General features: G+C 41.1%; 1 protein-coding gene across 1 annotated transcript; it reads left to right on the forward strand.

The window, feature by feature from the left end:
- The first annotated feature begins 217 nt into the window (after positions 1-217).
- Positions 218-53,286, forward strand: PTGS1 (prostaglandin-endoperoxide synthase 1). Its single transcript, XM_036753098.1, has 11 exons — positions 218-303; positions 625-696; positions 35,066-35,182; positions 35,348-35,488; positions 36,271-36,414; positions 37,606-37,787; positions 40,374-40,457; positions 41,045-41,291; positions 44,170-44,456; positions 48,713-48,860; positions 52,102-53,286. Exons 1-11 carry the CDS (start codon positions 297-299, stop codon positions 52,455-52,457), a joined length of 1,785 nt encoding a protein of 594 aa, XP_036608993.1. The 5' UTR covers positions 218-296; the 3' UTR covers positions 52,458-53,286.
- Positions 53,287-72,089: the final 18,803 nt, after the last annotated feature.

Consider the following 72,089-nt stretch of genomic DNA (forward strand, 5'->3'; position numbering starts at 1 on the left):
CCTTTCATTTTTTGAGTCTACGATTCTAAAAGTCCAGGAAACCGCTCCACAGGTTCTCCGATGACTCCAGGGCTCTAAGGGGCCCCATTCATCCTCCCCCTGCTTGTCCGAGGGGGCGGGGCTGACTGGAGGTTTAGAGAGCAGGAGCACAAGGAGAAAAAACTGGGAGGAGCCGAGGCGGGCAGCCCAGTGTTACAAGAGGCTGGAGCCCACATTGGCCCGGGCTCCTGGTACCGGACGGACGGAAGCCGTCTGCCCGCCAGCTTGTAGACTCTCTTAAGCTCCCTCTGCCCACCATGAGCTGTGAGTTCGGTCAGGGCAGCCTATTGCTCCCAGCCGGGGCTTCTCTGTCTCCTCACTTGTCCTACCCTTTCCCTTACTCTTCTTTTCCCCCTCTCTCCTCTTCTTCCCCCTGCTCCTATTTCTCTCGCCTACCTTCCTCTTATTCCCGCCCCCCTCCTGTCATCTCGCCTCCCTCCACTCCTTCCCATGGTCTTCTCCTTTCCCTTTCCCTCTAGTCTCGCGTCCTCATTTGCTGTTTCATCTCCTATTTATCTCCTTTTCCCATTCCCCACTTTGTCCTCTTCTCCCCATCCTGACCTTTCTCATCTCTTTCCTCCCCAGGGCCACATCTCTCACTCAGTTTGTTGCTATTCCTGCAAACTGTGTCTCCTGCTCCAGGGACCCCTGCTGCAGGTAGGGCTCCTACTGGATATTTGCCTGGCCGAGAACCTGGGGGTGGGGGTGTCTGCCTCTTGGATGCAGCTGCGAAGTCAGGGAAAGTGACAGGAGGGTCTCCATTTGGGGCTCTGCGAATTCTGAGGGTCAGGGAGGAAGTAAGGGTTCTAGTGGTTCTGGTTTCAGGGCTCAGGGAAAGGAAGTCTGCTGTGTATTTGCCCTATTGGAACCATTTGTGCCCATCCCCCAACACTCCTCCATCCCTTGGAGAGTAAGGCTGTAAAGTCACTTCTCTCTAGGCCTCAGTTTCCTCATCTGTAAAACGAGAAAGTTGGATTAAAAGGTCTTTAGAGTTTAGCTTCAGTATTCTGTGTTCTGTTTTAATGTTCTATGTTATAAGGAATTTTGCAGCAGTAACACTGTATTTTCTAATTTCCGTAATTTTATGTTTTAAGGCCCTTCCAGAGCCAAAGTTCTATGCTCTAAGGTCCCTTCCAGGTTTAACACTGTATATCCTAAGGTCTAGGGGAGAAAGAAAGCTCTCCTGGGTTTTGGGGGAGGCGGTTCCCGAGGGAGATGGGCCATGTCTGAGTTGGGCTACCTCAGGGAGGTTTCGGCTTCGGGATTCAGTTTCCCCAGGGAGGCTGTTTTGAGGGACAGTGGCTCAGTTAGAAGAAACTTCCTCTCACTTCAGTTTCCCCCCCTTCTCCCTCTTCCTCTCTCCCCGCTTTCCCTCTTTCTTCCTCCTCACCACTCCACCACGGAGCTGCCTCTGTCCCTTCCATTTGCAGGCACTGTCTACTGGTGGGGCTGCTTCCTGCTACCAAAGAAGAGGTGGGCTCCAGAGAGATGGGATGAGGGAAGGAGAAGGTACAGACAGAGAGGGGCTAGAGAGAATCTTTCCCTTCTCTATCCCTTTCCCACGCTAGGCAGAAGGAGGAAGAGAGTGGTGTCACTCTAGTGCCCCCGATGACTCTGTACCCTTCTCCCCTCATGGAAAAGAAGGAAGGGAAATGAGGGAGACTACTGATCTCTTAGCCCTTGACCTGCCATTCCTTAGTCTCTCCCTTCTTAATCTCATAGACTCCTCTATCTGCTCTCCTCCCCATCCAAAATTATTTAGTGACTTGATTGCCTTCCTGGTGTGTTACTGGTACCTGGTTATGTTTGGGTTGGACTTGATTTCCTCCTCTGTGAAATCAGGCAGACCTACGCAGTTTTCCAGGTGCTGGTACATACACATCTGGGGCTCCTACTCACATCTGAAGACCTATAGGACATTTCGCTTCCTCTCATGATATAATAAGGTTTGCAAAGTCCTTTACAAATATTATAACATCCTCTTAACATATAAGGTTGTTATCCTTATTTTACAGATGAGTAAACTGAGGCAAACAGAGGTTAAGTGACTTGTTCAGGGTCACAAAGCTAGGAAGTATCTGAGATGGGATTTGAACTTGGGTCTTCCTGACTTCAGGTATAGCCTTTGACCCATTTTACCACCTAGCTGCCTGAGCATTCCTGGTTCATACCTAGGGGTACTTTTTATTTTGAAAAGGTAGCATATGGTATTTCATGGAAAATAAGAGTTGGGTAACCTGGGTTTGAACCCCAACTCTGCCACTTAGGTCTATGTATTTTGGACAAATTTCATCTCTCTGGGCCTCATTTTCTCTCATTGTAATGGGATTGGCTTGGATGATCTGTGAGATCCTTTCTGGCTCTAATATCTTGTGTTCATCAAATCATAGGAGAAACATTTAAAACTGGGAGGAATCTTGGAGACCATGCAGAGCTTATCTAGTCCTACTCCCTCATTTTACAGATAAGGAAACTGAGGCCTGGACCCATGAGGTACAGAATGTGGATTGGAAGCCAAATTCAAAATAGGAAGATAAGAACTCTTCAATTGAAAAGAAGGGAGCCCCTTACAACAAAAGTATTATTGTCCCCATTGTATAGAGGAAGAAATGGAGTCTCAGAGAGTTTGTGACTTGCCTAGAGTAAGTTCTAAAGCCCCATTCAGATTTGAAATACTATGACTTTCCCATTGACTCTGTCAAAGTCACTGGGCCCAGAGACTCTCCTCCCTTCATCCCAGTTCACTTCCTGATGCTTTCTTTCCCTTACTGGGGGACCTGAACTGGGATTTCATCACCCTGAGGATGATGGGGAAAGAGAAGGACTCAGAATCTCCTTCCCTTCAGTGTTAGGTGAAGCAACTCTGGGCCTGGGAGTCTGGACTGTGTGCCTCATAGCCAGTCTCCCCAAATTGGGTTACAGGAAATCACAGGATCAGAGAATTTAGAGTTGGAAGGAATTTTAGACATCAGAGAGCAACTGTTTTTATATAGGGGATTTGGGGAATTTTATACATGTATGGGGAAATTGGGGAAGTACTTTGGTCTTTGCTCTAAGGTCCTTATGGCTCTAATGTTACATGTTCAGTGATTCAACTAGACAATTTCCAATCTACCCCCTATTTCCTTGAGACAGAGGAGGTTGAGCATCCCTGCTGTATGTGGAGCCCTTTGACTCTGTGCCATCATTCCCCAGCTTTTGGAGATGGTCCAGAACTGGTAGATGACGCGCCCAGGGTTGCACAACAAGTTAAAGATTAGAACTCAGGTTTCTTCACTTCTGTGCTCTCACGCAGCACATTTTTATTCAGGCTTCAGCTTTCAAAATCCTGAACTAAGGAATGAGTCATTCAACTCTGCTCTGTCTCCAAATCCTATCAGTCAAGTTTTGATCAGTTCTGCCTTCAAAACAAACAACGCTTCTTCCACCAAAAAACCCAAACTCTCCTATATCTCCTCTTTATCACCCACACCATAACTATCTTAATTCAGGCCCTATTACTTCTTGGGCAGACTATCAAAACAGCCTCCTAATTGGTCTCCTTGCTTCTAGTCTTGCCCCTTGATAATCCATCCACTGTATTTTCCAGCTCAAAAAGCTCTGGTGACTCTCTGTTGCCCTGCTTAGCCTCCAAAGCCCTTCATGATCTGGCTACAGCTGACCTTTCCAGAGTTGTTATGTATTAATCTCCATCATGAACTGTGTTCCACCCAAACCAACCTACTTGCTGCGCATTGGCCATAACATTCCATCTCCCATCTCCAGGTCTTTGTATAGGCTGGTCCTCCTGCCTGGAATGCACTCCCTTTTTTCTCCAACTCTTGGAATCCCTGATTCCCTTCATAGCTCCACTCAAGTATCAACTTCTTCATGATTCCTTTCCTGAGCCCCTGTCCCCAGATGCTAGTCCCCACCGTCCCCTATCACTTTGTATTTATTTAGGTGAATGCGTATTGTTTCCCTCTGTAGAATGTACTGTAAGCTTTTTGAGGGCAGGCAGTGATGTTTTTATCTTTGTATCTCCAGTACTTAGCAAAGTGCCTGGGATATAGTAAGCACTTAATAAATGCTTTGTTGATGGATTGATAGAAGGGGTCCAAGACTGGATATCTTTCCACTAGGAGCTTCAATTTGGAGAGTCACTGCGTGACTGACAGCCCTTCGGTAGGCCTTGATGTCTTCATCCTCAAAATGAGGGAGTTAGATGCAGTGATCTCTAAGGTCCCCTCAGGGGCCAATGTTCTAGGTTTCATTATATAACATAGATTAGTGTATGTTCTCATATGGCTTCTAGCTCTAGCATTCACTGTTCTATGAATTGGTGGATGGATTTGCATAGACAGGGGTGGGGGGAGAACATTCTGGTCAGTGGGAACAGGGTAAGCCGAAGCATGGAGGCAAAAAACCAAATGGTGTGTTTGTGGAACTGCTTAGCTCAGCTTGGCTGGAGTGTGGAGTATGTGGAAGGGAGGGGATGATAAGTAAGGATGGAAAGAGAAGTAGGAACCAGATTAGGGAAGGCCTTGAAGGCCACTCTAAGCAGCTGGAAGGAGGGAGGACAAAGAACTACTGCGTGAGGTGATGAGGGCCTGCGTTCTGCGTGGAGGCATTGGAGTTGAAGAGGAGGAGACAGTTAATTTTTCATGTGTAAGAGTCTTGTTTTCCCAAAGAGAATGAAAGCATCTTGCGGGGGTTGGAGCCTGAAGGCCCCTCCCCACAGTGTTTAGCACTGAATCCTTAGGAGGCCTAAGTCCACACTGGTAGAATGCTCTCCCTCTGCCTTTCATCGAACCCCCAGCATCCATTTAGCACAGCTCCTGGCACATAGGTGCTTTATAAATACTTGTTAGCTCAGGTCCTCAAGTCTGGCTCTTCATATTAGAGAGGAGGAAACTGAATCCTGAAGCAGGAAGTGTCTTGAGCTAGTCAGCGGCAGAGTCAGAATTCAAACTCAGGTCCTTCTGACTCTAAGGCCAGCACTGTGCCATGAATCCTGCACCAATATGGCCCAACCCTCACTTTGTGAAGACTATATATTACGGCAGGATTTGTTTACTCAGAGAAAAGCAAACCCTTAGGGCTTTTAATGCAGTGAGATGATATTGTATTTGCTCATGGCAGGACTGGCCCTCACATTTTAAGTGAGATATGTAGTGCTTAGAATTGCCATGCCTGCCCATAGAAGAGGTACTAAAATTCTTGGATTGAGGTCGGGTGGGGTTCCCTTTTTTGGAAAAGCTTCTGCTCACTGGGGAAATGGTGTAGGGGAGAAGAGAAGAGAGGAACGCTGGGTCAGGGTGGGATCCTGGAGGACCCCTGAGCTCTAAACCTTTCTCCCCTCATCCCAGTGGAGCCAGGAACTGAGGAAAGGCCACGGTGTGCATGCTTGTGCATGGAAGGGTAGGGGTGGGGGTGAAGAAGCCCTCTGACCCTATTATTATTATTCTGGGTTGCCATGGACAGAACCTATCAGGGTGGGAGAGAGACCCAGGCAAAATCCAGGTGTTTCTCGGGCTGGTGCCCAAAGGGAAGGAATGTGGGATGACTGCCAGCCCTGCCTATCCCAAGGCCCCCCACTTACAGACTGTATGCAGGCTGTCCTGCATTTTATTCAGCTTTTACTGCCCCCCCAGCCTTTTCTCATTCTAGCTCTCATGTGGGGGGAGGGAGGAAGGAGACAAGATTAGAGTTCCTTGTAATCCCCCTTCCTTCTCCCCTCACTCTCATCCAATTGGTGCTCCAGTTATTTGGAGACAGGGTATGCTGAACAGCTGTGGGTTGTTTGCTGATGATTACAGGCCTCGTATGACTAGCCTGGCCAGTTGGAGGGATTAGGTAAGTTAGACACTAACCCCCCACAAGCCCCGCTTGGGCCCCCCTCCCCAGAATCTAGCATCTCTTGTTTATGCTATTTCAGTGTCTTTGGAACAGGGCTTCAGCAAAGTTCTATAAATATTATTCTTAGCAGACTGTTGAAAAGCAAATCCAAGTCTCTCCCCACCTTACCCAAGGCTGGGTGTTACTCCCTTTTTACTCCCCACAGAGGCTTCTCCTCTCCCTGCCCTGAGTTACATGCACTTAAATCGAGGAGATTCGAACCCCAGCAAGTCCATGTTCAGCTATTCAGTTTGAGCTCAGAGAGAGTTTTTTGGTGCCCCAGGGTTGGGGAGGTTAGGTCAGATAGGAAAGCTTGAAGGAAGAACAATAGGGTGAACTGAAAACAGAGAAGACACAGGCTTTTTTTCCTAGAATGATATCTGTTAGAGCAGGATGGTACCTTGGACCAAAGGATGGCAGAGTTGGAAGTGAAATTCAAATGCTAGAACTTGGGAAGGACCTTAGAATACAGAATGCCAGAGCTTTTGGAAACCTTGGATCAAAGAGCGTTAGTTGTGGCACGGACTCTATAGTTCATTCAGTCCAATTCCTAAATTTAATAGAGGAGGAGAGCTGGCCCCAGGAAGTAACTTAACCAGAGTTGGATATTGAGCAAGTGGTTTCTGAGACACTGCTCTGGGCTTTTACTCCAACAGGTGTTGTCATGTCCAAATGAAGAAAGAAAGAAATAGCCTTCAGTGACAGTATGAGGGCTTTATGTTAGATGGGGGAAGTCCTTCCTAAGTGGGAGATGGTATGTGGAGGAGCCCTGGGCTCATGCCCTCCCCCCATTTTTCTAAAAGCTGTTAACTATGAGAAGAGCATCTCTCCCTGGTGGTGAAGGGAGGCCATCACTTAATCTCTCCCCCATCCCAAGAAGAAATCCAAAATGAAAACTTGAGAAGAACTCTGTTAGAGTTGAGTTCCAGGCTTGGGACCATGGAGCCAACCTGGGGGTCTTCTGTATTTATTTGTTCAGGATAACGAGGATGTGTGAGTTCTTACTGAAGACAGGGAAATGGACAATATGACCTTCTTAGGTCATTTCCGCTAGTCAGGGTTTGCAGAGATCCTGGGGATTCCCCTTGCCCTAAGGGGTCCTCTGGGAAAAAGTGAGAAGAGCAAGGGGAAAGTCAAAGCCAGACCATGTGGGATAAGCTATATCTCAAGGGAGCCCCTCACAACTGTCGTGGCTTCATCCTCATGCTAATACTGCCCTACCCCAGGCACAGATCACTGCTGCCTTGTAGACAGCTTTTGGAGAGAATAGAAGGTGGGGGGGGTAGGGAAAGGAATTGAGGGAAATGTGTCCTTGAGCCCCTCCACTGGGGTAGATTTTACAGCTTCTCAGCATTGTACCTTGTGACTAAGAGGCCTTTAAAAGTCCTGAAGCTCCTGATGTTTATTGAAAAAAATAAGAAAGAAGGAAGGGGGGGGGCAGAGAAAACAAAGGGGAGGAGAAAAGGGAGTGGAAAAGAGGAGAGAGGAGAGCAGGAGGGGACAATAGCAAAGAGGAATAAGTGAAAAGGAGATGGAGACTAAGAGTAAGAGTAGAGAAAGAGAGAAGGTAGAGTAATCGGGCCAGGTTGGGGTGGGGAAGAAGCTTGTCTATTTTCCCACAGTGTCTGTTGCAATCTTAGACTTTCTGGGGACATTGGAAAGCTTGGACAATGTGGGTGCGTATCAGGGCTCTGAGACTTCTGATAACCCTGGATTTCATGAAGCAGAGCTCAAGGGCTGTAATAGGAGATACTTAGGCTAGAATATAATGCCAGGGCTTGTCCCTCTAAGGCCTGCTGTCATGGAGTCCTGGAATGGTACAGCTGAGACAAGTTTTTGGAGACTGTCCAATGTAACACCCTAACTTTACAGTTGGGGAAACTAAGGTTCAGAGCAAGGAAGTGACTTGCCCAAGGTTCTTATCTAATTACTGGCAGAACCCCAACCTCTTGACTTCCCAGCCCAGTGATCCTTCCAACATTGATCAATTCATGGAGTTTCCATGGTGAAGGAGAGTACCTTGACTCAGGGTCCAAGACCTGGGTTTATGTCCCAGCTCTACCACTTACTGTCTGGATCACCTAGTCCCTTCGTCTCTTTGAACCTTAGTCTTTTCTGTAAAATGGAAGTAATGGTTGCCAGAAGTACGTTGTAGAAAACATCACATAATATTACTGAGCTTTGCTCTCCTCCATAAAATGGGGATCAGTAATCCTCGTCCTGCCTCCCTTACAGGTTATGAGGAATGTGCTTGAGAAATGGAAGTTACTATCATCATTGTTCTTTCACTTTGGGACTCTTGATGTGGGAAAAGAAGAGCTCCAAGCAGGTGGTGTCTGGAAGCTACCAAATTCTTAAGTGGACTGCTTTGGGTGAAGCGTAGCAGTACTGGCTAGGGCCTTTCTCTTGGGGACAGAGAAAAGAGGCCGGTATCCAGCTGGACTACATCCCTGGATTCCAGCCCTGACGCTGGCCAAGCATGCTCGTGGGTGGGTCTAATTGATAAAGTTGAAACTCATAGGAGCTCCTTCCAAGTCCTACTTCTCTCTTGGTCTCTGAGTCTTCTTTTCTTCGATGACCTCCTATGCTGTCAGCGCCCTAGCTAATACCAAACAATGTCCGTTGTGCAGTTGAAGGATTAAGCAAAATTATTTGCATGATTTTCTCATGCTTTGTGTGTGTCTGGGGGTAGGGTAGGACTTGGACCATTGACCCTTCTCTTTTCACTCCCTCACTTTCCCCAAACTGTAGGATCATAGATCAAGAGAGCTGGAAGCAACCTTAGAGGGTCTCCAGTCCAGTGCCTTCATTTACTGGAGGAGGAAACTGAGGCCCAGGAGGTTAGGTAATGAGCCCAAGATCATACAGGTAATAGGTATCAGAAGTAGACTTTTATCCTAGGTCCTCTGACTCTAGAACCAGAGCTCATTCTAATTGTACCTGGTTGTCCCACCTGGAAAGGAGGGCCTGTTTGGGGGTGGGGATGGTTGTGGTATCTGCCCCTTCCCATTCTGTGTACCCAGCACTTATCTTCCCCACCCCTCCCTTGCCCCCATAGTCGTTTTGTAGGTTATTATAGCTGAAAGAGACCTTACAATGTCAGAGATGGAAAAGACCTCGGGATATAGAATATAAACCAGATGGTAGAACAAAAATGTCAGAACACAGAAAATAAAATTTAAAAGCTGGAAGAAACTTTAGAACGTAGAGCTGAAAGGTACTTTAGAATGTAACATTTTAGAAGTGGAAGAACGCTTAGAAATCACATATTCCCTCTCCCCCATTTTAAAGATGGTGAAGTCATTTTAGCAAGTTATTAGCACTTAAAGTCCCTAGGTGGCTGATTCGCTATTTTTTCCTTTTTAATAATTTTTATTTTTTGTTATTCTGAACTTGATATATATCAACAAACATGAACATTTTTATCTTCAGAGAAGAACAGAAAAGGTTTGTGTATGAACCCGAGACTCTATTACATACAACTTATTTTTTAAGTGAATAAATAAAATATTAATTTCAAAGTTGTCTTTCTTGTTTGCCTCTTCCTCTGAACTTCCTTCTGTTAAATACATTTAAAAACTGCCCAGTGACAGTTTTATTTCTTTCTTTTTTTCCGGCCTTATTATTGCTATTTTTTTCTCCTCCCTGCCTATCCTTCCTGAGCTCCTATTTCTTCCCCAATATTTAAAAACAAACTCTTCCCTTGTAACAAAAAAGTATAGTCAAGTAAAACTCTACTGCTCACTATGAGCAAAAATATATGTCCCATTCAGCATCCTATGTTGAATACCTCTCCCTTAGGAGGTTGGCAGCATGGTTTATCAATGGTCTTGTGAAGAAGTGTTGCTTCTTGCATTGATCAATCCTTAAGTTTTTCCAAGGTGTTTTTCTTTACAGTATTGTAATCTTTGTATCACTTGTCCTGGATCTGCTCTTTTTGCTCAGCATCAGTTCATATAAGTCTTCCTAAATTTCTCTGAATCCATCTCTTTCATCATTTTTTTCTGATGTAATATTATTCCATTACATTCATATGCTATAATTTTTTCACTGTTTTTCAGTCGTGTTCAACTTTTCATGACCCCTTTTGGAGTTTTCTTGGCAAAGATACTGGAGTGGTTTGCCATTTCCTTCTCCAGATCATTTTATAGATGAGGAAAATGAGGCAAACAGGGTTAAGTCACTTGCTCAGGTTCATACAGCTAGTAAGTATCTGAAGCCAGATTTGAACTTGGGAAGATGAATCTTCCTGACTCCAGGCCCAGTGCTCTATTAACTGTACCACTTATACTTTCTTCAGTCATTCCCAGTTGATGAGAGTACCTCCTTCCTTTCCAGTTCTTTGCTACAAGCAAAAGTGCTGCTATAAATAATTTTGTACATATCTTTTCCTACTTTCTTTTCTCTCTTTGCTGATTATGCTTGGTAGTGGTAGGTTAATAAAGGGTCTGCACAGTTCAGTGACTTTTAGTTTCAAATTGCTTTCCAGAATGGCTGAATCAGTTGAATTCACAGCTTCACCAACAGTGCATCAGTGTACCTGTTCTTCCACAACTCCTCCAACAATTATTTTCCTTTTCATGCCAACTTTGCTGATCTAGTGGTTGTGAAGTAGAATCTTGGAGTTGTTTTAATTTAATTTTTCTTATCATTATTGATTTGGAGCATTTTTTCATATTTTTTTTGGAGGGGGGAAGGCAGGGAAATTGGGGTTAAGTGACTTGCCCAAGGTCACACAGCTAGTAAGTGTGTCAAGTGTCTGAGGCCTAATTTGAACTCAGGTCCTCCTGACTCCAGGGCCAGTGCTCTGTTCACTGTGCCACCTAGCTGCCCTGTTATGGTTTTTGATAACATGGGTTTCTTTCCTTGAGAACTGCCTATTTTAAATTCTTTGAGCATTTAATGTCTATTGGGGAACGGCTCCTGCTCTTATATATTTGAATCAGTTCCTTATGTATCTTGGATGTCAGAGAAACTTTCTGCAAAGACTTTTTCGTTTATCAAAAGCTTTTAATGCATTTATATAATTATATGATTTTTATTTTTTTATTAATATGGCATGTTATATTAATAGTTTTCCTAATATTGAATTAAACCTTTATTCCTAGTATAACTCCAACTTGGTAATAATATATTTATCTTAGCATGTTGATATAGCCTCTCTTTTAATATTTTATTCAATTTTTGCACCTATATTGATTGGGGATATTAGTCTATACATAGTTTTCATTTTTTGCTTTGTCTCTCCCTGATTTAGTTATTAAACTCATAGTTGTATAATAGAAGAAATTTGGTAGGTTCTTTTTCTAATATTGCAAATAATTTATATGACATTAAAATTCATTGTTCTTTGAGTTTTTGTTAGAATCCACTTGTAAATGCATTTGGTCCTGGATTTTGTCTTTGGGGAATTTATGTCTTGTTCAATTTTATTTCCTGTGATTAGGCTATTAATTTCTCCATTTCTTGTCCATTAATTTTATCCACTGACACCTCTGCTAGGCCAAGTACCTCCAAAGATATAAAAGAGAAAGGGGAAGGGATTCACATGTTCAAAAATATTTAGGGTGGATCTTTTCATAAGGGCAAAGCACTGGAAACAATTGAGGAATGGCTGAACAAGTTATAATATGTGAATGTAATGGTAGATGATTCAAATGTATTTTATTGTGCCATAAAACTGATGAATAGGATCATTTTAGAGAAATCTGGGAAGTCTTGTATGAACTGATGAAGAAGTGAATGGAACCAAGAGAACAATTCATGTAACAGCAACAATATTGTAAAGTCAAACAACTTTAAAAGTTTTAAGAACCCTGATTCATGCAATGACCAACCATAATTCCAATAATGAAGTAGGTTACCCCTCCTGACAGAGAAGTGATAGATTCAAGATGGGGAATGCAACATGGATGTGGATAGTGTGAGAATTTGTTTTGCTTGACTCTGCACATTTATTACAAGAGTTTTGTTTTTCTTTTAAATTGGGGAGAGGGTAGAAAGGTGAAAAAATAAATGCCTCTTAATTGAAAGATTAAACGAAAAAAATTGGGAGTTTTCTACTTATGTAAATATGTTTGTTTTGTTTATTGTGAGTTTTGTTGGTGTATATGGTGAACAGTTCCTTTCCTTTTCCTTTTTTGGTAATTCTACTTTTTCATTTCTGTTACTTGCAATTAGGTTTAATTTCTCTGCTTAAAAAAATCAAATTGGCTAATAGTTTATCCATTTTAATTATTATTATTATTATTATTTCTGTTATGTAACAGTTAAAGTCATAGTGATTACATTATTTTCCAAATAAACACACAAAATGCACATTATAACCAATCAGTGATCGAGGTCTTAACAGGCAAGTGTTGTCAGGTGAACATGCTGTGCATTGTCAGGATGTCCAGCATACAGGAATATGTGCATGTAATGACTTGTTTACAATATGATGCTATATGGTTACATGAATGATGCAATATTGTATCATCAAAATTCAATGCAGGAAAAAACCCACAAATTTACAATAAGTTATTAAATTTAAGATATGTCATTTAAAAAAAAATTATTTTTAAAAAAATGATGCAAATTTCAAAAAAACATTAAAGGGTTAAAGGAAGTGGATTTCCAGGGGGATTGTGAGTGATTTTATTTTAAAGGGAGCAGTAGGCCAAATAAGTTTGGGAATCTCTGATCTAGAGGAAGTCTGCTCTATACTTTTCTACTTGAAGTGATTGGTAAGCTAGCACCACCCTTCTCCATTAAGAAAGGATTAAGAGAAGGGAGTATGTGCCTTTGTTTACCTCCACAGTAAGGAGAGCAGTCCCTTGGTTGCTCAATTCTGGAATGTTAACCCAGACTCTTTTTAAGATATCTTTTCCTCGTTCAAGATTCCTATAAATTTACCTGAAGTTGTCATGCGACTGTCATGTTGGAAGAGATAGGGGGAACTATGCCAGATAGAATATCTCTTTCTTTTCAAGCTAGAAGTGGCTTGGATATAGATTAATGTTATGTTAAATGAAATTGTTTCTGGCAAACTTGAGCCTAAAACCAGAGAGTATAGTATTAGTGTGTAAGTGTGTGTATGTATCTATCTATAGATAGGTATGCACACATGTATGCGTGTATGTATACATACACATGCCTATGCTGCCTCTTAGTCATAGTTATCATAGTTTAGACAGTCTCCTGATGAATTTGGACTTTAAAAGATACCATGAGTGAAAACTAGGTTTACCAAACTTAAAACACTTGCAATACTATATTAAAATGCAATTCTACTTAAGCTTATTTTTTTTTCCTCCTCCATTCTTCAGTGTTATAGGGTTTCATTGTGTATTGAATGGTGCTTTTAATACTTTGATGCATCTGTAATCTTGCCCATGTGGGTACTGCCATTAGAAGTACAGAGCATAAGCCATGAATATGTTCTTCTCCACAGGAATCTTGTGTGATTCTTGTCAGTTGTTATGGGTGTTTCCCAGGTTGGGTTCCTTGAGAGCCTAGAGGAGAATTTCATCTTAGTATCATGTCTGCAGGACATGTGAATAGAAAGTGAGTAGGCAGATTGAATGGAAAAGAAATTTATGATTTTACTGAGGAAAACTACTTCAGCTGGTAGAATGCATCAACTTCATAGGGTACAGATTAGGCTTTTAGAGCTTTTAAAGCTCACTTAGAGTTCACAGTGGGAGAAGTATGCAAGCCTTAGAGTCATAAAAGTTGCTAAAGGTCAAGTTTGTTCCTATGGGAAATACATCTCTTGATGGTTAGACTTATCAGAATGTCTTGTGTTGGCAGTAAATTTCTAAGAGGGTGGAGCCCTCCTTCCAGATAGAATCAGTTGGAGTCATCCTGTTGTTGCAAATAGAGGAGGAGTAAGACCCACCCATGTCTCTATTTACATAACTCCATACATAGTATGTAAAGTACTTTGCAAATCTTAAAAGATTCTATAATGTTAGCTATTATTATTGATTATTAATGTAAAGCAAGACAAAAAAACCCAGGGAGACTGGTAACATCAAAGATGTTTGCTACTCTCTTAGAGGATGAGTAAATCAGAGTCCAAATATTAGAAAGATTTCTGATAGAGAGTAAGGTCCTACAAGTGGCTCCTGTTTACAGATGGCATTGTGCTGATGCCATCAAGTTGGAAACAAATGTAGAGCCTCCTAAATGAGATTTATAATCAATCCAAAGAGTTTGGTCTAAAGGGTATTGATTAATGCCTTGATTAATTAATGACTTTGTTATCACCATTTTGCACTCAGAAGGCTTTACAGGATTACAGAGTAGTAGAGCTAGAAGGGTCTATACAGACCATCTGAATCTAGCCCCTTCATTTTGCAGATGAGACAAGAGGCCCAGAGACGTGAAGTGATTTCCCTATGGTCACAGGATGAATGAGTATTAGAACCAGCCCTCAGATTCAAATTTCTGAGTCTAAGCTCAGTGCACTCTAATACTGAGACCTTAATTTCCTGGAACGATAATCTAGCAATATACCTCTTCATTTTTAGAGATTCATTACATGACAGGAAAGTCATTTCTTGGTACGGTTCTTGCCCACATCCTTGTTGCCAGTTGTCTGATCTCTTCTGAATAAGAGATGTCTTGTTTACCAAGCAGGCAGCTGCTGATAAATCTTTTCAGAAACTTTACAGATTTGTATTTAAAGTTTTGAGCAAATTTCCTTTAAACATATTGCCCCTAGAATGTTAGTCTGATAGATTTTGAGCCTGGATTCATTCTGACATCAATAAAAGTTTGAATTTAAAAGAAAGGATCATAGAGGTTTTAAGACAGACCTACAAACTGCAAGTTTAAATTTTCATTGTTTTCCCTAAGAGGACAAACAATCCTAATTATTGTTAAAAACAAATAAAGAAACTGAGCTTTTCAGCTTACTAAATCTCCATGCAAGGTATCCAAACATATCTCAGCCTTCATATTCTCAAGAGTTTTTCTATTTCCATAATCAGAATTTTCAAGGGTTCCTATTTAAATTCTACTGTAACACAAATTGCTCATATGCTCAGATTGCAGTGTTCTGAGAATGAAGGTACATTTAACCTTGCTCATACTCCCTTTGCTTCATCATATGTGCTGATACCTGTTACATGGTATAGTATAAAATATGATATTGGCAGGCAAGATTGACATATAGTTTCTCCAAAAGAAGGGGAAATGTAGGATCTGTTTCCTAATGTCCTATTCAATGTAAACGACTTTTCTTTCTCACTTGGTGACCTCCTCAGCTCCCATAGGAGCTATGGGTTCAGTGATCATCTCTATGCAAATAACTCCCAATTCTACATATTCAGCCTTGTTCTCTTTCCTGAACTTTAGTTTTGCATCATCAACTACCTATTAGATATTTAGAACTAGATGTCCCATGAACAGACATCTCAAGCTTTTAACCATTGCCTTCCTCAGTTTACCCTCCCTCTTGATTCCCCTTCCTTATCTTCCCTTTTTTCCCTTGCTACTTTGGCCCTCCCTTCTGAGCACCCCCCTCCCTTTTCTTTCCTTTTCCCCTCCTACTGCCTGTAGGATAAGTTTGATTTCTATACCTATCAGAGTATGCTATTCCATTCTTGAACCAAATCTGATGAGAGTAAAGCTCAAATACTGCTCTTCTCCCTCCCTTTTTCCCTCTACTATAATATGTTTTTGTGCCTCATCATGTGATATAATTTACCCTTTTCTACTGCCTCCTTACCTTTCTCCCAGAACCATCCCTTTTATATCAGTTATTTTATACTGACACCCATAGTCTATGTATATCCCTTTCAATTGTCATAATAACTGTACTATTCTCAAGATTGACCCATATATAAAACAATATAATCCTGTATAAGGATGTAAATAATTTGCCTTATTGATTAACAAGGTTTTTTTCCCTCCTGTTTACCTTTTTATGTCTCTCTTCAGTCTTGTATTTGAAGATCAAATTTTCCATTGAGCTCTGCCTTTTCATCAGGAAGGTCTGGAATTACCTTATTTCATTGAATGTCCATCTCCTTGCCTGAAAAATTATGCTCAATTTTGCTGGGTAGTTGATCATTGGTTGTAGTCCAATCTCCTTTGCCTTTTGGAATATCATATTCCAATTTCTCCTGTCATTTAACGTAGAAACTGAAAGATCCTGCGTGATCCTGACTGTAGTTCTGTGATACTTGAATTGTTTCTTTCTGGCTGCTTGTATTTTATCCTTGATCTGATAATTCTGGAATTTGGCTATAATATTTCTTGGAGTTCTCAATTTGGGATCTCTTTCAGGGGGTGATCGGTGGATGCTTTTGATGACTATTTTACTCTGGTTCTATGACCTCAGAGCAGTTATCCTTGATGATTTCTTGGAAGATACTGTCCAGGCTCTTTTTTTCATCGTGGCTTTCAGGTAGACCAATAATTCTTAGATTGTCTCTCCTGGATCTATTTTCCTGGTCAGTTGTTTTTCCAATCAGATATTTTTTCTATTTTTTCATTCTTAAATTTTGTTTGACTGATTCTTGATGTCTCATAGAGTCATTAGCTTCTACTTGCCCAATTCTAATTTTTAATGTATTGTTTTCTTCCTTTAGTTTCTCTATCTCCTTTTTCATTTGGTTGATTTTACTTTTCAATGAGACATTTTCTCCATTTATATTCTGAATCTCCCTAATCATTTCGCTTATTTTCCTTTTTAAAAATTTGTTTTCATCAGTGAATTTTTTTCCATTTTTTCTTTTACCTCTCTAATTTGGTTTTTAAAGTCCTCCTTGAGTTCTTCCAGGAATGCTTTTTGAGCTGGAGAGCAGTTCACATTCCCTTTTGAGGTTTTAGATGTAGGTATAGAGTCCATGCTGTCCTCTTCTGAATTGGTATTTTGATCTTCCCTGTCTCCATAATAGGATTCAATGGTCTTTGGCTTTTTAGTGAGCTTTTTCGTGGTGGTTTTTTTCCCTCCTGGCTTCTAAAGTGGATCTCTGCTTCTGGGGTTCAGGGGGTTCTGTCCCAACCTTCTCGTGTTGGGATCTGTGGGCCTGCTCACTTGCTTTGTGTGCTATGCCCTCTGGTTTTGTGAGGTATGGGGGAGGGGTGGTCTGGCTGCTGGAAGTCTCCTTTTCCCTGGGACTGCTCTACAGCAGGGTGGTCTCAGCTGTTGTCTGTGTTGATGTCTGCCACTTCCCCTGGCTGTGCAAAGCAACATCTCTACTTATTATTTTTTAATAGCTCCTTGTTTTACCTGTCAATTCTATAGCCCTTTTGTCTTTAGTTTTATTAATCTCTGATTTTCAAATTGTTATTTTGGTGTTTAGTTTTTTTTAAATCATTCCTTTTCTATTTTTTTTGTTTAGTTGTATGCTTAATTCATTGATCTATTCTTTCTCTTTCCTTAGTCAAAGTTTTTAGGTATATAAAATTTCCCCAAAGGACCATTGAGGATGAGTTTCAACATTTTTGATATGTAGCCTCATTTTGTAATGTTATTTGAAGAAATTCCCAAAGGTTTGCATGATTTGTTTTTGACCTGCTAATTCTTTAGCATTAAATTGTTCCTCATTTTACTTTAAATTCTTTCTCCAAAGGTCCTTTATTGATTATGCTTTTTTTGTTGTGTTGTGGTCAGTAAGGAATATGTTTAATATCTTTGCTTTTCTGCATTTGTTTGCAAAGATTTTATGCCCTAGCACATGGTTAATATTCATAAAGGTGTCATAAACATCTGAGAAATATGTATGTTCCTATCTATTTTTTTAGAATTGCAAGAAATCTATCATGTAGCTACTCTAAAGTTCTGTTCAGGTCTTTATCTTTTAATTTTTTACATTTTTGTTAATTGTCTAGGCCTGAAAAAGATATGTTAAGATCCCCAAATATTATGGTTTTGCTGTCTATTTCTCCCCATAATTTGACTCATTTTCCCCTTAATATGTAGATAGTAAGCCATTTCATGTATATATATATACATATATTAAGTTCTGATATGATTTTATTATTTATGGTACCTTTAAGCATGATATGATTTCTCTGTTTTTCTCTTTTAACCCTATTTTTATAGTTCCCTTGTCTGAGATTACGAGTGCTCCTCCTGATTTTTTGAAGTCACTTGAAGCATAATAAATTCAGCCCCTAATTTTATATTTGTGTGAATCTTACTGTTTTAAGTGTGTTTCTTCTAAACAGCATGCTGTTGGATTCTGCTTTATAATCCATTGTTATCTTATTTTCTGTGGGTGAGTTCATACCATTCACATTGCCAGTTACGACTGTTAATTATGTATTTCCCTACATCATATAGTCTTACAGATTTCTTTTCTTTATCTTTACGCCTTTTATAAAGAAAAAGGTGGTGAAAAAGGAGCGTGAGCAATGGTAATGATCTATAATTGGAATGATTTTCTTCAGCTCTCCTGACCCTCTTCTCTTCTCTTTGCCCAGACACCAATCACTTGTTCTTACTCTTTATTTTTTTTATTTTAATCCTCCCTTAATGATCCATACTTTGAAACTGAAGTTTATTTTGCTGGTGACTATTCCTTCTTCAATGTAACCTTACTTTTAAGATTTCCTTTCCAGCTTCCCTGTCCCTGCTAGTCTCCTTGTTGAGTTTAATGTATTTTTCCACCAAATGCTGTGTGTGTTCAGCCTTCCTATGTATAGTTCAGATAAGAAGGGTGTACATGTGAAGCTCCCTCCTCTTCCTGTCTTTTCCATCTTTTTGTACTTTTCTCAAGCAACTTGATAATGAAAAATATTGCGTCCTACCCCCTTCTTCCACCTTTCTTCCAAACATATTCCTGTCCCCTGCCTTTTCTTTCTTCTTCCAAGATAATCAGAACAGAACAAAACTACTACCCCTAGGCCCTCTGTGTTTAATTCCCTCTGTGATCCTTGGAGACGTTAGGGTTCCAAAATGATGCTTGTCTCTTCTCTCCCTATTATAATGTTAAGAACTTTAAGAACTCCATCATTATTTAGCTCCTTCCAATTGCTCAAATAAATTTACTTTTCAAAGTGTCTCTTTGCTTATTTGTATTGCCAAGTTTCTGCTTATATCTGCTCGTTCCTGCTGGGATGCTTGAAATTGACCTGTTTATACCAAAAGTCTATTTCCACCTTTCAGAACTAGGTTGTTTTTCAGGGTAAGTTATTCTTGATTGTAAGCCCTTATCTTCTGCCTTATGGAACAGTTCAAGATTTCTTCTTCTTTATGGTAGTAGCTGCCATGTGTTATATGACCCTGACTGTAGTTCCTTGGTACCTGAACAACTTCTTTATAGCTTCCTGCAATGTTTTAAAATTTAACCTGGGACCTCTCAATTTTGGTTATGACATTCCTGACTACTGTCATTTTGAAGTTTATTTCAAGAGATGCCCAATAGCTTTTATTTTCACTTTGTACTCTCATTCTAGTAGATTTTTTAAAATCAATTTTCTTCTATGATTTCTTGAAATAAAGTATACAGGTTTTATTTTTTTTAAATCATGGTCTTCAGGGAGTCAGATGATTCTTTAATCATCCTTCCTTGACCTGTTTAGCAGATCTATTATTTTTGAAAGTAAATACCTTATATTTTCTTCACTTTTTTAATATTTGTATTTTGTTCTCATATAAGGTGTCTCAAAAGTCTTAGTGAAGTTTTAAGCTATATTAGTGATGACAGGGTCACATATTAAGCTTTTATCACTTGAAACCATTAGCTTAACAATATTAATAATAACTAAAAAATCTGAGCACAGTTTTAAGCATTAGTAGCTGTGATATGGTCACATGTTAAACTTTAATAGCCCAAAACTGCACTAAAATTTTGGGACATCCTTTATTTCTTGTTATTTTATGAAGTTAGTGGTTTCTATCTGATGTATTGTAATATTTAAGGGCTTTCTTATTTTGGTTACGTTTTCTACCTTCTCTTCTAAGTTTTTTATACTCGTTTACTTCTTTCCTGTAGGGCTTTTATATAATTTGTATTTCATTTTCTCTCTTGCTTTAATTCTTCCAGGTATTTTTCTAGTCCTTGGGGTGAAGACATTTTTTTTCCCTCTGAATCTCTGGTTGTAGTTGTGGAAGTACTCTCTCCTTGTGAGTTTTTTTTTTTTGTTTGTTTTGGACTATCTCTGGATTCATACTATCTCCTCAGTGCATTCAATATCTTTTTCTATTTACTCATGTCTTCAACTTCACTTCCTAATTTGAGACTGTATCAGGTTCAGGCTCTGCCCCAATCTCCACTCTTAGATGGAATAGTGGGGTTTTGCTTGGTCCCGACCTCAGTTACCTATACATTCAGAGCCCTGGTAGGTTTCATGTAGTCCCCTCCTAGATCAACTAAGTTCAAAACACTGAGGTCTTCAGGGCTCTTTGGAACATCTTAGGTCACAGGACTGTGAACTCCCAGCACCCTTGGGGTGTCCTGGTCTGAGAGCTGTTCGCTGTCAGAATGCTGAGAGCTTCCTACCACGCTGGGGCTTTCTCATCTGAGTACTCCAATCATCCCGAACCAAAGTACAGAATGCTGCATGCAGGCTTCAGGTGCCCCTTGGAGAATCTTCAGCCTATGCTGAAGGCATTTGGCTTATCTTCACTTTTACTGGCTTTTTTCTTTTTTGGTCAGGACCTCTTTCCCAATGCCCACAGGCTTCTGGCTGGATTAATGCATTTACTATATTTTCTTTCTTCGGATTTCTTGATCATTATTTGGTCTTATATTCTTTTTACATCTTTGCTGGAGTACAGAAGTGAGAGCTAGTCTCCTCTGACATCATTACCCAGAAGTCAGTGGATTCACACTTAATCCCCCAGTACTCCCTCCCCCAAACCACACTCCAGGCTATCTCCTCTATCCTTTATGGGTTCGATGTGATCACCTTAATGTAGTATTTGCCCAACCCTGGTGAAATAGGAAGGAAGTCTGAGTCTGCTGATAATGGGAAGATCACTGAGTTGTGAGACTCAAGTCCCAAGGTCTAGGTCCAGCTCTGCTACTAAGTTGCTTTAGGACCTTGGACAAATCATTTCTTAGTTCTTTGGGTCTCAGTTTCCTTAAATGTAAAATGAGGAGTTTGGATGAAACATCCCATAAGGTTCTTTCCAGTGTTAGAGCAGTTATCTTCGGTAATGATCTATGATCTTAGGCAAATGTAGTCTAGTCCTTTAATTTTTACAGATGAGGAAACTGAGGCCCAGAGGTGAATTGAATTTTAAGTGACAATACTGAGTAGGCATCTAACCCAGCTTCTCTGACTACAAAGCTAGTGAATTTCCCGCTTCATCACATAGGCGTATGTGTTGGTTGTTCCTGAATTTCTTGGGGCTCTGCAAATGGCAACCAGGGGATGGTTAGAATAACTTTTTAAATTCTTCCTTGCTCTGAGAGCCTGTGATTTATGGCGCACTTGAAAATTTCCAAATGTTTTTGTTCTGTTTTCTTGGCCTCTTTCCCTCCTGCACCTTCCTCCCTGACACCCCTCCCCCCCCCCCCCCCCCCCGGTTCCAGTGAGAATGTGGCGCCAGCCAGAACTGGGTGTGCCCAGCTAGGGCTTTTGGAGGCAGGAGGGGGTCAAAATAGAGTGACTTCCCAGAAGCCAGAGCCCTGTCATGTGTGCTTTCTCTTTCTTTCTCACTGTATTCTGGCCGTATGACTGTTCCTTCTGCTTGGGGGTTGGGGGCGGGGGGGACTGTCATCTCCCCACCTGCTTTCAATGAAAGAAAACTTTAATTCCAGATGTGGCAGGCTTGGGTGACAGCTGGCAGGAGGGAAAGTCTGAGAGTGGGGGTGGAGAAGGGAGGAGAAAGGGTGGGAAATGGGTGTTATTTTGAGTGAGGTAATACTCATTTAGGAATGGGTGGGAGGAAGAGAGAGGTCTGTGACTGGGGGAGGAGACGGATTAAGATAGAGACAGGGACAGAGGAGAAGAGGAAGGACAATCTGGCCTCAGTGGTGACAGAACATATGCCTTTGCACATAACTCTTTTTCCTGAGACTTGGGGGAGCTGGGGTGGGAGGGTGGAATGTTGTCAACAGAGGACAGTATAAATGGCAGCTAGGTAACGCAGTGGAGAGAGTGCTGGACAGAAAGGCAGGAAGACCTGAGTTCAAATCCAGCCTCAGACACTTACTACCTATGTGACCCTGGGCCAGTCACTTAACTTCTCTCAATCTTGGTTTCCTCATCTGCAAAATGGGGATAGCAATAGCACCTGCCTTCCAAGTTTGTTGTAAGGATAAAATGACGTAATATTTGTAAAGGTCTATATGAATAACTAGGTGGTACAGTGGATAGGAAGCTGGGCCTGGAGTCAGGAAGATCTGAGTTCAAATGTGTCCTCAGACACTTACTAGCTGTGTGACCCTAGGCAAGTCACTTATCCTTTGACTCAGTTTCCTCAACTGTAAAGTAGGAATGATGATAACAAGCATCATCCTCTCAGAGTTGTAAGGATTACATGAGATATTTGCAAAGCCCTTAGCACAGTACCTAGCACATAGTAGTTGCTTAATGCTTACTCCCCAATTCTTTTCCCAATATATGGGAGGTTAGGGGACCCAGGTTCTCTCACTGATTCACTCTGGAATTTAGTTGAGCTCTTCAATGTTTTGGCTTTCCATTTCAGCATCTGTCAAATGGGATGATGACACCTTTACTTGTTTACTTTGCAGAGGTGTTGTGAAGATCAGATAGATAATGGTTCAAAATACTTTGAAAAATTAGTCTTAGGCAACAAAAATTATAGAACGCTAGAGTCATGAAGGATCTTAGGACATAAGGTGTCAGAACTGGAAGATTTGAGAAACCACCTAGTTTAGATTTCTCATTTTACAGATGAAGAAACTGAGACCCTGAGAAATAAAGTTATTTCCCAATATCATTCAATAAGTAGCAGCAGAGACAGGGCTTATTCAGGACCCAGTTCAAGATTATTTCCACTGTGTTGTTCCCAGGGCATCATAAAAATGGGTCCAGAGCCGGAGTAAATTAGGCATTGGCTTTGCAAACTCTTCAGCTGACTTGACTACAGTTTCCTGTTTCCTGGGAGGCTAGATAGAGAGCCTGAGCTGGGGAGATGGAATGGGAGATGGCTTGGGGCAGCTTCCCTTCCATGCCCTCTCAGTGTCAGGCCCTCTCAGCAACTGCCTCTGTTCTATCAGCTCTGCCCCATATCTCTTCGCCACTGCCCCATCTCATCAAGCATTGCCTTCTCCTGCCCAGTGGGCCTGTGTCTGACTCAGCAGGAAGTGCCTGTCCCCAAAGGCTGTAGAGTAGCCTCTTATCAGTTGTTTCCTGGCACTTGGTGCCATTCGCCAGGCCTTGAGAGGCAGAGGAGGAAGTAGTTTTCTTTGGGAGGCTGGGGAGTGGGACCTGAAGGGAAACCTCAGGCAGGGATCTGCAGAGGTCGAGGCCTGAGTGAATCCTGCAGTGGATTCAGAGAATGGCAGAATTGGAAAGAGACCTCAGAAGCCACTGATCAACCTGTCTCTGAAGAAGAAGGCCCTCTTCAGTGTCTCCAACAAATAGTCACCGGCCCCTCCCCTCTTCTCTGTCCACACCTGTGGCCACATTCCCCTCTAATGCCTCAGTACCTGAGCAGAGTTAGACAAGGTATGACTCAGTTTCTACCTAGTGTCCCATCTCTCCATCCCCCAAGTTCACTTCCAAATGCGGCATGGCTATGGAGTAGATGAGTCTGCATTTCTACTCCTGCTGGACTGCACTGGTCAAAGCCCTTCTTTGGGCCTTTACTATCTGACTTGGGGCAGATGTCTGCATGGAGTCTAGCACCTGGAATTTTGGTGGTCCCTCTCCTGACTTATTTGAAGCTCACAATGTCAACAGCCACCACCTTTCTCCTGAAATAGGAAAGAACAAACACCAAAAGGCAAAGAAAAGAGGCTAGTGTTCATGGGCCACAGGTCACTCTAAGATGGGGAAGGTCTGAGGCTTCTCCTCTCTCTCTTTCACCCAAACAGCACCTAGACAGGAAAAGTCCCATCTGCCTTTCTCTTGAAAACTTGGGGAGACTCAGTTCATTACTTTCCAAGGCAGCCCATTCTATTTTGGGGTAGCTCTTGTTGTTAGGAAGCATTTCCTTACATCAAGCCCCAACAACTTCCACCTGCTGCTCCTAGTTCTTCTCTTTAAGGCTAAGAACCACATGATAGTCCTCTAAATACTTGAAAATAACTATGATGTGCCCCCTAAGTCTTCTCATCTTTGGGCTGAATGCCTCATGCTCCTTAAACCAATTCTCACATGGTATGATCTTGAGACCCTTCACTATCATTAGCTAATTGTCTTTGGATTTCACTTTCTTGCCTTTTTTTGGGGGGTGGGATGGGACATTTTGCCCTTTGGTGTTGCAATGCTTCTCCTGTTCTTCCCAGAACAAGTCTCATCTCTCCTCCTTATGACAGCCCTCAAAACCTTTAAAGACAGCTGTCATATTCCCTCTGAGTCTTCTCCAGGCTAAATATCCCCAGTTCCTTCAGCCAACGTGCATATAACATGGACTCAAGGTCTTTCACTGTCTTGATTGCCCTCCTCTGGACACTTTCTAGCTTATCAATGGCCTTCTTAGACTGTGATGCCTAGAACCACAGTACTAAAGATGAGGTGTGACGAAGGCAGAGTACAGTGGGAGTGTCACCTCACTACTTCTGGAAGCTATGCCCTTTCAATCTAGTCCACGATCCAATTAGCATTTTAGGCTGTGCTATCATATCGAACCTGCAATCTGCTGATCCCTCAGATGTTTTTCAGAATAATAATTATTGTTCTGATTCCTCTCCACATCTTATCATTGTGAAGCTGATTTTTTTGTACCCAGGTTCAGGACTTTATATTTATCAGTACTGAATTTCGTCTTATTGTGTGCAGCCCAATACACTAGCCTGTTAATGTCCTTTTTGGATCCTGATTCTGTCATTCATTGTGTTAGCTGTCTCACCCAGTTTTGTGTCATCTTCGGTTTTGATTAGCATAATACCCATGCCTTTATCAAATCATTGATAAAAATGTTAAGCATCATAGGGCCAAGCACAGAAGGCCCTCCACTGAAGACCTCCTTCCACATTGACACTGAACCATAAACAATTAATGCTTTGATCCTGGCCATCCAACCAATCCTGAATCCATCTGGATGTATTATTTTTTAATTCCTATCTGTCCATCCTGATGCAGCTAGTTGACATAGTGGATAGAATGCTGGGTCAGCAGTCAGGAAGACCTGAGTTCAAGTTCAGCCTCAGTCACTTACTAGTTGTGTGACACTGGGCACATCACTTAACCACTACATACCTCAGTTTCCTCAACTCTAAAATGGGGATCACAATACCACCTACTCCCCAGGATTGTTGTGAGGATCAAACGAGATATTTGCAAAGCACTTAGTGCAGTGGCACTAAGTAAGTACTTAATAAATGCTGATTCTTTTTCCTCCCTGCCCCCTACCATATTCTCCACAAGAATAGTATGGGAACTTGATCAAAAGCTTTGCCAAAATCTTGCTAACCTATATCCAGAGTATCTCCTTTGTCTACTAGTTTAGTAATATTGTCAAAGAAAGAAAGCAGTTCTTGTGGCATATCTGCTCCTACTATAGCCATGCTGGCTACCCTTTCTAGGTGTTTGCCAACCATCATTTGAATGGTCCATTCTAGAGTTTTTCCAGGAATTGAGGTGAAGCTTCCTGGACTATAGTTTGCAGACTCTGTTCTTTTTCCTAATAAATGCTTGATTTTTTTTTAAAATGGGACATTTGCCCTTTTCCAGTTTTATGGTACCTCTCCCATATCCCAAGACCTTTGTTTTATCATGGACAGTGTCTCTGCAGTCACGTCTGCTAGCCCTTTTAGGACCAGAGGATGTTGTTCATCTGGATCACGTGATTTGAATTCCTTCAGGATAGCAAGGTGCTCTGTAACTATTTCTCTTGGGTACCAACTCCCTGTTAGTCATATCTGTTCTGTTATCTCCAGTGACAAGTTCATTCTCCTTGGCAGAGGAAGCAGGAGAAGCTCTTTATGAGCTTATCAACAAGCAGTTATCATCATCCCATCCATCCCAAGCAAAGGTCCTCTTACTTCTCTGCTCCTCTTTTTTCTCCTCATAATGTAATTCTCACAGGCAGTCTTCTCCCTCCCCTATCCTTTTTAGTTTCAAGTCTTTTTTGTCATATAAGATAATCCATGGCCATCTCCTGTGTCCTCACATTTATGTTATCTGTTCTCATGCTTCTCCTCTAGAAGAGCTTTCTTCACCTCCATCTTTTGGAAACGCTAATTGTTTTCAAGGCTCAGCTCTAATACCACCTACTTCAGGAGGCTTTTTGTGGTTGCCTCCAGCTGCTTATATAATCTCCTCTCTGGTTACCCTGTATACTTTGTATATGCGTGTATATATTTGTATGTACACTTGTACTACTTTGTATATACCACTTGGTATATATTTTTGTATGCATATTAACATACACCCACATATATATGTATCGATATATACACATATGTTATATATAATATATGCATACATGTATGTGTATATATACATATATATGTGTCACACACACTCACACACACATATATTCTTCTCCATTTGAATATGACCTCTGTGAGAGCAGGGGCCATTTTGCTTTTGCTTTTGTCTCTCTTGTGCTGAGTATTTTAAGATTTACAAAGGACTGTGAGTATATCATCTCCTTTGGTCCCCACAACAACCCTGTGAGGTAGGTGCTGTTATTATCTCTATTATGCAGATGAGGAAAATGAGACTGAGACAAGCCAAATGACTTGCCCAGGGTCACATAGCTAATTTGAACTCAGGTCTGCCTGACTCCAAAGTCAGTACTCTTTCCCACTGCACCACCTAGCTGACCCCCTGAATAGTAGAATGTGAGCTCTTTGAAGGTAGAGAGTGTGCCAATTTTTATCATTTTAATTATGGTGCCTCATGCCATAGAGTAATTGACTTAGAGCTGGAAGGGACCTTAGATATTATCAAGGCCATTCCCCTCATTTTACAGAGGAAGACCTTGAGGCCCAAAGAGATTAAGTGACTGGCCTGAAGTTCCCCAGGCTTCAAACCCAGGGCCTCAGACCCTAAACCCAGCTGCAACAGTTCTCTCCTCTGAGTAGATCGCAGACTGAACACAATACTGATGGCCTTGGCTAAGCTGGGCAAGAGTTCAGGCAAGGATTTCCTCGGGGTGAGAGGTCATAGTTCTTTCATCAGTCCCTGCCTTCTAATTAATGATAACTAGATTCCGTTGCTATTGGTGCTTTTTACTTTTCTATGTACTTTTGTATCCATTTTTTCATTAGAGCCTCATAATACTACTATAAAGTAGGTAGGACAGTTATTATAATACTCATTACAATTAAAATAATTACGATAAGTATGTTATAGCAAATATAATCTATATAATAAAATAGAATAATATAATCAATATATTATAATTGGTTTAATTGTAATTATAATAATACTCATTATAAGACTCAAGAAATCAGCAAAATGACAACCCAAGTCACATATGGCAGAGCCAGAACTTGGACCCAGGCTTCCTCAGAACAGTGTACTGGGCTTGTAGTCAGGAGACCCGACTTCACTTTTGGTTTCCTGCCTTTCCCATCTTCTTATAACATCCCATCACCATATGTCCTGTGATCCTTTGACACTGGCTTCCTTGCTATTCCTTACACAAGGCACACCATCTCCTGACTCTGGGCATTTTTACTGGCCCTTGTTCCCCATGTCTGTAATGCTCTCCCTCTTGGCATCTGCCTCTTGATTTCCTCGGCATCTGGCAAGGCTCAGCTTACTTCCCAGAGAGGGCCCCACTTTCTGCAAGAAGCCTTTCTCAGACCTCCTCAATTTGAGTGCCTTCCTTCTGAGATCATCTACAATTTACCCTGTGTCTGTCTTGTTTGTATATAGTTGTTCACATGTTGTCTCCTCCATTAGACTGAGGGCTCCTTGGGGGCAGGGATCATTTTCTTTTCCTTTGTATCCCCAGTGCTTAGCACAGTGCCTGGCATATAAGAGGCACTTAATAAATGCCTGTTGACCTCATTTGACTTTCTTTCACTTACTGGCTGTGTAACTGTGGACTTTATGAGCTTAATTTTCCCCGTCTATTAAACAGGATTAATATTATTCCTGCAGCTTCCTTTCTGGAATGTTATGTAAAATGTACTTTATAAACCTTAGAGCACCTAAGCTCTGAGAAATGTTATTGATGTATGAATAGGCATTTATTAAGGACCTGTTATGTTCCAGCTACTGTATTAGGCACTAGGGATATCAATTCAAAAGCAAGACAATCTCTGTGTCCCCAAAAGCACTGTCATTGTACTGGGACAGGGGTTTTTCAATTGCAATCTGTGAACTTCTTTAAAAATATTTTAATAACTATTTCTTTTTAAAATTTTATCTTACTGTTAACCTTATTTAATTTCAAGTAAAAATGTCACATATACATTTATGGTGGCCAACGAAAGGCATACAGATGAGAATTTCTTTTCCTATAAGCTGACAGTGATTTGCTAACTGCATTTCAATATAATTGGTTTCCTTTGTAATAACTAAACATATTTTATTTTATGTCTTTAAAAGTATTTTGAGAAGGGGTCCATAGGTTTCACCAGACCCCAAAAGGGTCAAAACCTCCTGTATTAGGGGAATATAGGATGTTCATATATAAGAAATACAAGATATAGAAACATATACTCACAATAAAGATGATTGGGGTGGGGGGGGGGGAGGAGACTAACAACCGGGGTAGTTGGGAGAGGTCTTTTGAAGAAGGGGGCATTTGAATTAGTCCTTGAAGGGAGCTAGGGTTCCAAAAGGTGTAGGACCTAATTCTAGTCATGGAGGTCAGTCTGTTCAAAGGCACAGCGATGAGAGAAGACATTTTATTACCAACAACAGTAAGAAGCCTAATTTGGTTAGAATATAGAGTCTGTGAAGGAGACTGATGTGTAATAACCCTGGACCGAAATTATGGTTTCAACTGTCAATCTAAGTAATTTGTATTTTATCTTAAAACCGCTAGAGCTTCTTGAGCTAAGGGGTGATGTGGTCAGATCCAGGCTTTTGCAATATCAGTTTGGCAGTTGGGAGGAAGATGGATTGGAGAGGGGCAGAGGCTAGGTTTAGGGAGACTTATTAGGAGAAGGTTATTGTAGTAGTCCACATGAGTGGTGAATAGGGCCTGAAACTGAGGTGGTTGTGGTATGAGTCAAGAGAAGGGCACGTTTTGTCAGATGATCTGGAGGTAGAATTGACAGGTCTTTGTAACTGATTGGCTAGGTAGGGTGAGTGAAAGTAAAGAGGGGAGGGTGCCTTTTAGACTTTGAGTCTGGATGACTGGAAGGGTGATACTGCCTTCAACAGAAATAGGGAAGTTAGGAGAAAGGGTGGCTTAAAGAAAAGATAATGACATTGTTATCTTTTTTTTACGTAAAAAAATATGAGCATTTCCATATACAAAGTAGAACACAAAGAGAGGATTGTAAATTTCTATTTTATACTTGATTATTTAAAAAGTATATAATAAATTCAACCCTTTACTTTCAAAATAGTCCTGCTTGTCAGTGCTTCCTTCTGAACTTCCTTCTGCATTCCTCTGAGTGCTTTTAAAATGTTTCAATGGATCTCCTCTTTATTCTTTTCTTTTCTTTTCCTCTTTTTTGGCATCACCATTACTACTTTAGTTAAAAAGGAAAAAAAATCCTTGTTACAAATAAGTATAATTAAGCAAAAATAAATTCACACAGTGGCATGTCCAAAAATGTATGTCTCTTATTGCACTTTGAATTCGTTGCTCCTCTCTTTTAGGCAGTGAATAACATCTTTTATCATAGATCCTCTGATGATGTGGTTGGTTGTTGTAAGAATCCTTAGGTCTCTTGAAGTTGTTTTTCTTTACAACGTTGTTGTCATTGTAAACATTTTTCTTCAGGTTCTGCTCACTTCACTCTGTACCAGTTCATATTTCCCAGGATTCCCTTTTGCTATTTCTGATGACATAGTAATATTACATTTCATTAACACACCACAGTTTGTTCAGCAATTCCTTAAATGATGGGCACTCAGTTTCCAGTTTTTTGCTTTTATTTTTATCCTTTTAATCTTTCCTTCAGGATCAGGAAGTTTGATTTGCTTATGACTATTCCCTCCCTGTTACTATCTTCCCTCTTAATCCCCCCCCCCCATTCTTGCCTGTCCATCTGTTGAGTTTGATATATTTCCATACCAATGTGTATGTGTATGTGTTGAAACCCTATTTGTCTAGTTCAGATAAGACATAGCTGATGTCTGTTCTCCTTACCCTTTCCTCTACAAACTTTATACATACCCTTGAGAAATGGTAAGTTCCACCCCACTCTTCCTCTTTTCTTTATTCACATGTTCCTTTTATCTTCTCTTTTGTTTCTCATCTGAAACCCTCAGAACAGAATTCTTCTTCAAAATGCTTTGAACATATTAACGTACCAAAAGAACACTTGTTTTTTCTATCCCTTTTAGAATGTTAACCCTCCATTATCATATAGTCCCTTCTAATTCCCCAAACAGTTTTATTTTTCAGGGTTTCTCTTGAGTCTTAGTTTCCATCTCAAAGTTCCTACTCAGCTCTAGACTTTTTATTGGGGGTACTTGAAAGTCCTCTCTTCTTTTAAAGATCCATTTTTTTTGGTAGTAGTGGAAGGGGTGGGAAAAAGGGTTATATCCAGCTTTGCAAGGTAAGTTAATCTTTCCTGCAAGCCCTTATTTTTACCTTTTGGAATATTACATCCCAACATCTCTTCTCATTTGTAGTGGAACTTGTCAGGTCTTATATTATCCTGACTATGGTTCCTTGGTACTGGAACTCTTTCTGGCTGCTTACAGTATTTTTTTCTTTGACATGGAAGCTCTGGATTTTGGCCATAATAGTCCTGGGTGTTTTCATTTTGGAGTTTCTTTTCAAGAGGTGGTTGGTGGATTCTTTCTGTTTTTACTTAAGAGATCTGGCAAATTTTTCATTTATAATTTCTTGAAGTATATTGCTCAAGGTTTGTTTGTTTGTTTTTAAATCATGATTTGGGGGGAGTTCAGTGGTTCTTAGATTCTCTCCTTGATCTTTTTCTATTTCACTTGTTTTTCATACCAAGTATCTTATATTTTCTTTTCTTTTCTCAATCTTTTGATTTTGATCTAATATTTCACATAATTAAATGGAGTCACTGATTTCTGTTTGATTAATTCAGATTTTCAGGGAGTACATTACTTAGTACGAAACTAAGGTTTACCATTTTCTGTTCTAAGTTATTTAGAACTAAGCTATTTATTTATTCTAAGCTACACTCTTTCAATTCTTTCCTCCAAATAGAAATCTTTTGTTTAATTTTTTTAATCTCTTGCTTTATTTCTTCTAGGTACTTATGTTATCCTTGTAGAAAATCCATTTTTTCCTTTTAGTCTCTTCTTGCAGTGGCTTTGGAGTTACTTTCTCCTTCAGCTAGCTGATGCATTGGAAAGAGTGCTAGGCATGGAGTCAGGAAGACCTGATTTCAAATATAGCTTCTGACACTTACTAGCTGTGATACCCTGGGCAAGTCACTTAACCACTGTCTGACTCAGTTTCCTCAGCTGTAAAATGAGGATAATAATAATAGCACCTACAGGGCTCTTGTGAAGATCAAATGAGATTTTATTTGTAAAACATAAGTACATAATAGGTTCTTTTTTAAAAAAAATTGTTTTTAAAATTTTATTTTTCTAAAACTTAAATATACAATAAGAAAAGAAAAAGAAATATAAAGTTAAATACAAAATAAGAAAAGAAAAAAAATATGTCATGTGCATAGTAGAACCTAAGAGAGGATTCAAAATATATAGCAATAAATTTCCATTTCAAGAAAGTCTATATAATATATACTACATGTTGTGTTGAGAGCTATCCATCTTTTCTGTGCTTCCTTATAAGTTTCTTTTATTTTCTGCTGTGCACTTCTTACTTTGTTCTTTTTTCTCCCTTCCTCCCACCCTACCCCAGGCTACAAACAAGCATGGATATATTTATGTGTAAATATAGATATATACATATACAGATATATACATACATAAATAAACATGTACTTTCCCTAACAAATTCTACTCCTGATCTTTGTTTTATGTTTGTGTATATCTCTTATTTCCTATCCCTCCTGACTCCTCTACTTTACTTCTACCCACTCACTACCTTGCCCCCCTCCTATTACTTACCCTACCCTACCTCCAAGGATCCCTCTCTTATCCTCCCATTCCCATAAATTGAAACTCCCTTCTTCACCCCCCCCCCCCACCTTGACCTATTCTGTATAATAGGTTCCTAATAAATGCCTGTTGCCCTCTTTACTTTTCCTCCTGTTGGATTTTTGGATATCTCTGGATTTATCATAATTCTTTATAGCAATCTCTATCTTCTTATTTTTGGTCATGTCTTTAGCCCAACTTCTGAATTGGGACTTTGTGCCAGGTCTGTATCAGGAGGGCAGAGTTTATAATCTCAAAGAGGATCATAAACATGTCTGAAAGGTTCGGAATCGCCGGATAGAAGAAACTCTCAAAGTAGAAGGCAGAAGAATCAAAACATTTATTTAGGCTCAACAGTAACCAACCCATGAACCAGCAGCCCCACCTTGATATGTTGATCATAATCTTCCAGGCCCAATAAGTACGCCTTGAAAGAGTAACCAGGAGGCTACAGAGAAACATGATTGCGTAAAGCAAAATCATGTTTCCCCCTTTTATGGTAATAAGATTACCCACTGGACTGAAGTCTTTGTTCAGCTTCCTCCCGTAGGTCAGCTCTGCTACTGGCAGCTCCTGCCTCAGCTGTGTCTGTGGCTGAAACTGACGTAACTGTCGTAACTGCCTCTGTAACTGCCTCTGGCTCCAACTGTCGCTGTAACTGTCGCTGTAATGGCCTGAAGTCTTTGTTCAGCTTTCTCCCGTAGGTTAGCTCTGCTACTGGCAGCTCCTGCTTCAGCTGTGTCTGTCGCTGTGGCTGTAACTGAAGCTGCAACTGAAACTGACGATGTAACGGTCGCTGTAACTGACGTAACTGTCGTAACTGTCGCTGGCTCCAACCGGAAAAGGAAAGAGAAGAATCTCTTCGAGCTGTCCTCTCCCCTCTTATAGGGTCTCTGACATCATCAAGCTCCGCCCGAATGACCAGGGCCGATTGGTTCCTGAGTTGGCCCCTCCCCCTAGCATAGACATTAACACCTCCCCTCAGCCAGCCCCATGACTCATCACACAGGAAGTTCTGGTCCTGCCCCGGAAGAGCAAGCCACAGTGTCCAGAGGCTCAATGAGGCAAGCTGAGTCATTCAAAGAAAACAAAGGCCATTCTGGCTACAAGGTCCAGGATCCATCTCCTGCTTTTCTTTTAAGTGGAATGGTCAACCCTGCTTGACCTTGATCTTGACTTAGGTCAACTCTGATAATAATCACAATAATAGCAACAAGCATTTATATAGCACATCCTATATACTAGGCGCTATGTTAAGTACTTTACAAATATTCTCACACTTGATTCTTATAACCACTCTAGAAGGTAAGTGTTGTTATCTCCATTTGACAGTTGAAGAAACAGACACATAGAGGTTAAGTGAATTGCCCAAAGTCACACAGCTAGTAAGTGTTTGAGGCCAGATTTGAACTCAAGTCTTCATGACTCCTGGCCCAGCACTCTATCCTGGTTTTAGGTCCCCCTGAACCTTTGAGATTCAGATTACTGGATTTTCAGGGCCCTTTATGGTATCTCAGGTCAGAGTTCTCGGGATCTTGGAACTCTTGGTCTTGAGGCATTCTGACCTGAGCCCTACTCTCATGGCTGAACTGGTCACTCCTGGTTGTCTCCAAGCTCCTTGCTGCTGGTTTTTCCATTCCTCCACCCCACATAGGGAGTTCTTGTGGAAATCTCTGTTTTTGTTGCTTCTGAATACAGAACCTTGCAGGGTACACACATCTCTGGCCAGTCTATGGTCACACCAGTAAGTTACTGTCTTGTTTGTCTGCACTGATGCTAGTTTTTCTTGCAGCCCCCTTTTCTATTGCCTGTAGGCTATTTGATTGATTCTGTGGGGTGTTCTGGGGGAAAATGTCATTCACTATAGTTTGTTATGGGAGTTCTTGATCATTATTTGGTCTGGTATGATGTTTTTAGGTCCTTGTGGGAATGGTTGTGTAGGAAGCTGGCTTCCTCCATTCAGGCAGTCATCTTGATGGGGTCCAACACTGATCTTCAGTACACTGAGTTTGAGATGCTTATGGGAATCCAGCTGAAACTATCCAACAGGAAGTTGGAGATGCAAAACTACAACTGCACTGTCTTCCTCAAGAGAAAAAAAGAGGGGGAGATGGATGTATAGATATGAGTATCTTTTGCATAAAGATGAGTTGTTGCCATGGAAGCTGATAAGATCACCAGGAGAAGATGGATAGAGAAAAAAATGAGAACCTATGACAGAGTCCTTGGATAGGGGCATGGCATTAGTCAAGATCTGTAAGGGAAAATAAAGAAGATTATTCAGGCAGATAAGAAAAGACCCACGAAACATCAGTGTCTGAGAGGAAACCATTAGTGGTCTTACTCAGGATTGGTTTCACCAGGTTCCTTTTCAGATAGTTTAGATGCTTGAATATATGGTGGGGGGCAGGTAGGCAGGAAGCAGGTGGTATCAGGATGGTTTATGAGGTGGGAAGAAGGAAGTCTGAGGCCCTGGCAGATTTCTCTCAGAGAGATCCAGCACTGAGTGGGGAGAGGGCAGGGGAAATCTGATGTAATGGATTAGGAGTCAGAGGGTTTGGGTTTGAAGCTGGACCCTGCTACTTATTATTTTTGTGACACTGGGAAAATCATGTAACTTCGCTGGGTCTCAGTTTTTTTTTTTTTACAAAAAAGAAGCAAGTGGACGAAGCGCCATTTATATACCCTCTCAGCTCTAATTGACAGGATCCTATGTACATGTGTTAGGGAGGGGTGAGTGCTGCTGTGGCACTTGTCAGGGGAGAGAGCGTGGGAAACACACTCCCTGGGCACTTTGAGTCTTCTGGGGGTTGGTCACTGATGAGTGTTTGGGGACTATTTTGTGGAGTACTCAGAGATCTTTTTTTTTTCAATTGTGTATCCTATCTCTACACAGTGAACCCTTGCTGCTACTTCCCATGTCAACATAAAGGTGTCTGTGTGCGCTTTGGCCTAGACCGCTACCAGTGTGATTGCACACGAACTGGCTACTATGGTCCCAACTGCACCACCCGTGAGTATTGATCCCTGTGCCCCCATCCTTTATCATCTTAACCTCCCCTCTCCTTCCTCCCTTGACTACCCTATCCTTCCTGCCCTCTTGCATCTCCACATCCCTCAGAGCCTGGGGAGGAGGGTATCTGATGAGATTTCTACCTCCTACCCCCTCCCACATCAGCGGAGCTATGGACTAGAATCCGGGAAGCCCTGCGCCCCAGCCCTTCCTTCTACCACTTCATCCTGACCCATGGTCGCTGGATCTGGAACATTGTCAACTCTACCTTCTTACGAGATGTTCTCATGAGGCTTGTGCTTACAGGTATGTCTCTGCTCCAACCCTTATCACACCTTGGGGGAATCTCCATCCATGAGTATCTCTATTCATCATGCCTAAAAGGAGCTGTTTGGGAACTTTGAACACAGAGTGTTAGGATTTAGATCATAGTTTTTAATCTGAAAGGTACCTTAGAACAAACAATGCTAGAAATTAGAAAGCTAAAGCTGGAGAAATTAGAATGTTAAAACTGGAAGGGACCTTAAGATTACCAGAAAATAGAGCCAGAATGCTTGAATTCTCTACCCCAACTGACTGTCAATACTCCCTCTCACCCAAGGAGGCCAATGGGTAGGTAATGGGTCTGAAGTGACTGTATTGGTGCAGGGGACAGCAGCTTCAGAGGGAACTATGAATCTGGGGTGGATCTAAGCCTTGGGTTCCAGTTAATCTGTGAAACATCAAACCAAGAAGTCCTGCTTCACTAAGTTAGAGGAATTCACAGCATCTGATAAGGCTAAGCAGACATGAATGCTGGAGGCAGTTTGATGTCAGATAAAGCTTTATGAGCCAGTCTGGAAGCTTGGGGTTCCCCTGACTTTATGTCCCCTATCTCCCCCTTCAGACTGGGGCAGTGTTCTTCCTGGAGGGGAGGGCCTGTCTTCCTTATCAGCCTGGGCAGCTTCCTGAGGTCAAGGGTTATCTCTGTCCCCCTTCCCCTTCCCACTGGGCGTGCTCTGACCACAAGGGTCCTGTCTCCCTCTTCTATGGAGAACCCCTGAAGGCCTGTATGCCCAAGTGATTGTTCTATCCCTCTTCTCCCGAAGTTCGAGCAAACCTGATTCCCAGCCCACCTACCTACAACTCGGAACATGGCTACATCAGCTGGGAGTCCTATTCCAATTTGAGCTTCTATACTCGGGTACTAGCTCCTGTACCTGAAGATTGTCCCACCCCCATGGGGGTCAAAGGTAATTCCTTGGCTTAGGGGTGGTGGCAGTGATAGCAACCCAGGGGCCAGTGTTGAGTGGTAGGGGTCTCCTCAATCTTAGGCTATATTATGGTCATGGGATTTAGAGCTGGATAGAACCTCAGAGATCATCTAGTCCAATTCCTATATTTATAGATGAAGAAACTGAGCTTAAGTGACTTTCTCAAGTCACACGGCCAAGAACTAGCCAAGCTGGAGTTCACACTCAAGTACTCTGACCCCAAATCCAAAGTTCTTTCCACCACACCACAATTTATAGAGATGTGGTATCTGAAAGGAGGTAGATAGTTGTTTTGATGTCTTCTGCCCTGGTCCACATCTGTCTTTGTTGAGTTCTGGGTCCTGCATATTAGGGAGATATTTGACAGTCTGGCAGAGTTTCCAAGGAGGACAAACAGAATGGTGAGACTTGACATCAGTTGAAGAAATTTGCAATATTTAGCCTGGAAAAGAGAAGATTTAGAAATAGGATATAGCTCTTCAAGTATTTGAAGTGATATCATGTGAAAAGGAGATTAGATTTTTACTTGGTCACAAGGACAAACTAGAAGGAAAGGGTAAAGTGGAGGGAGGAGGAGAGAGGTTGCCATTGCAGAGGTATATTTCAGTTCAGCATTATGAAAAGCTCCTTAACACTCAGAATTGGTCAAAAGTGAAATAGGCCATGTCTTGACAAGTAGTGAGTTCCCCCTTCACTGACAATCTACAAATATAACCTGGGTCATCTCTTATTGAGGATGCTATAGAGAATGCTCAGGAGCCATTTGGACTAGACGACCTCCAAGGGGCTGTCCAACTCTGAGATTTTGTGACTCATTCAACTGAGTCTCAGAACAGCCCTTTGGAATTGGCAAAGTGGAAATTATTATCCTATCACAGATGAGGAAACTGAGACTCCTAGATAATTCAGTAACTTCCCCAAGGTAATATAGTTGAGATAGTGTAGAGAAAGGATTGTAACCCAGCTTTCCAGATTCATTATCATTTGCCTTTTTGGGGGGATGGGTATGTTAACTCAGTCTGACCTAATTGAATTGGGGTGTTGTTGGACGTGATGTGGTGGGTACACCCTAGAGGTATTGAAGGGAGAGAGAAGACCAGGCAATGTCTTTTAGTTGGCTAGATTTTGGGTGCCTCCTCACCTGCCCCACCCTGGCTCCTTTCCTTCCAGGGAAGAAACAGCTGCCAGACCCACAGTTGCTGGCCCAGCGCTTCCTGATGCGGAATGAGTTTGTGCCAGACCCTCTTGGGACCAATCTTATGTTTGCCTTCTTTGCTCAGCACTTCACCCATCAATTCTTCAAGACATCTGGCAAGATGGGTCCTGGCTTCACCAAAGCCCTGGGCCATGGGGTGAGCCCCTCCTAGATCCTCTCCTCATTGACCCCCATTTCAGGGCTGTCCCTAGGAGGATACCTTCCCTGTAACTTTATATATGTGTACATATACATATACATGTATATATGTTGTATTTATATATATAGCATGAATTCATGTAAAGAGCTCTACATTTGTAGTCAAAGGATCTGACTTTGTCACCTTGAGCAAGTGATTTCTCTTCTTGGGGTCTCAGTTTCCTCATCTGGAAAACAAAGGGAATGAACTCAATCATCAAAGTCCCTTTTGGAGTGGGAGAGGCCTTTGAAGTTAGAAGACAGTGAACCACTGTGGTGTGGCAGGAAGCATGGAATATGGAGGCAGAAAACCCAGGGTTGAGTCCTGGCCCCGCTCCTTTCTATCTATGCGATCTAAACTCCCCTCTCAAGACCTCAATTTCCCTGTCTGCAAAATGAGGGAGTTAAGAGTAGATGAGCTTTGAGGTTCCTTTCAAGTCTAAATCTATGATCCTGCAACCTGTGCTTGGATTGTGGCTCTGACACATCATATCATAACATTTAGAGCTGGAACGGGTCTTAGGTTTTTTATTTTACAGATGAAGAAATTGAGTGTTAGAGAAGTCAAGTCACTTGTCAAAGGTGGGGAAATAGCAGACTCTGACTCCAGATTCAGTGCTGTAAGCTATATGACCCTAGGGAAGTCACTTCATCTGTCTGAGAAATTGCTTCATCTGTAAAGTGGGCTAATAATCCTTACCAAGTGCCTACTTACCTCAGTTGGTTATAGAAAGCGTTCTTTGTAGACTAAAGTTTTTATAGAAATGTGACTTGGTAATGATGATGAGGCTAAAAGTTCTAAATACAAACAAGTGACTTTACCCTCCCCAAGCTCTGCTTTTCTGTATGTGCATGTGCATGTGTGTCTGTTTATATGTGTGCATGCATATATCCATGAGTATGTATGTGCATGTGTATGTAGGCATGTGTATGTCTGTGTTCATGTGTTTATGTATATGTGTATGCCTGTGTGTGTGCACATGTACTCTTTTGCATCAAATCAGTAAGCATTTAGCAGTCATCTATCATGTGCCAGGCACGTTAGGCACTAGAGATATAAGACCAAAAACCTAAACTAAACTACCCAGTCCCTGTTCTCAGGCAATTTACTTTCTATCAGACTTCTCTGGTTGTCATCCCATCAAAGTGAACTTATATCTGCACCCTCGGTCTATGTATACTCCTTCTAACTGCCTTAAGAGAGATACAGCTCTTAAGAGTTACAAACGTGATCTTTCTGTGTAGGGATGTAAACAGTTTAACCTTATTGAATAACATATTTTTTTTTTTGCTTTTTAATGCTTCTCTTGAGTCTTGTATTTGAAAGTCAAATTTTCTATTCAGCTCTGGTCTTTTCATCAGGAAAGTTTGAAAGTCTCCTCCTTCATTGAAAATCCATTTTTTTTGCCTTGAAAGATTATGCTCAATATACTGGGTATTTGATTCTTGGTTGTAATGCTAGCTCCTTAGCCTTCTGGAATATCATATTCTAAGCCCTCCACTCCTTTAATGTAGAAGCTGCTAAGTCCTGTGTAATCCTGACTGTGACTCCTTGATATCTGAATTGTTTATTTCTGGCTGCTAGCAGTATTTTCTCCTTGACCTGAGAGTTCTGGAATTTGACTATAATATTCCTGGGAGTTTTCATTTTGGGATCTTGTTCAATGTCATTTTGCCCTCTGGTTCTAGGATATCAGAGCAGTTTTCCTTGAAAATTCCTTGAAAGATGCTGTCTAGGCTCTTTTTTTGATCATGGCTTTCAAGTAATCTGATATTCTTGAATTCTCTCTCCTGGATCTATTTTCCAAGTCAGTTGTTTTTCCACTGAGGTATTTTACATTTTCTTCTTTTGATTTTGTTTGACTGATTCTTGATGTCTCATAGAATCATTAGCTTCCACTTGCCCAATTCTAATTTTTAAGGAATTATTTTCTTCACATAGGCTTTGTATCTCTTATTTAATTTTTAAAATTCTTTTTGAGCTGTTCTAGGTGGACTTTTGGGGCTTGAGATAAATTCAAATTTCTCTTTGAGGCTTTGCATGTAGGTGTTTTGATATTGTTGTCCTGTCCCTCTTCTGAGTTTGTGTTTTGAGCTTCCCTGTTGCTACAGTAGCTTTCTATGGTCAGGGCTTTTTTTTTTTCCTATTGTTGTTGTTCATTTTCCAACCTATTTCATGACTTTCAAAGTTGACCTCTGCTCCTGGGATACAGGGGACACTGTCCCAAGTCTCTTGTGCTGGGGCCAGGGGCTGGTCACTGGCTTTGTGCACAGGGCCTTTTGGGGCTGGTGGCTGGCCTGTTGTGCCAGGGGCTCTAGGGCTGGTGGTTCGCCCACTGAGCCTGGGTCTCCTGGCCTACTTATAGCTGTTGCACCTGGGGTTCTGCAGACCCCTCAGTTTGGAAGAATCTTCATGGAGTCATCTACTCTATCCCTTGCCTTGGCCTTAGTGTCTATATTTTACCCTTACCTCCCTCCAAAGTCCTAATTTATAGGCAGCAAAAACCTGGCCAAGTTAATTGAGTCCCCTCTTTGGTCTTCTCAGGTGGACCTTGGCCACATTTATGGAGACAACCTGGAGCGCCAGCACCAACTCCGCCTCTTTAAGGATGGGAAGCTCAAGTTTCAGGTAGTTCTGGGTTTCTGAGAAGTAAAGACTGAGCATTTGCCTGCCCTGGAATGGCCAGAAGGAAGTGCAGAAGGTTTGCTATCGGGTGGGACTGGGATCAGTCTGCCAGGGCCCAAAGGGCTTCCTTTCCTTTGGTTGTGTCTTGGGTGAGAGGCATTCAGCTGGGAGGTAGAAATGCCTGATGATCCTTTGGTCCCCTACCCCTCTTCACACTACATGAAACATTTTCCCTGAGAGTCCAGTATACAGAATGAGGAGATAGAGTGGTTTCAGGGGCAGGATAGGAGCAGGGTGGCCTGGTGGGTGAAGAGGCCACATTACAACTGACTTCAATCCTCTGCAAGGCTATCACATGAGACAGACATTTAAATAGTTAACAGATTTGAGCGCAGCATAAGGTTTCTTAATAATTGGAACTGTCCAGCAATAGGACAGGCTATCTTAGGAGATAGTGAATTCCCTGCCACTGGAGAGGGCTGGAAGGCCACTTGTTAGCATTGCTCCTGAGACTCCTCTTCTGGGTAGGGTGCTAGAGGAGATGATCTCTGACCTTCCATGGGTGATCAAGTCTTCTGATCCTGTTGTAGATGTTAGATGGAGAGATGTATCCGCCATCAGTGGCTGAGACTCAAGCATACATGAAGTACCCTGCGAATGTGCCTGAATCTCACCAGATGGCTGTGGGCCAGGAGGTATTTGGCCTGCTTCCAGGCCTCATGATGTATGCTACAATCTGGCTTCGGGAACACAATCGTGTCTGCGACCTCTTGAGAGCTGAGCACCCCACCTGGAATGATGAGCAGCTCTTTCAGACAACCCGACTCATCCTCATAGGTGAGGGGAAGATCTCTCCCTAAGTCCAGATTCCTCAAGACAGTGTTATAAGCTCTTCACCCCAAAGCCTGTGACAGTATTGGGGCATATGATGAAACAAAAGGCACTGGACTCAAGGTTGAGTTTGGGCTATAAACCAAGCACTAGCTATGTCATCTTTGGCAAGCAGCTAGGTTTCACTTGCCTAGATCTCTAATACTGACATTTTAGCTTCTGTTTTCTAACATTTTATGTGTAGAGTTCCCTTCTAGGTAGGTGGTGCATGGATAGATCACTAGACCTGGGGTCAGGAAGACCTGAGCTCAAAACTGGCCTCAGATACTTACTGATTGTATGACCCTGGACAAGTCACTTAATCTCTGTCTGCCTCACTTTCCTCATCTACAAAATGGGGGTCATAACAGCACCGACCTCCCAGAGTTCTTGTTATGAGAATAAAATGAGAAAATATTTGTAAAGTGCTTTGAAAAACCTTAAAATGCTATATAAATGCTAGTTGTTATATAAAGCCTGTTTCTCCCCTCCACTTTCCTGTGTTAGCCAGGCTTGTCTCTAGGAGGCGAGGCCAGGGGACATAGTGTGGAAGGCCTTATGATCCCAGTTGCTCCTGTTCCTCTAGGGAAATTCAAAGTTTTCATTGCTCAGGGTCACTCCTGGCTACCACTGCGTTCTTTCCCCAGGGGCAGTCCAGCTCACCATAGTTAAGGAAGTGAATTAAGTCATTACTCTAGCTTTCCCTCTCCTAACTAATTAGTCCATTAATTGAGCTAATAATCTTCCTTAGTGATTGCATTAGCTGAATACATGTAGATTCTCATAACTTTTAATTACAAGTTAACTGGTCATAAACATTTATCAAATGCCAACTATGTGCCAGGCATTGTACCAAGGGGAGCAGAAAGAAAGACTAAAACGTGGTCCCTCAAGGAGCTCACAATCTAATGGGGCGATAACATGAAAATAGCTAGATATATACAAGCTATGCTCAGAGTAAATGGAAGGATAGAGACAAATAGAACAAGTACTTTACACATTCACGAGCTTCCCATTACTGGTACCCACATTTAGTAGCATGTCTATTAATTTAATTTATGATTGAAGAATAAAATCCCAAGTTTGTTCGTTAAAATTTGTGAAGCATCAATTGCCAACATGTTGGATATTTGAAATAAGTTCTTTCCAGATGAAAATGAGAAAAAAAAATCCCATCGGGTACAAATTAACCTTAAGATATCGATCATAGCTGTTGAGTATGAGGGTTTTATACTCAGATTTAATAAACTCTTCAAGGTTCATACTACTTCAAAATCCATCACTCTAGCTGGGAGAGGCTTCTGTGTCCCCCCAGACTACCCCTGCCAAGAGAGAGTAAAGCCCCGGTGAGAAATTCCATCCTCTCTCGAAAGCTGTGCAGCAGACTGTGTGAAGCCCTCCAATCAAGACCACCTTAACTGAGGTTTTTTTTAAATGTTTCCCACCTGCTTGCTTCTTGTGGATTAGAGCAAGGAGACAGGGATGATTCAGGGGCTGGGTCTTCCTGGGGTTGGGGGCCACTGTTGCCTGAATGTCAGATCATTTCCTGCTCAGTCAGCCTGAAAGGTCCCTCGCTGAAATTATTTTGGTGACCTTCTCTTTCCCCCCTTTCCCTCTGACTCACCAGTTCCTGTCCTCTTGAAAAGATAGGCTTCTCTAGGGGAAGGTTATAGGGTGAGGATTTGTCTCAACTAGAATTAGTATGATTCACCAGTGAAGATTTGGAGGAGGGTCAGGAAAAATCCAGGAGAGGAAAAGATGTAAGATAAATGGACAAGCCAGGGTTGAGTGATCTCATGGTCCTACATCCATGTCCATCTACCCCACTCCTTTCCCATCTTCTTCCACTCCCTCTGGCTGGGGTCTTTATGTATCAGGGTAGTCAATCCCATTTCATTGCTAGGAGCACCTAGAGATGAGAGACATCAAATAACTGGCTAAAGGTCACTCAACAAACTGGATGAGACTCAGCACCCATTCTGGGGCTCTTAGAGTTTCCTCTGTGTTTGACTGAAAGAGTGAATAGACACTAAGTAGGTAGTATAGTGTCACAGAAAGAATGCTGGACTTTGGAGTCAGGGGACCTAGGTTTGAATCTGATGATACTTATTTCTAAATTGTATTTTATTTTTCAATTAACAAATGTTGCCTTTTTCTCCATTGACCTTTCTGCCCCATTACTGAAAAATTAAAAATAAGAAAAACAAAATCCATACAACAAACGTGCATTGGTGCCACTTATTTCCTGTATAACCTTGGGCAAATCTCATAACCTGTATGGATCGCAGTGACCCCATTTTCAAAATCTGAACATTAGATTAGGTGCCATACAGCAGCAGTGACATTCTTTAATTCTACCTACGTGACCAAGGGCATCATTTCAGCTCGACTTCCTTATCAGCTAACAAGGGCTTTGCTTTCTTTGAGACTGGAGAGGGGTTGGTTTCCCCTTGTATGGTGGTGCCTGAGACCCTTGGAGAGCTGCCTTTTGAGCCTTTTAGGGACTGTAAGGGGTCAGGAGGCCCTGGAGTCCCCAGACAGGATGATAGATTTGAGAATTCAGATATCACCTTGTCCAGGCCTCCTATTTTACAGATAAGAGCACTGAGGCCCAACTGTCACAGAATTTATCTAAGGTCCCAGAGGTAGTAAACAGCAGACCATAAAGAACATGAGCTCAGGTTGTCTGACCCCCCAAATCTGGTACTTTCTGCATGACATTGTTCTGCCTCTCTGGACACCACCTCCTGTATGACCTAGCTCAGTTCAAGAAAGGGAGGAATGAACCATGGCCTGGTACAGTCTCTCTCTCCTCTGACCCTTCTGCACTGATCAATCCCTCCAGGGGAAACCATCAAGATTGTCATTGAGGACTATGTGCAGCACCTCAGTGGCTACTTCTTGAAGCTGAAGTTTGACCCAGAACTGCTTTTTGGAGTCCAGTTTCAGTATCAAAACCACATCGCCATGGAGTTTAACCATCTCTACCACTGGCACCCTCTCATGCCTGACTCCTTTGTGGTGGGACAACAGGAATACAGTTATAAGCAGTTTTTGTTCAACACCTCCATGCTTTTGGACTATGGTGTGGAAGCCTTGGTGGACGCCTTCTCCCGACAGAGGGCAGGCCAGGTAGGTCCCAGGATGGCCTTGACCCCCCATTCCCATCCTCCTGCTCCAGCTTGGCTGTACTCCAAATGAGGCAGCAATGGAAAAAGCCATGGCAGTGGGTTCAGAAGACTTGACTTTGAATCCTGGCCCTGTCACCTGAAGGTATAGTTCAGGATACAAGTGCCAATTGTTTCAATAAGGAAATTTATTTTTTTTGACTTTTTTTAAAAAAACATAGTTGACTGGGAAAGAAGTCATTTATTCTGTTGGCTCCTCAGGAGTAGGGATTCTTTCATTTTTTGTACTTGTACTCCCAGTGCGTAGTGCCAGGCATGTTGCAATATAATATAATAATAATTATTATCCATTAATTATGTAACACTTTAAGGTTTACAGAGCACTTGACCCGTGTTGTCTTATTTGACACTCACAACAGCCCTGTTAGGTGGGTGCTATTTATCACTCACTCAGGGCGGCTAGGTGGTATGGTGGATAGAGCACCAGGACTACAGTCAGGAAGACTCATTTTCATGAGTTCAAATCTGGCCTCAGACTGTAGCTGTGTGACCCTGGACAAATGACTTAACCCTGTTTGCTTGCCTCAGTTTCCTCATCTGTAAAATGATCTGGAAAAGGAAATGGCAAACCACTCTAATGTTTTTTCCAAGGAAACCCCAAATGAAGTCATGAAGAATTGGATAGGTCTGAACAACGAATGTATGGCCCCCATTTTACAGATGAGAAAACTGAGGCTGAGAGAGAGTTTATGTAACCTGCTGAAGTGAGTGTCAGAGGCAGGAATCAGATTCAGGTCTTCCTGATCCCAAGTCCATCAATCTATTCACTATTTTGCCAAAGCTTGTTAGTGACAGCTGGGTTGTGCAGTGGATAAAGCGTTGGATTTAGAGTTAGGAAAACATGAGTTCAAATCCTGCCTTAGAGTCTTGCTACCTATGTGATGCTGGTCAAGTCACGTAATCTAGATCAGCCTTAGTTTCTTCTCCAAAGTGGGGGTAATGTATAGCTCTTACCTCACAGAATTGTTGTGCATCTAAAATGAGTTAACATATGGAATGCACTTTGCAACCCATAAGGCACTATATAGACGATACCTATAATTATTGTTGGCTGGTTGGTTGATTTACTAAGTATGGGAGACTAGCTAGCTGTTAGTTATGTAAAACCCTAAACCAGGTGCTACCAGGCCTGTCCACCAGGTGGCAGCAGATCCCAAACTGCGGATGGAAATACCTAGAAGCCAGGAAATTCAGAACCTGTTTATGGTTCCCACAGGACAGGCAGCTATGGTGTAGTGGTTTAGCAGCTGACTTTTGGGGTCTGGTAGACCTGGGTTCAAGTCCCTTACCTAAAGCCCCCTGGCTGTATGACCCTGGGCAAGGCACTGAACCTCTCAGTGCTCCCAGGCAATAGTAAGTTGCAGAGTAGGTGCTGATCTGCATTGGGAGAGGGAATTTTCTCACTGGGAGTTCTTTATACTAATACAATCACAGATCTAGTGCAGGAAAAAGTACTCGGGAAGGAGGACAGAGAGGATTGCACTGTAGGGATTACAATGCCACCAGCAGTGGTATTCATTAGTTTGGAGTGCAATGGTATCATGCTATTGCTCCAAGTAAACAAGATACTCCTAAAATGAAATCCTGTGAAAAAACAAAAATATGTAGATACACCCTGAAAACGGTAGTGTAGAAGAGACGCTGAATTTGGAGTCAGAGGACATGAGTTCAAATGCCGGCTTACTACTTATGTGTGCTTGGGCAGATCACTCTCAGGGGCACAGAGCCTTGTCTATCAAAGGAAGACCTCTTAAATGCCTTCTAACTCTTAAATGCTATCATCCTATTAAACCCGGGTTGGAGTCGTTAGACTTTTCCTCTCTGAGCCTCAGTTTCATCATCTGTGAAAAAGGAAAGAATGACAAATATGAAGGTTAAGTGAAATTACAGTAGCCCACATTTTATATGACGTTAGGGTTTACCAGTTGCTTTCTTTGTAGCAATCCTGCGAGAGAAGTAGAGATAACACACATGGAAGTATTTGGTATACTTCAGGCCCCAAGCGGTATATTGGTCCAAATACAAATTCTGCTATTGTCCCCCAGAAATTCCCCAAATTACAACATTAATAAATTATTACAATACTAGAGTGGAGTGTGTGGTAGATTTGGTGGTCAGTGAATGGATTGCTAGAGGTGGAGTCAGGAAGATTTGAGTTTAAATCTGGACTCAGACACTGACTAGCTGTGTGACCCTGGGCAAGTCACTCAACTTCTGTCTTCCTCAGTTTCCCCAACTGTAGAATAGAGATCATAATAGCACCGACTTCCCAGAGCTGTAGTGAGGATCAAGTGAGATAATATTTGTGAGGTGTTTTTGCAAACTTTAAGATACTATATAAATGCCAGGTATTATCATTATTATTATTGCTATCATTATTACTACTACTGCCTACTACTAGCCTTACCACTTAATATCTGTGTAAGCCACCTCCCTCTGAGCCTCAGTTTCCTCATCTGTAAAAATGAAAAGGCTGAATTAGATGACTAGGTCCCTTCCAGATCTAAACACGATCTTCTGAAAGGCCTAGATTTTCAGGTCCAGTCCTGTGGCATTTATTGATGTTATCCAGTCATGGCTGACTCTTCATAACCCCATTTGGGGTTTTCTTGGCAAAGATACTGGACTGATTTGCCATTTCCTTCTCCAGCTCATTGTACAAATGAGGAAACTGAGACAAACAGGGTTAAGTTGACTTGCCCAGGGTCATACAGCTAAATATCTGAGCCAGATTTAAACTCAACTCTTCCTGACTCCAGGCCACAGCTCCACCTAACTGCCTTTATTGGCTCATGGCTATTTCTCCTGCAGTTAAAAAGCTGTCGGTAGGTAGATGTGGGTGGTAGTTTCTGCCTTTTGGCTTTGCAATCCTAACAGCTAGGCTCCCTGTAGGTACAAGTAACTGAAAAAAGAGGGTGCTCTGCCATTCATCTATGCTTTTAAAAAATAGGGGAAATTAGTTTTCTGTAGGAAAACTGCTGACACTTTTCACTTATAAATTTATTCCTTATAGATAGTGTGAAATAGAAAAAGTCTGAAAGTGGAAATCCCAGCTCTTCCATTTTCTGCTCGTTTGGGCAAATGCCTTAACCTTTCTGAATCTCAGTTTCCCATGGGTAGAAAGGGGAGATGGAAGTCAGACTGTTGTTGTTGTTCAGTCATTTCAATCACGTCTGACCCTTTGTGACTCCATTTAGGGTTTTCTTGGCAAAGATACTGGAGTGGTTTGTCATTTCCTTCTCCAGGTCATTTTACAGATGAGAAAACTGAGACAAACAGGGTTAAGTTATTTGCCCAGGGTCCCACAGCTAGTAAGTGTCTGAAGCCGGATTTGAACTCAGATCTTCCTGATTCCTGGCTTGGCAGGCTGTTGCAACAATCTGCTAGCAGCTACTGTGACTGTGTAAAACCAACAACAACCAGCACATAGAACGCTGCAAGCCCAGGTTCCTTTGATCTGCTTTACTAAGGAAAGCAACATTAAGGGGTTAACAATCTTACTTCAATCCAGCATACAGATATCATTCACTTAGTTCAGGGGAAAAAGCCCTGAACTTCAGAGCAAATACAAACAAATTACAAACATCAACAGACAGACCTTGTCTGATTCAAATCTCAATGCATAGTTACCAGAGTTTAACAAAGTCCAAACATCCGGGTTTACAAGCTGGAGGGCTTTTAACTACAGCTGCCCAGAGTCTCCACATCAACACACCTTCAAGAGTGAGAGCCCTTCGAAAATAACTCTGCTCTCTCTTTTTATACACTCTTTAGCCATCATCAAACGTCATCTGAGCAACCAGAACTTAGGCTCCTACAATTGGCTCTGGTCTTAGCAACACCCCTTAGGACCCTGAGGGCTTCATGCCTACACAGGCTTAGCACCTAGTAGATAGGGGTTTGGGCCTCAGGTTTAGCACCTAGTAAGACTCAATCAAAGACACCCAACTTAATTGATATTACACGCTCCATCCACTGTGCTACCTAGCTGTCAAAATCAGACTAGATGATCTCTAATGTTCCTTCCAGTTCTAGATCTTATGAGCACTCCTATATATAGGAATAAATAGCTACCATTGTACCTTACTCACTAACCCTTAATTTTAATAAACCAAAATCATAGATCATAGATTTAAAAAAAAAACTTAGACATGGCTCTACTCTTTGGCTGTGACATAGCTGTGCCTCTTTTTCCCCCAGATTGGTGGGGTCAAAAACATCAACCACCATGTGTTACATGTGGCTGTGGATACCATTAAGGAGTCGCGGGAGTTGAGGATACAGTCTTTCAATGAATATCGCAAACGGTTTGGTTTGAAACCCTACACCTCCTTCCAGGAGCTCACAGGTGAGTGGCACCCACCTGGCTTCCCCCAGCCTCTGACCCCATGTTTCTTGTCTGGGAAGAAAGGAACTTTATGGTGTGTCTGGACATTGGAATAGATGGAAGGAAAAGGAGGCTGTGAAATTTAACAATAATACTACTGAGAATAGTAATACTTAGAGGATCCTTTCTCATTTGGGAGGGTTAGGGAGAGGTGCTAGCCTCTTTACCTTTAATATATGGTAAAGGGTCTTCTTGAGCTTCTGTGGCAAAATTTTCATCATCTGTACTTAGATAAGCTGGTCTTTGGACAATAGATAGCTGGTCTATTACTGGGAACATAATTGAAGCTTTTTCAACTTCTCGTAGGATCTACAAATAATTGTGTCTTCAGTAAGGCAATAATAACAATATAGATGATAATTGTCAAAATGTTTATGTAGTTCCGTATCGCAAAGTATACGAGACTCTCCACATAGAAGGTAGAAGAAATGAACCATTTATTCAGACACCAGAGAACCATATCCCACAAGCCATTTATTCAGTCTGTCCACTTCATCACAACAGCAAGGAACCCAAAACATTCCACACACAATATAACAACCTGGAGCCTGGCCATCCTAAAACCTCTCTGACCCTCTGCTGGAGTCTTCCCCAAACCAACTCACAGTACAGTTAAGTCAGCCTGTTCAGTTCCAACAATCATGAGGGCAGCCATTAGCAGCCATAACATCTTTCTCTCTCTCAGCATTTTCTGTGACATAACTTTCTTTTCCTGTCAGGAAGCTCCTCCCACCACATATGACATAGGCTCCTGTGACATAAGCAGGTCACATGGCCTATTAATGGGTGGGAAAGATGTTCAAATCTAATTGCTAGTACAGGGGCTTGTTTTTTGAGTCCCCAGTGTCACCTTCAAACACAACAAAGCCTCAAAAGGAAGACTTTAGGGAGACATACTACTACTTCCACCACCACCACCACCACCACCACCACTACCACTACTACACTATTACATTTGTAATTTATTCCATTTGTCTAGCATGGGGGCTACAGGCAACTGCTACTAGGACTCACAGAAGCTTAGGGTACTTGGCTTTCCCTGTTCTGTAATCTAGCCATCTACTTGTATGCCAGATTAATTAGTAAGGAAGCCTGACTGCTCCTTAGAATATTGGACTCTCCCCAGTCTTTTTCAGTGGCTCATCATGTTTGCCTTGGCTACTTCCAAGACACGTCTGTTTTGGGCTGTCACCTAGGATTCTTTGCCCCAAAATGGGGGCAGAAGTAAGAGGTCCTGAAAGAACAAATGTGAATTGGCAATAGGAGAGGTAATTTATTCCTATCTGAAGAAAGCCATGATAAGCACAAGAGAATCATAAGTGAGCACTGAAGAATGACCAGAACAGAATTCAGAAACTCCTGTGGCAGGCTAATATTCAAGCCCCATTCAGATCTAGAACAGTTTTGGCAAGATTGCTAATTAGCCACGTTACATTTTACCCATGTTGACATATTCATATCAGTCTACTGAGCTTGGTCTTTATGACCTCTCTGATGCTGATTCCTGCCTTGGTGCAATTCTAGCTTTGGCTCTTTCTCCTAGTGACAGTTGAATTGCTCCGAGGCACTTTCTCCTCTTGTCAGAAACTGCCTCTCTAGGGTACCCTACCTCTGTTGCTACGGCTGTAGGTCTCCAGGACTTTGGAGTTCTCACAAGGCTCCATACCTAAGGAAATAAGATACAAAAAGGATAGGCCCTATCCCAGGTACCCCCTGCCTGAGTCTCTAGACAGCTCCAAGGTGTTCTTCCTTCAAATGGGAAGTTTATCCATTTTTTTGGTATATCCATGGAGTTCTGTATCAGCAGTCAATGATTGGGCTGTAACCCAGTGATGTGTTAGACATGGCTTATTCTAGATTTCCACATGGTCACCAGGAATGGCACCTCAGCTCCACAGAGGGTGGCATCTACACTTGTATGATGCTTTATACTTTTCCAAGAACTTTCATGTCCCTTTACTTACTATGACCCTCCCTTTTAGCTCTTGGCTTCTCCTTGAGTTAAGTCATGGCCCTGGGGATTCAGGGTAGTTTGGATGCTTGATGATGTAAGCATTTTATATAATCTTATGCAGTCATTTAATGAGTGGATTGACATTGGAGTGGGCCAATGAGTTGGGCTCTGAGACCAATGCAACTTTGTTGGTCCTTGAATGGACTGGGCTAGCATGAAACCCAGATAATTAATTACTGTCCTTGTCATCCTTCTCTCTATACTTTTTCTTTTGTCTCCTTTAGCACCTGGCTAGCTCCAATTTTCTTTGTAGTAGACTTAGAGTCAAATTCATTTGTAGAGGTTCAATTTCTAACTATTGATACATTTATTAGATGACAGATTTGAAGAACTTCATGTGTATTGCTAATTTTAATCTTTCCTGAAAACAAGCATTTCTTAGTTCATTTTATCTGTTGCCCATGGTGAGCTTTCCTGCCAAAAATCTCATGCCCCAATTTGGGCCTCGCCTAATACTCTTGTGTTAAAGGAAGGGCTGGTGTTGTCCCTATTTTTCAAAAGAAGAAACTAAGTCTCATACACAGATCACAGGCTCATAGAATCACAGGTTTAGAGCTGGAAGGGACCTTAGATGCCATTGAGCCCAACTCTCTTATTTTACAGATAAGGAAACTAAGACATATAGAGGTTAAATGACTTGCCCAGAGTCATAGTTATTGAATGCCTGAACCCAGATCTTCATGACTCCAAAGCCTAAGCTGTAGCCACTATGGAAGGCTCCTTGATATGGAGTGTCTTGCCCAATATTACATGGCCCAGAAGTAACAAATATAAAATGATGACAATGATGGTCACATTTTAGACTTCTAGAGCACTTTAAAGTTTACAAAGTGCTTTATACTTACCATCTCACTTGATCCCTGAAACAACACTATGTGGTAGGTGTTACTATGCTCATTATACAGATGAGAAAACAGGTGAGAGTAGTTAAGTGGCTTTCTCAGATTCCTACAGCTACTATGCGTCTGAGGTAGAATTCAAGACTTTGACTCCAGGTCTGATACTCTACTTACTACTCCACCAAATTGTCTGATCCCAAGTCTCTTGTTCTCTCTGATACACCACACTGCCTCTGAGGGTGAACGGGGAAGGTTACTTCCCAGTCAGTATTACCCTGGGCAGATACCTTTTTATTTCCAGGTCAGGGAAAGAGCTGATCTGATTTGTTCTCCTCTTCTCTCTTTATAGGAGAGACGCAGAATTCGGCAGAGCTGGAGGAGCTGTATGGAGACATTGATGCCTTGGAGTTCTACCCAGGCTTACTTATAGAGAAATCGCTGCCCAATTCTATCTTTGGGGAGAGCATGGTGGAGATTGGGGCTCCCTTCTCCCTCAAGGGGCTCTTGGGGAACCCCATATGTTCTCCTGAGTACTGGAAGCCAAGCACATTTGGTGGTGAGACTGGCTTCAACATTGTCAAGAAAGCCACCTTGCAGAAACTGATTTGTCTCAATGTCAAAAAATGTCCCTATGTCTCATTCCGTGTGCCTGACCCAGACCAAGCAGACAAGCAGAAGGTGAAAAGGCCATCTACTGAGCTGTGAGAGAAGCATTGGCATTCCAGAAGGCTGTCTGTGGTTCCTGCTTTGTGATCTGGAATTTGGGTTCTTGGTTTCATGTTCCAGGGTATTGGGTCCTTAGTTAGTTGTCCCAAATGTTGTGGAGCACTGCACTCTTAGGTAGCATTCCAGAGTGTTGGCTTTATTGGTTAGTCCTCTAGAGCTTTGGTTTCTGATAGATATTCCTGAATATTGACCGGCTTTCTGGAACCCCCAGATCCTAATTTGTTTCTCTAAAGCACTGATTTCCTCTGTACTCTCCAAACAAGTCACTAAGAGAACTTTACTCTCCTAGGGAAGGACTCTTCCATGAGCTCAGGGCACAGGGAAATGCCATTAGCCTCAGATGTGGGGTGGGGTTGCTGGAGAAAGTGGGCAAAGTGGGATCTCTTCATGGCCTTCAGGTCCAGCCTAGTGTGTTTGCATTATGAATTTCTGGGGGATTGTTGGTGATAATGATCATGGATGGGCAGAGGGAATAGTTAACCTGAACTTCCCTGATAGTAACCCCTCTTCCCTGGCCCTAGATTTCCTAAGGCCCTGGGTCCTCAGCTGAAGCTAATAAAATTATCTTTTCAAAGTGGCTTCCTGCTTGTCCCCTGCTGACTTGGAGCTACAGCTCCTCCACTGCCTTTTTGACCCTAGAAACAGGTGTAGACATATCACCATGTACCTTGCCATGTGCTATTTTCCTTCTATCACTTTTCCTTATGATGTGAGGTGAATGGTATTTTACCTCATAGTGACCATAGTGCTTTAAATACCATTATGGCTCAATTCCTTTTCCTAGTAGTTTTTTAAATTTAAGTTTTATTTTTTTAATTAACAAAAATCTATTTCTCTCTCATTTCTTCTGCCACTAAGAGAAAGAAAGAAAGAAAGAAAGACAGAAAGAAAGAAATAAAAGAAGGAAGGAAGAATAGGAGAAAGAAAAACTACTGTAACAAATACACAGTCAAGTAAAATAAATCCCGCACATTAGGTATATCTAAAAAATATGTTTTACTCTGTATCCTGAATTCATCCATCACGTCTATGTCAGGAGGTGGATGGGACTGGTTCATCATCAGTCCTTTGGAATTGTGGTTGGTCATTGCATTGATCAGAGTTTGTACACCTTTCAAACTTGTTTGTTTGTTATTCTATAATTGTTCTCTTTTCACTCACTTCACTTTGCATCAGCTCATGCGAGTCTTCCCAGGTTTCTCTGAAATGGCTTCATTATTTCTTATAACACTGTAGCATTTCATTATCTTCATATACCATAATTGGTTCGGCTATTTCCTAATTTATGAATGAATACCCACTTTGTTTCCAATTCCTTGCTACAAAATAAGTGCAGCTATACATATGATCCTTTCCTTTTTTCTTTGATCTTTTTGAAGTTTATGCCTGGTAGGGGTAGTTCAAAGAGTATGTACTATTTAGTGACTTTTGGGTCTAATTCCAAACTGCTTTCTAGAATTATGTACCAATTGCATAGTTCCACTAATAGTGCATTAATAAGCCTATTTTCATACAGCCTCTTCAACATTTATCATTTTCCTTTTTTTGGTCAACTTTACCAGTCTGATGACTGGAGTAGGACTTCAGACTTCCTCTGGTTTACATTTCTCTAATTTTTATTGATATGGATTTTTTTAAAAATATGGCTATTCATAGCTTGGATTTCTTCCTTAGATAGCTGCCTTTTCAATGTCCTTTGGCCATTTGTTAGTTGGGGATTGACTCTTATTCTTATAAAGTTGAATCAATTTCTTTATATGTCTTGGAAGGGAGACCTTTATAACAGAAGATTGCTACAAAGATTGCTGCCCCCCCCCACCAGTAACTTATTTCTTTTTTATTTTTAGCCGTGTTGGTTTAGCTCCTCCTTTTCTGGGTTTTCATAAGAGGTCTTAACGACAATGACAGCAATAACAGTATTTTTATAGTGTTTTCCATTTTACAAAGCAATTTCCTCACAAAAACTCCATAAGGTAGGTAGTACAAGCATTATTAGTATCATTTTATGGATAAGAAAACTGAGGCTGAGAGAGCTAGGTGATTTTCTCAGGGTCACTAATACCTTGGTGGGAATATATTTGTTAGATATTTTCCTCCTGGCAAGGAAAGATAAAGTGTGTGTGTGTGTGTGTGTGTGTGTGTGTGTGTGTGTGTGTGTGTATGCATTTGTGTGTATGTGTAGGCAGAGGACTGAAAATATCTTGAATAGTGCATAAGAGTTTTCAAAAACAATTTCACATATGCTATCTTATCTGATTCTTACAACAACTCTATGGGTGAGCTACACAGAGCAGGATTGTCATCCCCATTTTCTAGATTGGAAAGTTGAGGTCCATAAAGATGTCACAGCTAGGAAGATGCAAAACAGGGATTAATAATAAATAATTTCTCAAAAGCACTTTTTCACAATAACTTATGAGGTAGGAGGTATAATTGTTATCCAATTTTACAAGTGAATTAATTGAGATGAGGCTTAGAGAAGTTAAAAGGTTTGCTCAGAGCCACCCAGGCAGTATATGAATCTCTGACCCTTCAAGCGTCATTCTTCCCCCCATACAGTTGCTGCCCTGAAAGGAGGTAGCCCAGTGCGCTGAAGCCTGGCTCATCTTTGGGGAAGAGGATGGTGGACAATAAGCCCAATTCTGGCTTTTATTAGCTTGATAAGGAATGAATAACCATGGATGGAAGTTGCAGAGTGAGACTTGAGTTTAATTGAATTAAGAATTTCTAACGTTTAAAATTGATCTGGAGAGGAGCCAGTTGCCATCTCTGAAGTCTGCAGAGGAGAGGCTGGATGCTCCTATTCAGTATCGATAGAAGGGTATTCTGGTTTAGGTATAAGTTGGTCTAGATGACCTCTGAAGTTCCTTTCACCTTAGCGATTCTTGGCTTCTAAACCTAACCACAGACTTGGCTCTGGAGACACAATAAGTTGTGGAATTATATAATTTCAGAGCTGAAAGGAACTTTACCCATAGGAGGTTATAAATGGAAAGGACCTTGGAATTTAGAATGTCAGATTTTTGTGGTACTTTAGAGATTATTTAACTAATCTTTCTATTTTCTAGTTGAGAAAACTGAAGTCTGGTGGATTGGAAGGACCCATCTAAGTTGGTACTTGAACACAGGTCTCTGACTGAGTTTATGGCTCTTGCCAAGACATTATGATCTCAGCCTTTTTGTTGGCAGGGGTGAGGGGAGAGAACCTGGCCTTTAGACTGAAGATCAGAGTGGGTGGGCCAAAGCATAAGCCACTGGATGGGAGGAGGGGAAGTGAGACCTCTATAAGGGATGTAAATGATTGGTCTCTTCCCTCTGGTCTCTCAGAGGTAACTTTTCTGTCTCCCAGCCCAGAGAGGGAGTCAGGATAAAAGAAGATGGCCTACTGGGGAAACTGGATGGCTCCTAGTATGAAATGGCATCAAGAAAGTTTTCTTTTCATAGTGAGGTTCCCAATGTGGCCTAGCTAACAAAGCCATGGGAAGGTCACCCTGGAGATGCCTGTTTCTTTGATTTTGACACTAATCCCTCAACTTGAGGGGTGAGGACCTCTGTTACTTAACTAATTGAATTTATTGGGTGAAAATTTCACTCCCGAACAAGTGGCTGACTGGCAACCCACCGAACCCCGGCCTCTTTACTGATCCATTTCCCTGAAGCTGCCACAAAATCTCCAGTGCCAGAGAGACTCTTCTCGCATTATCAGGCAGACCCATGTCATACTGAGAAACAGAATTGTCACCCTAGGCTTTTATTGGTGCTATGGCCCATCTGGGTTCTAGCCCTTGGCTCTATTCCTAATCTGTGTGCATTAACCAAATCACTTCCCTTGGTTTCTTCCTTGTAAAATGATACTTAATCTACTCACCTCACAGGATTGTTGTGAGGATCAAATGAGATAGTGTTTGTAGATTATTTTTTGGTAAATTAAAACACTATGTAAGTGGAAGAAGTTATCACACTGTTTCATCTTATCCACTTGGGTTCTAGTACCTTGCTCTGCCCCTAATTTGCTGGGTGATTTCTCTGTCATTCTCTGTCATTCTCTTTGGTGTCAGTTTCATCATTATAAAATTAAAAGGTGGGGCTAGGTGATATCCAAGGTCCCTTTCACTTCTGACATCCTATGTTCATCATGGGATTTTAGATCTAGAGCTTCAAGATCTGACACCATCTAGTCCAACCCCTTCATTTTATAGTTGAGGAAACTGAGGCCCAGGGAAGTTAAATGAGTTTCCCGGGGCCACACAGTCAGTAGCACAGGTGGCATTTGAAAATAGGTTATTCTGAATCCAAGTGCCCTATCCACCATACTATTCTATCAAATGTGTTCTTAAAGTAACTTCCAGCTCCAGATGCCTTAAGTAAAAGCTAATCTTTTGAATATATAGAGAAATTTTCATTGTGCACATCTTGTCTCCATTGGAACTATGTCTATTTGATTTATAGTGATATTTAAGGGGTGCCAGAGTGCCCTCGAAATCCCGCCATTAGTGTTTCACTTCTTTGAGATAAGACACTGCCTCCTACTCCCATGTAAATTCTGTGGAGTGTGGGTATAATGATCATTGATACCTCTGTGTGAATAATTTGATCAGGTAACTGGTTGGGCTTCCAAGAATTGGAAGAGAGTGATGGAAAGCAATGCAAAGTTCAAGACTGGGAGTGGGTAGGCTCAGGAATCTGGAGAAGAGAAGGCTAAGAGGAGGCCTAACTCTTGGGGAAGGGGGTGGGTACCAAGGAGAAGGAAGGACTGGCAAACATAAAGGATGTTCCCAAGTACTAACCCAACAAGGTCTTCATTCTTGCCTTCTCTCTTTAGATTCTAAAAGAAAGACACCACTTAGGCAGCCATCATGGTGAAGGGTAGCACTGGAGTCAGAACAGCCGATGTGTGGGAGGCCAAAGGCAGCCCAGTCTGGCACTGGGGGCTAATGCTGGGACCAGGCCTATAGGCCTGGACATATAGGATTCATCTTTTTACTGAAATATTTGCTCTTGACTTGTTTCCAGAATCAGCTGGGATGTCAGAGGCCATTTATTCTAACCCACGCCTTAACAGGAATCTTCTTCTCTAACAGAACCTACAAGTAGACATCTGGATTCTTTCTGAACACTTCCAATGAAAGGGAAACCCACTGACACTGCAATAATCCATTCCACTTTTGGACAACTGATTGTTATGGAACTTTTCTCTAAATCAAGCCTACACTTGCCTCTTGGCCACTTCCTTCCCTTTTGTTCCTAGTTTAGTTTTATAAGCCAAGCAGAACAAGTCCAATCTTTCTTGCATTCGCAAACCTTCAAATGTGTAATGGCAGTTTTCGTATCCCTCCACCCCCAAGTCTTCTCTTTTCCAAGCTAAATACCCCCACACCCTCAGTTCTAGACTCTCACATGGTTTGGCCTTAAGACCCTCCTCCATCCTCATTGCCCTCCTCCAGAAGCTCTCCAGCTTTTTAACATCCATTCTAAGATACAGCATCCAAGTGTGGCTTCATCCTATCCATATATGTATTCATGTATCCATTCATCATTTGGTCATTGGGTACATTGTAAGTCTCTACAGATTGACTTCAGGGTCTTCCCCTTCCTCCACAGCAGTGAGGAGGCTCAAGAGGCATTAGGGCTGGGGCTGGGTTTAGGGGAAAAATCTGAGGGATAGATGCAATCATTCAGGCAATAAACATTTAGTAAACACCTACTATGTTGCAGGAATTGAGCTTGGTATTGAGAATACAAAATAAAGAAGTGAAACAGTTCTTGCCCTTAGAGCTTACATTGTATCAGAGAAGGTCATGCAATATGTCCATAGAAAATTATATACAAAGTAAATACAAAATAAATACAGAGTACACAGTTGAGAAGAAACAGAAAAAGCCTCATGGTAAGAGAGAGTTCAGGTTCCATACTGAAAAAGCCTTTAAATGGGTTGATGAAGGACATGATTGGCAGCATGTATTTAGAAACTATTGTTTACAGTATGTAACAATGGTCCAGATGGAAAATACAGAGGGAGAGAGTTAATTGTCCCTATACACAGGCTGCTTATCAATTTGATATAGAGCATAGGGTGCAACCCTCTGTTAAAAAAAATGAGGTGACTGAATTTCAGCAAAATTAAGATCACACAGGGAGTTAAGTAGCTCATCAGAGGTTGAAATGCAGTAAAGGCCTCAGTTTTAATATCCATTAAATGAGATTGTTGGATTGGTTGATCTCTAAGGTCCTTTTAACTTAAAATCCTATGATCCTATGGTCTTTAGATTCTAAATTAGTCTCGTGGGGGAGACATGGCCCTTGCTCAAGGAAAGCTTTCAGTTTGATGAAATGAACAGTAATTTTTATAAACTCTTAGAAGGAATGAAAAGGATATGATTTGGTGGAAAGAAAGGATAAGCGAGAGTGAGACAAAGATTGGGGAATAGGAACCTAGATATAAACAAAAAGTGGTTCAACCAGGGCCAACAACTAAAGACCATATGACATGGGATTACAAACTCTCTGGTTTGCCTGTTGCATGTGAGACTTAGCATGTTCAATGAATGTGCCTAGTCATGACATTCGTGCACCGAGGGTGTCAATCTTTGGCATTTAACTTTGAACATCAAAAAAACATCAGGTCTGAGAGGAAACAAAGTATTCTCTAAGAATGGAAGGGACAATCTAATGAGATCTAGGACTTCATCCTGCCTAGAAGCCTTCACAGATCCTGCTTCATGTCATTATTCCTCAGACTGTACATAAAACGATGAAGCATAGAGATGGCCTCAGTATAAATGATCATCACTGGCTTGTCCTTTATTGTGTGTCTGGACAGAGACTGGAAATAGATATAGATGATGCTCCCATAAAACAGGGTCATCATAGTGAGATGGGAGCCATAAATGGGAAATGTTCTGTGTTTTTCTGTGACTGATGGGATCTTTAGGATGGTGATGATGCTTTGTTGGTGGAGACAATGCACAGAAAAGGGGCCGTCAAATAGCCTGCACCTTCATCATCTCTGTGATTTCACCAACGTAGGTGGAGAGGCAACAGAACAGGTTTGATATTATAGGAGTGGTGGACAATTCACTATGGAGGGGAGACATTGAAAAGGAGTAAAAAACAGGTAATAAACAGGTCCCGAAATCAATCTAAAGTAGAAGTCATTTGGGTACTCCTAACAATAGTCATTGTGAGGAACTGTCTGCTGGAGGATTTTCTTGGCATTTTTATCCCATCTTTAGGATAAATGTTTTCATTAAAGAGTGTGTATAGTCAGCCCCATGCCACATTTTGAAAGTTTATATCCATTTTTATCAATCAGTAAGTATTTATTAAGTATTCTATGTGCATATCTTATGCTAAGCACTGGGAATACAAAGATAAAAAAGTCCCTTCCATTTAGGGAACTTGTCTATTGGGGAGACAACATGCATATATATATATATAAGTATACACAAAATAATTACATAAATATGATGTAATTTTCTGTATTTGGAAAATATGCTAGCAGCCCTAGGAAATCCAGAATGGATTCTTGTAGAAGGTGATGTTGGAGCTAAACTTTGAAGATAACTAGGAGTTGTTAGAGGCATAAATGAAAAGAGAGTGAATTCCAGGTATGGAAAACAATCTATTCAAAGACAAGAAGATGGGAAGTGGAATGTATGAAGACAGTAAGAAAGCCAATTTAGATGGGACTATAGAGTGTCGAAGGGAGATAATGTTTAGTAAGATTGAATACACAGATTGGAACCAGGTTATGAGGGTTTTAAAGGTCAAACAAAGAAGTCTATTTTTGATGGTAGATGTAACAGGGAGCCACTGGAATTTTTTAAATAGTGAAGTAGCCTCCTGACCATATGTCCTGGTGGAACATATATAAGTTGCTGCAATAGGTAAAATTTAGAGGACCAAATAATACTACATAGCAACTCAATCCCTATCCTCCTATAGACAATCTCTGACCAGCTCACAGCTCAGCCCACTGGGAGGATTTGTCATGACCCCCATCCCTTAAGTTATCCCAGTTACTGGGTTAATTGCTGCCAAAGCCCAGTTGCATATATTTTCTCATAATGGATAAAGCCATCATTAAACCAAAAGAAAAATATTTTCAAGAGCTGGGCCTGAATATATAGGGGACTGTTGGATGAGTGGAGGAAGCTAAATATTGGGGTTAGACCAGAGGTCTCAGCTTCTGGTAATGTTACACTCATGGCGCTCATGCTAGAGAGGCCTGGGCAACTACAATATTAGATATGCCATTTCCATTTAGCAATAGAAGCCTCTTGTACCTTATCTATCTTGTTAGAGGGCCCATCTTGCGTTATCCAATTCAAAATTATCAATTCTGGTGATATAGTTCAGTAGCCACTAGGACTCAATGACATGAAAGCATTTTTTTTTCTTAATCTAGTATAACAAGTAGCTGCTTTAGGGAGTTTACAATTCCAGGAATTTGATTGGTCAATCTTTGATGCCATCTTTGGTGCCTACCAAAAATTCCACTTGTCCTGATCGTTATGAACAGAGACCTCTAGGAACGTAATGCCTGTAGAATCACAAGGGCTCAAGAAAAGAGACTGCCGGAAAGCCTGCTTTAATTCTCTAAAGGCTATAATATGATCCCCACTTGAAAGAGGCAGACTTACTAGTAAGTCAATGAATGAGAGATGTTAAAATACCCAAATGTGGAATACAAATTCTTCAAAGTTCGAGGAATGCCTCCTTCTTATTCTTTGAAAGAGCAAGAGTTAATTGTTTATTACAGACTACATTTGGAACCATCTGCATTCTTCCCATCCAATATATCCCTAAAAACTTAACCGAAGAGACTGGATCCTAAATTTTCTTTGGGTTAATCTCTCACTCTTTGCCTCTTTTATGAGTCACCATCTCATCTAAGGGTTTTGCATGGCATCATCTGGTTCAGTTACCAATACATCTCAATATGATGGTAGACTTCACTGTCCCCTGGAAGTAGGGCCTCTTTCAAGCCTCTGCCTACCAAAACCATTGTAATATGCAGGACAATTCAATTAATCCTAGAGAAGGATGGTGAAAATACATTGACTCCTTCCTAGGAAAAACAAATTGAACCAAATGCTGATTGGGCTCTACCCTCCTGCTGATTAGATAGGATTGAGATGCTCCAGATGCCTGCCCAGTGACTCCACTAGCTTATCCACACAGAGGTGTCAATAACTGCTCATTGTAGCTCCACCCAACAGTATTTACATTTGAGTAGAGGACAGTGCTTTATTTCAAAGGAATGAAGCTCTAATAGTGGGATTTCAGGCAATGTGGTACGCTGGTACCTCTTAAATGACAATTTGTGAGCCAAGAAGACATGGTCCCAGTGGAGACAAGATGAACACAATGAAAATTTCTCCATGTACTCAAAAGGTCATTGGATATCAGAGAGCTCTTCCCAGATCTATTTAAGGAAGGGACACAAGACAGCTTCCTCATCATTTCCCATGTGGCTGTTTACAGGGACTTCATCATATAATCTCTAGAAACTTATCTTCCAGCAAGATCACATCAACTCTGAAAGTCTTGCCTCCTCAGTATTTCCTGCCCCTGACTCCTCCTTTCCTTTTGATTAGAGAGGGTATGGAGTAACCACGAAGAACTCCTCCCAAATCCTCTATTTAATGAGAGGGCCCAAGGGAGCCACCTCATCACTTCCCATCTGGCTGCAGAACTTCATCATACTCCCCATACTAGCTACCTTTTCCCTTTCCCCTCTCCTGACCCTGGTTTTAGCTTCTTTTTATATATTATTATCCCTCATTAGATTATGAATTCCTTTCTTTGCATCCCCAGTCTTAGCACAGGGCCTGGAACATAATAGGTGTTTAATAAATGTTTATTAAGATTGACTGATTAGTACAGAAACTTTAATCTGCTTTTTTTTCTGACCTGGGTTGGTTCACCCCTCCTTAGGGAGCCTGGTAGCCTCCCACTCCTGGAAATTCAGTATATTAGTGCCAGACTTGCTATAGACATCAAATTAGCTTTAACTCTACTGAGGTTCAGAACTCCTGAGCCCAAGAGATCTATGGATTTAGTCTCTTTTAGTAGCAGTAATTACAGGCACGTGCAACTGTGTCCATCTAAACTGCACCAAATTTTACCCCTTCCCTTGCTACATTTCATTATGAAAATGGCTAGAGATGGAATTCATCTTTATGGAGTCAAGTGTGTAGAATTTCCCATTTTTCTCTACCTAGAAAGGGCTAAAAGACAATTCCCCGTTTGGGGCCTCTAATTGATTCAATAGAATTTTTTTTTAAAAAAGGTGATCCTCCCTAAGATCTGCCAAGTTGAAGGAATCCTGCAGCTAACATGCTCTAAATCACTTTTATTAGACCGCATCTTTCTAAATCGTTGCTCCAAAGTTTCACTGACTTGCTTAAATTTTTTTTTTTTGGCAACTGTTGAAGTTCTTTAATGTTAAAAACCTACCCACTCTCTAACTGTCCTATACTAGAAGACTCTCCCCTAGACATAGTATGGGGTGGGGATGGGGGGTTAGTAATAGGATGAACTTAAGGCTTTTTACCATCTTTTATTCCCAATTGTGACTACGTCTATTACCTTGTTTTATAGTCCTCAATTCCATGAGATTCAAAGTATTTTCCAGAGAAACTTCTAGATCAGAAAGCATACTTTGCTGTTCTTCAGGCATTTCAGTCATGTCTAACTCTTCATGACACCATTTGGAGTTTTCTTGGCAAAGATAGTAGGGTGATTTGCCATTTCCTTCTTCAGCTCATTCTTACAAATAAGGAAACTGAGGCAAACAAACTTAAGTGACTTGCCCCAGCATCACACAGCTAGTTAGTGTCTGAGGTTGGATTTAAACTCATAAAGATGAATCTTCCTGGTCCCAGGCCTGGCACCCTATCCATTGTATCACCTAACTGCCCCCATTTCTTTGTTGTTGTTTTAATCAATTAGTCATGTCCAACTCTTCGTGACCCAATTTAGGGTTTTCTTGGCAAGGATACCAGAGTGGTCTGCCATTTCATTCTCCAGCTCATTCTATAGATGAGAAATATGGAGGCAATCAGGGCTAAGTGATTTCTCCCGGATCACCCACCTAATAAGTGAGATTGGTTTGGAACTCAGGTCTTCCTGACCCCAGGCCCTGCACTGTCTCCAACTCTGCCACCTAGCTGCCTCATACTTTCCTACTGTTGCCTATTATTCCTGCTACCATTAAAACTGACCTCTTCACCTAGGTAATCAACAAATCCACTAAACTATCCTCTGATTTCAGTGTACTTTTTTAAAATTAAAAGCTCACTTCCTCTTGGCTCTCACTGATTAATCTTTAAAGACAATTTAAGTTCTTTCTCTTTGCTTTGACAACACTGCTTTGCCGTAGATGGCAGCAAGAACCAAATAGTGCTTCTGATATTCCCATGTTCCTCTAATATGTACCTTAATGGTCCCATTGAATCAAAGGGAACCTTCTCCATATTCCAAAAAGGAGCTTCTGTATACATGCTAAACTTTATTTTTGCTTCTGGGAAAAATTTGTTTTAACCAGACTGTAATGTAACAGGCACATGTTAACAGCAATGACAACAAAACTAGTGTAAAGTTTCTTTAATAATTAAAGTTAAAAGAATGAATAAAAAGGGTATAAATAAAACTTCTCATTTGCAGTCTCTGTGTCAGTGACAGAGTGAAGATCTTGAGGTAATAGAAGTTGGAAGGAGAACATTTAGTCATGGGGCTAAGGAAAAACTTCCCAATTATCTAAATATGGAGTTAGCTGCCCAAGGACTTAGTTTTATTGTTCAATCTTTTTCAGTCATGTCTGACTCTGCATTACCCCATGTGGAGTTTTATTGGCAAAGATACTGGAGTGGTTTGTCATTTTCTTCTCCAGCTCATTTGAGGTAAACAGGGCTAAGCGATTTGCCCTGGGTCACAAAGCTAGTAAGGGTCCGAGGCCAGATTTAAACCTAGGAAGATGAGTGTTCCTGACTCCAGGCCTGATGCTCTATTCACTGCACCACCTAGCTACTCAAGGAAGTTCCCCATTATTGAACATTTTCAAATAAAAGCTAGAGGACACCTGTTTATAATGTTGTATAAGGAAATCTTTTTAGACATGGGTCAACTCAATGACTTCTGAAATTCAGTGATTCTTTATAAGCAAAACATTTCATGAGAAAAACAAGGAAATGATACTGTGCAAAAATGTTATAGTCAAATAACAAATATCAATTTGAAATATATATGATCCTAATTACCCTATGATAAAAATTATAAATTCAAAACTCATGCTTTTGAGATAAGAAGTTAAAAATCAACTATAGTGGGAGATTCTACTGCTATCATTAAAGTATGATAAATTCAACCAAAAGATAGATACTAAGCTGAACAGAATATTAAGTGAATCAGAACTAATAGATACAAAGAATTTATTGGGAAAGCAGAGAATATATATTTTTAAGAACACAAAAAATGTATAGAAAAATTTCATTATATTCTGGGTCACCCAGAAGATATATGTAAAGAAAGAAATGCAGAGATTTTATATACTATATTTACATATGATAATTCAATAAATATAACAGTAAACTATGAGAAGAATGTATAGGTCCATGTGAAAACCAAAAATTAAATAATGGTTGACTGAAGAGGAAATTATAAAAATAATTATAGATCACACCAAAGAAAATAACAGTACAAATATTACATATCAAAATTATAAGATGTAGTCAATAAAGTATTGCAAGTAGAATGTAAATTTCTTGAGGGTAGGGTCTATTTTTTTTAGAATCTATCCCAGGATGTTGCACATATTTATATTGAGTGCTTGATAAATGCTAGTCAAATTGAATTTAATTCAGTAGTCTGAGGCAGATCCAGATGTAGAATTCCTATATCATTAAGAAAAGAGAAAGGACTCACAAAGTTACATCTCTACTTAATGGAATTTAGACAAGGGATAAAGCAAAAAGCCATGGGGAAACAGGAAAAGAGAAATAACCAAGATATTGTAAAGCCAATCAGTAAGTGAAAAGATCTTTCCTGCCCATTGAATAGGCTTCAGGTGGGGCTTCAGGTGGGGCCAACAAAGGGAGGTCTGATTAGAGACAGGCCTATACCCTTTCACTAATTACTGGTAAATGTGAGGCCCCAGGCTAGTTAGCAAACTAGTTCGCTATTTTGAGAGAGGTTGGAAGCCCTCAGGGCCCTAAGGGGAGCTGCTAAGACCAGAGCCAATGGTATGTGCCTGAGTTCTAGCCAATCAGATGACATCTAAGGACTGTATAAAAAGAGAGAACAGAACTTGGAAACAGCAGAAACTGAGGACTGAGAGCAGAATGTAGAGCAGCAGGATTCAGAAACCGAGGACCAGCTTCCAGAGCGTGCAGAGAGGAGAGTGCTAAACACAAGAGGGAGTTTTGGAACTTGGAGCCAGCGGAATTGCAGGAGAGAGTGCTGAGCAGGAACTTAGGATTTGTGAGTGATCTTTTTATAGGACAGCCCTAGCATTGAGGGGAAGCACAAGTATGGTTTGGCTTGCTGCTACAATATTTTGTTATAATCTCTTTGTTACTATAGTGAGGTGGGCTTATCGGTTTTGGAAAGTTGTTGCCATGATATCAAATTAGGGGCATTGGTCCTTGAGTCTGATTCTTTGGAGTCTACATAAATGTTATGTCTTCTATGTAGAGAATTCATTATACTTTGTGATTCTGAATCATTCAAGCATGCTCATGGTCCTCTCTGAGGTCATGAATTTTGCCTTACTCATATAGATACTACCTGAGATCAATATGATTGGCTATAAGAAAACAATTAATGATTAATAAAGCCTAGAGCTCTGTTTGTCAAGGCCAATAAAACTGATTTAAAAAATCAGCAAAAAAAAACTTTATGAAAAAGAAGAGGGCAAGACTCAAACTTCAAAATTACAATGATAATAATCAAGAATATGGTCAGAAATTACTACATACAACTATATGCTGTGCTCATATGTAGCCAAGCTGAACTTTGATTGCTACAACAGATCATTAAAGAGATGGTTAGTGAGCATCTAAAAAAGGAAATGGTGATTTCAAAGAGCCAGCCTGGCTTTATCAATAACAGGTTGGTCATGCCAGACTAACTTTATTCCTCTTTGTACCAAGTTACTAAAACTATAAATCAAGGGAATGCTGTAGATAGTTTAATGAGACTGTAGCAAAACATTGAATGAAGTATCTCATGCTGTTCTGATAGAAAAGGTGGATAGATATGGACTAGATAATGAGGCAATTAAATAGATTCAGAACTGGCTGAATGGCTGGATTCTATGTCAATCTGGCAGGAGATCTCCAGGAAGAGTTCCAGGAATCTGTGCTTGACCTTATGCTGCTTCACGTTTTTATCTATGACTTGGATGAAAATATTAGATAAGATGTTAATCATATTTGCAGGTGACACAAAGCTATAGAGGTTAGTCAACATATTGGATGAGACAATTAAAAAAATCTAGAGAGGCTAGAACTCTGAGTTGAATCTAGTAAAATGCAATTTAGTAGGATCACATAAAATGTTATGTTTGCCTTAAAAAAATCAACTTTATAAACACAAGATTCAGAAGACATGATTAGATAACAGTATGAGAAAGATTTTGGGCTTTTGTGGACTGAGAGCTCAGTGTGAGCCAATAGAGTCATGTGGCAGATCCTCAAACTAAGGTTATTTTGTCCTGCATTCGGATAGGTTTCTAGGAATTCTAGTCTAGAATTCTAGGAATTCGAATTTCTAGGTTCCTAGTTTTAAGAATAAGGAAGTGATGGTCCTCTGTACTTCATCCTGATCAGACCACATAGAGTAGTATCATGTTTAGTTTATAAGAACTATAGTCTAAGGGCATTGATAAGTTCAAAGCATCCAGAGAAGAGCAACCACGATATCAAATCCATTTGAATCCATGGGAGGAATGGATGAAAGAATTGGAACTGTTTAGTTTCAAGAAGAAAAGACTCACAGAGGATATTATAGTTGTCTTCAATTATTCGATGGCCGTTGTTGGGTGGAAGAGATAGTAGACTTGTTCTGTTTGACTGTGAAAGATGAAACTAGGAGCAACAGGTAGAAATTGCAAAGAGAAAAATTTAGGATTGATGTAAGGAAAAAATTCCCTAGTATTTGATATAACCAAAAAGTAGAATGAGCTTCATTGGAGGTCTTCAAGTTGAGCTTAGATAATCACTTGTTGGGTATTTTGTAGTGGGGATTCCTTTTGGAGAGAGGGTGGAGTATAGACACTTCCGAATAAAGAATTCTGCAGTACTTCTTGCAACCTTGGAAATGTTCCTTGCATCAATCTAAAGGAAATGGAGCATTATTTTTAAAGATACAAAATACTCAAATCAACAAAACAAGAAGTAGACTTCTGTTCTCATCTGTTAAAAATATTTTCCCCAATTACATGTAAAACAATTTTTAACATTCATTTTTAAAAGTAAAGTTCAAAATTCTCTCTCTCCCCACTCTCTGAGAAGTCAAGCAATTTGACTTAGATTATACATGTGAAGCCATGCAAAAACATCTCTCCATATTAGCCATGCTGCAAAAGAAAGCACAAACAAAATAAAACAATAAAAATAAAGAAAGTAAAAAAAAAGTATCCTTCAATCTGCATTCAGAGTTTATCAGTTCCCTCTCTCTGGAGGTGCACAGCATTTTTCATCATACTTTCTTTGGAATTATCTTAGATTACTCTCTTGGTTAGAGTAGCTCAGCTCAGTCATTCATAGTTGACATCCTTACAACATTGCTGTTGTTGTGTACAATGATCTGGATCTGCTCACTTTCCATTGCATCAGTTCATGTAAGTCTACCCAGGTTTCTTCTTGAACCACGCTGCTTGTCATTTCTTATAGCACAATATTACTCAATTACAATCATATGCCAAAACTTGTTTAGTCATTCCCCAGTTGTTGGATATTGTCTCAAAAATGATTTTAGAATATTTAAAACTTTCTGTACCTTTGCCTAGGTTTCATCATCTTGTTCTCTATGTGAAAGGTCTCAGGAACTGTGAGAACCTACTTACTCTTTTATCACTCAAGGCTGATATTGTTTATCATCACTAAGTTAGTGTTAAATAAATCTAAATTACCCATATCCCCCAGGACTTTTGGTAGTCTACCTCCCGATCTCTTAGTGTCTCCCACTGTATCTTTTTCAATTCAGATTGGCACTGTGCTACCTTTTCCTTTGCCAATACATTTTCCATCTTCCTATGCAGTAACTGGGACAACTTATACTGATTGCCCCAGTGATCCTTCTCACCGGAAATCTCTGAAGTGGGAGGTAGAATCACCTCCTCACATTGTTGGTGTCTGTAGTATAGAGGTGAAGGAGAAGAGTCTTCACTAAGGGAGAAGACCAGTTCTTTGACATGTTGAACCTAGATTCCCTCTCTTCACCCATCACCCATCTGCAGCAGTCTTAGAGCTCTTGTGTGTCTGGGATACTCTCTAGGGAGAAAGCAAATTTCTCCTATGGAAGGGCAAGCACCTGGACCTGCAGAGGGGTTCAAACCCCTGGGATCTTAATGTAGTGGGAACCTCCTCTGATAGAGGGGAAAGAAGACCCCTGGATTAGGAATTACTGGATCACAGGATCATATTTATTTTTAAAGTTTAAAGAAACCTTCAAGCAGGGGTTCTCAACCTTGTTTGTGTAAGAACCCCTACTTTAGAGATAATCTAATCCAAACACTCCTCCCACCCCTCATTTCCTTATCCAAGGAAACAGAAGCACAGAAAAATAAAGCCTGTTCTAGGTAACGTAGGTAGCCAATCAGGAAGGTGAAATTCCAAGCCATGTCTTCTGACTCTAAATCCCATGTTTTTTTTACATTGCACCAAACACAAATTATTAGACTTGGAAGTGACCTTAAAGGAAACTGAGACAGAGAAAGAGGTAGCGATGTGCTCCAGGTCACACAGGTAAGTAGACAGCTGAGCTGAGATCTGGCTTTTTCATGAATTCAGTGGTGTTTCTATTATTCTATATTACTTCCAGTCTGGGACCTGGGGTCTTATTAGTTCCACCTATGACACAAATTGGACAAATAACCTTAAACAAGTACCTTTTTGGACTTTCCCTATTCCAGTCCCTTCTCCTTTCTGGGCTTCGGTCTCCCTTTTTGCAAAGCAGAGGAGGGATAGGGGGTTTGTATTGAAGAATCTAAAAAGTCACTTATTATTTTAAGATTCTGCCAATTTGGGGGACATAGTTATTGCCAGAAACAGGCCAGAATAAGAAGGAGTCTGGGGTCCTGGGGGTTCTAAGGGAGTTGAGAGTAGTCTGATAAAGAAGAGTTGAAGTAAAAACAGTAGGTTAAACTTTGATAGACATAGCTCTTCTAGCAATGCAATAATCTAAGATAATTCCAAAAGACTCATGATGGAAAATACCATCTACAGACAGAGAAAGAATTATGGAGTCTGAATGTAGATTTAATCATACTGTTTTCTCTCTCTCTTTTTTTATTTCTCATGGTTTTTCCCTTTTGTTTTGATTCTTCTTTCACAACATGACTCATGTGGAAACATGTTTAATATGATTGTACATGTATAACCTATATCAGATTGCATGCTGTCTTGGGGAATGGGGAGAAGAAAGAGTGGGAAAATTCAGAATTAAAAATCTTATAAAAGTGAGTGTTGAAAATTAAAAAATAATTAATTAAAAACCAGTGGGTTACTGATTCTTCCCACCCACCATGCAATTCTCCATCTTCCAGCCAACCACCCAGGCCACAGCCACATGCTTCTGCTTTCTATTTTAAGATTTTTTGAGGGGCAGAGCCAAGATGGCAGAGTAAAAGCAGGGACTTGCTTGAGCTCTCCCCCAAACCTCTCCAAATACCTGTAAAAATTACTTGAAACAAACTCTAGAGCAACAGAACCCACAAAATGACAGAGTGAAAAAAATTTCCATCCCAGGACAACGTGGAAGGTTGTCAGGAAAAGTCTGTTGCACTAGTCTGAGAAAGGAACACAGTCCAGCATGGGCCATACAGGCACAGATGGGCTGGGGCAGGCTTCAGGAGACTGAATGACTGGCAACTGTGACAGTTTCCAGACTTCTCAATCCACAAACACCAAAGAAAACTTAAGTCTATAGGAAAGGACCATTGCTAACTGAGTGATAGAGGAGCAGGTCCAGCCCCAGCCCCAGGGTGACAGCAGTTGCAGCAGAAGTGGCTGGGGTTGCTTCCAGAGCTCTCAACCCATAGTTGGTAGAAGTATCAAGCAGCTGATCAGAGGAGGATTGCAGAAATCTCTTTGCTGGCACTGAGACAGGATTCTCTTGCTTTGCCTGTGCTTGGATCTGGGTCACAGTCCTGGGTGGTGCTCCTGGGGTGAGGGGGAGCACTGGGATGGTGGAGCCTGTGGCAGTGGTGGAGAGGGAATCCTCCTCACAGTTCCAAGGTGGAAAAGAGTGCTTGTGGTCACTTACAGACCAGAGCACAGGCCAGGAGAGGAGTAAATACCTCTCCTTTGATCATACAACCTTGGAAGAACTGAAAATTTACAGGTCCCTAGCAATATCTCTGAAAACAGCTGCACAAAACCCCTGAAGCTTGGGATAATACACCCTCCACTCTGGAAGCAGAGACCTACCTTAACAAAGAGCTAAAAAGTCAAGTAATTGGCTGGGAAAATGAGCAAACAGTGGGAAAAATGTCAGAATACAGAATCTTACTTTGGTAACAAGGAAGATCAAAATATACAACCAGAAGAAGACAACAATGTCAAGGCTCCTACACTGAAAGTCTCCAGGAAAGATATAAATTGGTTGCAAGCCATGGAAGAGCTCTAAAAGGATTTTGAAAATCAAATAAGAGAAGTAGACGAAAAATTGGGAAGAGAAATGAGAGTGATTCAAGAAAATCATGAAAAACAAGTCAACAGCTTGCTAAAGGAGACCCCAAAATGCTGAAGAAAATACCCCATAAAAATAGACTAACCCAAATGGTAAAAGAGGTCCAAAAAGGCAATGAGGAGAAGAATGCCTTAAAAAGCAGAATTGGCCAAATGAAAAAGTTCACTCAAGAAAATAATTCCTTAAAAATTAGAATGGAGGAGACACCTAGGTGGCACAGTGAGTAGAGCACCGGCCCTGGAGTCAGGAGGACCTGAGTTCAAATCCAGCCTCAGACACTTGACACATTTACTAGCTGTGTGACCTTGGGCAAGTCACTTAACCCCAATTGCCTGGCCAAAAAAAAATTAGAATGGAGCAAATGGAAGCTAATAACTTTATGAGAAATCAAGAAATTATAAAACAAAACCAAAACAATGGAAAAGTAGAAGAAAATATGAAATATCTCATTGGAAAAACAACTGACCTGGAAATAGATTCAGGAGTGAGAATTTTAAAATTATTGGACTACCTGAAAGCCATGATCAAAAAAAGAGCCTAGGAGGGTGGAGCCAGGATGGCAGCTGGAAAGCAGGGACTTGCTTAAGTTCTCCCCCAAATCCCTCCAAACGCCTGTAAAAAATGGCTCTGAACAAATTCTAGAGCTGTGGAACCCACGGAATATCAGAGGGAAACAGGTCTCCAGCCCAGGAGAGC

This window comes from Trichosurus vulpecula, chromosome 3 (assembly GCF_011100635.1).
Source record: "Trichosurus vulpecula isolate mTriVul1 chromosome 3, mTriVul1.pri, whole genome shotgun sequence".
Taxonomy (NCBI): domain Eukaryota; kingdom Metazoa; phylum Chordata; class Mammalia; order Diprotodontia; family Phalangeridae; genus Trichosurus; species Trichosurus vulpecula.

Coding starts and splice junctions, on each gene's coding strand:
- PTGS1 (XM_036753098.1), top strand. Junction 697..35,065: donor TCCAGGGACCCCTGCTGCAG/GTAGGGCTCCTA, acceptor ATCTCTACACAG/TGAACCCTTGCTGCTACTTC. Junction 35,489..36,270: donor CATGAGGCTTGTGCTTACAG/GTATGTCTCTGC, acceptor CTTCTCCCGAAG/TTCGAGCAAACCTGATTCCC.